Below are 72,089 nucleotides of genomic sequence, written 5' to 3'. Positions count from 1 at the left end.
GTAATCTGGGCCCAGGCAAGGTAGAAATGGAATAGCTAATTCACAAAGTAGGGAGCAAGAGCCAGGATTCTGCCTGGTGCATCGCCCCTGGGCATACCTTCAGAAGTTTTGCTTGGGGGCTGAAGACTGCCTTGCTCAACTCTGGCCCAGGTTGTCAGAGGGCTATGAAGGCTTTCGCCTATTACTCCTGCCCTGCTTCCTGTTGTAATCTTGTCTGGGCTGAGCAGGGTAGAAGCGTGTTGGCGGCTGAGGCTTGAAATGCTTCCTTTGTGGGGTTGATGTATGGAGCCTCAGAGATTTCAGTGTTGCTTGCGAGTCCTTGAGACTTTGGAGCTTAGAATCTGTTTGTTCCGAGAACAGACCTGATTCATCAAAGGGCAAGTCCTGAATTGTTTGTTGGATCTCGTGTGGGAGGCCTGAAACCTGCAGCCATGAGCTCCTTTGCATGGCTATTGCAGTGAACATTGTGTGGTTTGCCAAGTCCGCTGAGTCCGGTGCAGCTTGCAAGGAGGTCCTTGTGATAACTTGGCCTCTTTGAGGATCGCTCCAAAGCTGGACCGAGAATCATCTGAGAGCAACTCTTTGAACTTGGGCAGAATGTTTCAAAGTTAAAATTATAACGGCTGAGAACCGCTTGTTGGTTGGCAACCCAAAGTTGGAGCTCTCTGGTGGAGCAGACCTTATGGTCGAAGGGGTCCAGATTCTTTGCCTCCTTAGATTTGTGCGTCGGTCCCTGCTGACCTTGCCTCTCTTTCTCATTTGCAGCTGCCATGACCAGCGTGCCCTGCCGAGAGTGGGAAAATAGGTATTCATACTCCTTTGAGGGTACAAAGTACTTTCTTTCCACCCTTTTGAAGATGGAGGGGAAGAGAAGCAGGAGTTTGCCCTAGGGTCTTGGTGGTGTTTTGGATGGTCTTAATCAGGGTAAGGCCATCCTTGAAGGACCCTCAGAAGTCTGAATGTCCACCAACAGGATCAGTTTCTTTTGACATATTCTCTGCCTGGAGGCCCAAGTTTTGTGCCACCCTTCTAAGTTGCTGCTGGTGGGCTCTGTTGTCTATAGCTGGCAATGTGGCAGACAAGCCTGCTACTGCCTTGTCAAGGGGGGATGAGGATGATGCCCTTGGTAGTACTGGGTCCTCATGACACTCCGACTCGCAGGGATCCTCCTGCACTGACACTTTCAGTGTGGTGTTGGGGGTGGCACCAGCCCCGGTCTCGATGCTGGCTTCGGTGTTGGCTTGGGCACTTGTCTCTGAGCCTCGTAGAGGATCCCACAGCATAGAGGATGACATGGGAGCCCGCCTTTCTGAGGCAATTGACAGCCATCTGGAGCCTGGCCCCTGGGCTTGGTGATATGCCCTTGGGGTCCAGAAGGGCCACTGTCTTGGCACCTGCCATTGTGGTGGCCAGGACATAATGGGAAATTGCTGCTCCTGCCTCGAACGGTGATGAGAGTGATACTGGCTCTGCCTTGAGACATATGACTCCGGCTCCAACCCCAAAGACGAGTCCGACCTCAGTGACCATGACGGTGCCAAACGGGACGATGCTGGAGAGCATTGCCAAGGGGAGGGAGACCACTGCCACATCATGGCCGGTTTGTTCTTGAAAGGCACGGGGCCTGTGCTGGTGCCAGTGCTGCCAGTACCAGGGACTGCGGAGCTGTCATCACAATGAGGTCCCTGGCTGACTCAAATGTGTCTAAGGTGAACGGAAGATGCAGCTCCTCCATTTGGCTCTCCTGCACAGGGGAGTCCACTAGAACCAAACTCGATGGACCTCTCTGCGAGGCTGGAGTCAATAGTACCAATTTTGCTGGAGCAGGGGCTGAATGTTCCAGCATGGGATGCACTCCACGAACATTTTCGTGCTCCTCTGCTCCAACTGTGGGTGAATGCCCCCTCTTGGCTCTCTTCTGCTTCTTGTGTGGCACCAGCAAGTGCGAGCAGTGCTGGGTAGCCGCACAGCCATCTTTGGTGCCGGAGAGTGGCACTGCCGTGGGTCTTTAGACCCCAAGTCCTTTATCGGCACTGCATCCTCTCTCACTGAGGCTGGTGCGCTCCGCATCAAAGTGCTGGGTTTCGTGCCCAGCGTGGGCTGTGCTGGCTGGGGATAGAGAACTGACTCCTTGAGGAGAAGTTTTAACCTAACGTCCCTCTCCTTTTTGGTTCTTGGGCAGAAGCCTTTGCAGATCTTACACCTGTTGGTCTGGTGGGCCTCCCCCAAGCACTTTAAGCAGGTGTCATGAGGGTCTCTCTTGGGCATAGGCTTCTAGCAGGACCCGCACAGTTTGACCCCTTGAGACTGAGGCATGCCCTGGTCCCTGGGAGGGGAAGAACATGGTAGGAGGAAACCTCAACAGAAACTACAAAAATTACTTAAAACACTAACTGTCAGTGAAACTGTTTACAGGTACAATAGGAAAGTCCATTAGGGGATCGCTTGCCATAGCAAGAGAGAAGAAAGCAGCTCCGACGACCGTCATGGGCAGTAAGAAGGAACCAAAGAAGCAGCAGGTCGGCAGGGACCTATATACATCGCCATGAAGGTGTGACTCCAGGGGGCTTCACAGTCGACCCGATGGGTCCCGCTAGGGGAAAATCCTTCTGATGACTATGCACACAATGTGCACACCCACCTACTTGGAACTGACATGAGCAAGTACTCAAAGAAGAACACTCATTTAAAGATTACCTGCAAAGGGAAAAAATTAGCTTTAGTCTTTTTAGGATGTATAAAGGCGGCTTAAAATGTTTTCTAATATTTTCCCATGCTTGTATTTGACGTTAGAAATCTGAGTCCTTTCTAGCCTAGACTCACAGACTTTAAGGCCAGATAGGACCATCATGATCATTTAATCTGACCTCCTGCACACTGCACGCCAAAGAACCTCACCCACCCGTCCCTGTAGTAGGCCCATAACCTCTGGCTGAGTTACGCCAAAACCATGGACTCCAGATGCATTCCAAAAGTCTGTTGAAAGGCAATAGTCATGGCCATACTCAAACCGAGCAAGCCAACCAATGACCTGGGAAGTTATAGGCCAATATCACTCCTGTGCACTACCTACAAACTCCCAGAACATATCAATCTCCAAAGAATCAGTCCTGTCATCAACTCAGTGATCCCCAAAGAACAGGCAGGATTCTGGCCTAAACGCAGTTGTTGTGACCAAGTTTTGGCCCTTGTAACACATCTTGAGGCTGGATTCCAGAGGAAATTTAAGACCGGCGCAGCCTTTGTAGACCTGTCATTGGCCTGCAATGCAATCTGGATTAAAGGCCTGATGCTGAAGATTGCAAAGATCATCCCCTGCTGCAAAACACTATGCCTGCTGTGGAGAATGCTGAGCAATAGGTGGCTAGGTGTCCACTTCAAAATGAAGACAGTTCTCCCCGGTTCCTCAACAATGGATTGCCACAAGACTCAGTACTTGCACTGATGCTTTTCAATGTTTACATGAGTGACATGCCTTCAACAAAGTCACTGAAATTTGCATACGCGGATGACCTTGCCCAGGCAACACAAGCAGCCACCTTTAGTGACATCAAATCCACCTTGAACAGGGACTTAAACACCATGGAGCAATATTTCCAGAAATGGAGGCTCAAGCCAAATCCTCACAAAACAAGTCACTGCATTCCATCTTGATAACAGGAATGCTAAGTGCATCCTGAAAGTGACCTTCTGCAGCAACAGTGTGCAACAGGACCCCACTACGACCTATCTCGGAGCGAAGCTGGATCGCATGTTAACCTTCCGTGACCATCTGAACAAAGTAGCTGCCAAGATGAAGTCAAGGGTTAACCTGGTCCAAAATTGGCAAGCAGAAGCTGGGGAGCATCAGTGTTACAGACATCAATGATGGCCCTTCTATACTCTGTAACTGAGTACTGTGCATTGGTATGGACCAGAAGTACCCATATTGGACTGGTTGATGTTCAACTAAAAGCTGCAATGCAGTGCATCACTGGAACCCTCAAGTCTACCAAACCACCTTGCCTGCCAGTGCTGTCGCACATCGCTTCCCCATCCATTCACCATGATGCTGCAACCCTTTGGGAATTCCAGAAGATCGTGGAAAATGAACATCTTCCCATCCATCAGGACCTTAACAACATCCCTCACCACTGACTGTAGTTGCATAAGCCCTTTTGGATCCACACATTTAACTTTGAACAATGCAACTTCAACCCTGATGAAGCTTGGAAAGCTGAATGGAATTTATAAGTCACAAATAAACACCCCATGAAAGACACAGTGCAGAAGATCCATGCCTTTGATCTCTCACAAAGCTCTTGGGCAACCCTAAACTGCATTTGCAAAATCATGGCAGATGCGGATTCTTGCTGCACAAATGGAAAATTAAATGCCGTGTGCAACTGTGGTCACCCAGAACAGACCCTGGAATATATAACAACTCAATGCCTTAATCACAAATATGAAGGAGGCATCACAGCAATACACTCTGCTACTCCAGATGCAATTATCAGGCTTAACTATCCAAATGTAAAATTATAGTTGTTGCTCTACATTCTAATTAGAAGTAGAATTTGACAGATCATTGATTTGAGATGCAGAAATCATCTTGCCTCACAATATATACCTATTAAAATATATCCAGATCATTGGTTCTCAACCTGTGGGCTGTTTGCAGGATGTTCATCACACAGTTGTGGCCAATGTGACATCCTCAGGGCCATACAGGTAGTACACCTCTACCGCAATATAATGTGATCCTATATAGCATGAATTCGGATATAATGTGGTAAAGCAGTGCTCTCGGGGGGCAAGGCTGTGCACTCCAGTGGATCAAAGCAAGTTCAATATAACACAGTTTCACCTATAACATGATAAGCTATTTTGGCTCCTGAGGACAGCATTATATCGAGGTAGAGGTGTATATATATTGTGTGGATGCAGTCCACGTAACAGAGAGAGAAAGAGCTGTAAATGCGACCCACAATAGTATATAGGTTGAGAACCACTGACCTAAATGAAAGATTTTGGAGATTTTATATATTTTAATGGTAAACCATTTGGGATTATGCTGAACTGAGAAGTAAAACATGTATTCATACATGAATTTAGACCCAGATCTAGAATTCTTACTACACTCATTTTCATTTTATAAATCATCAAGCTTTGAGAAGCACCAGAAATTACATTTGCAACCTTGCCCCTGCCCTCTATAAAACAGTATTAAAAGCTTATGGATAGGACGCAGAAGATAAAGATTCGTCTACACAACAGGAACAGAAAAAAATAAAAAGACCCCCAGCAGCAGTGTCAGAGCCCGGATCAACAGACTCAAGCTTGTGGGGCTGAAAATAGCAGTGTAGATATCCTGGCTTGGACTGGAGCCTGGACTCTGAGACCCTCCCCCTTGCTGGGCTTCAGAGCCAAGGCTCCAGCCCAAGTGTGAACATCTACACTGCTATTTTTAGCTCACAATGCAAGCCCAAGTCAGTTAACTCAGGCTCTGAGACTCACTCCCACGTTATTTTTGTTTTTTTGCTGTGTAGATGTACCCTCAGTTTCTGTGACATATCTCACCTTTGCTGGTAAGTACATACATACTGGAGATCACCTTGCCAGAACTGGAAATCATTATGACTTGGGCTAAGTTTCATGCAGGACAGTGCCCTTCCTCTCTCATGCTGTTTTGCATTTTCTGTTGGGTACTCTACCACACAAGAGTTAAGCACCTACTTGTTACGCTCCCTCAGCAGTTTTGAGCTGTTAGTCTACCTGTCCAGATCCTGCAATCAGATCTGGACAGGTAGACCCATATGCCCACATGGAGTAGGTAATCTGACACTCTCACAACACAATTGAAGGATTGAGACCACAGGAGTACAATGAAAAAAATACTGTATTTTATACTTAACAACTAAGGGAGAAAGTCTTGCTTTAGTGAAATATGTTTTTACTAATGTTGGATCAATGCTCATACCTCTAATTTACACATGGGTAGATGTTCTTGATAGGGCACAGTCACAGCGATTCTGTTCAGAGGGAGAGCTTCTAAGTAGATGAGTTCTTTTATTGTGGATCAATACTGCTTACACTTTGCCTGAAAAAGTAATCCTTTTCAACTGGCCTGCCTGCTCAGATAAGATGGAACCAAGTATGCTGGGATCTGTAGTCTCTGCAGGACACAAATTTGTATTTAAGACAGTAATTGTCAACTCCAAATATCATGAGTGAAGCCCACCCAAAACTACAAATGGATTAAAAATGAATGAGTTTTTTTTTTAAAAGTTAATTTTTGTAAAATTTGTTTTCTGAGTTTTGAGCCTTTCAGTCACATTGGGTATGTCTACATAGCCTGCAGCAGCAAGCCTCCCACCCTACATACCTGCTTGTATCACGTTTTCAAGTTTTCTCCACAACCACAGGGACTAGAAATTTTTTTAAAAAAATGGAAGTGGAGATTCTCTCCTAATCACATATATTCAAGACCTGGGGCTTTAAGACAACAAAGAATACCACAATATTTGGGATAAAAAAATCACAAGGGTGGGCAACGCTATAAAGATGAGGTGGAAATAAGCCACACTGTAGAAATTAGTCAGCTATACTTTGGTTACCTCAGTGAATGGTAATGCCAAAACTCTTCAAAAGAATTAAGAGCAAGATTTTGCATGGACCTACTTGGTAATGTTCTATCTTTTCATCTGCCCCCCTGTCATAAACAGATAGCTAAGGGTTAATGTTTGCTTTTGCTGTTCACAACTGTGGCATTTGCGGTGGTGTACCCAAAGGAAACCGAATACACACTGATTCCGAGGACCATTCAGTGGAACCGTATTTCTTCTCAAAGCTCAGGTGAGGGAGAGTTTTTGGTGGGTGTGTGTTCTTTGTTCTGCTTCTACTGCTCTCTCGGCTCTGAGAGTGAATCTCTCTATCTCCAGGCTTTCTAATCTTCTTGTTTCCAAGTTGTGAGTACAAAGGTAGAAAAACAATAGGCTTATATTGTTTTTTTGTATTTACATGTGTTGTAGTTGCTGGAATGTTTTAAATGTATTTCTTTTTTGAATAAGGCTGTTATTCATGTTTTCTTTTAAGCCATAACCCTGTATATTGTCACTTATACAGAGACCATTTTTATGTCTTTTTCTTTCTTTTATATATAAAGCTTTCTTTTTAAGACCTGTTGGATTTCCTAGTTAGGGGCCTCAAGGGGATTGGCCTGCAGCTCACCAGGCGAATTGGTGGGAAGGAAAAGAAGGAGGGGAAGGTAAATTGTCCTCTCTGTTTTGTAATTCAAGGAGTTTAAGTACAGTAGCTTCCAGGGTAACCCAGGGAGGGAAGCCTGGGAGGAGGTAAGAGGGGGAGGGAAGTGGGTATTTCCCTTTGTTGTAGACTCAGGGGGACATCTGAGTCTTGGGGTCCCCCAGGGAAGGTTTTGGGGAGACCAGAGTGAGGCAGGCACTGAAATTCCTGTCTGGTGGCAGCGATATCAGATCTAAGCTGGTAATTAAGCTTGGAGGTTTCATGCTAGCATCTTATGTTCTGAACTCTAAGGTTCAGATCTGAGTAGGCAAGCTATGACCCCCGCCCCCGCCCCTCCCAGTTAGGCTTTATCATAGAAATCAGAGAAGGGGGAAAAATGTTATCATGTAGCCCAGTGGTTCTCAACCTGGGGTATGTGTACCCATGGGAGTACGCAGAGGTCTTCCAGGGGGTATTCAACTCATCTAGATTGGTGTTTCTCAACCTCGTGTTGTGATCCCTCACGGGGGTCACAGGACAGGTTTAGGGAGATTGTGCAGGGCCAGTTTTAGGGGATGGTAAGCAGGGCAATTCTCCATGCTCCCACGCCACAAGGGGCCCTGCAAAGCGAAGTTATGTACTTCAGCTCCAGGGAGCGGGGCTTGGGCTTCAGACAGGGCTCACAAGTGAAAAACAGGCTCAAGTATCACATTAAGTATCACATTTATATCCAATTGGTTTATAATTATATGGTAAAAATGAGAAAGCAAGCAATTTTTCAGTAACAGCGTGCTGTGACACTTTTGTATTTTATGTCTGATTTTGTAAGCAAGTATTTTTAAGTGAGGTGAAACTTGGGGAACGCAAGACAAATCAGACTCCTGAAACAAGCACAGCAGTCTGGGAAGGTTAAGAACCAGATTCTAGTCCACCTCTCTGCCAGTGCAGGACTATTGCATGTGACTTTGGTTAGACAATTTCAGTCAGTGACATTTTTAGTAAAACTTGGTGTATTTACCATTACTTTGTATGGTATAGTTCATGGAAAACTGTTAAGTACCTGCACATAGTCACCCATCCTTCCAGGATATTTAAAGGAAACTCCAGAGGTATGGACACCTATTAATAGTAGTAACAAATATAATTTTATTAGAAGTAGTTCCTTTCCCCTATTTGATGTTTACTTCTGAGAAAAAAAAATAATAGAATCGCTAACAATGGAAAGAGAACAGATGCTGTAGCTGGTATAGTTCTGTTTGTTATCCGAGTTACAATTTTTTTTTTCCTAAGAGAGACAAGGTGGGTGAAATAATATCTTTTATTGCATCAACTTATACTGGTGATAGAGACAAGCTTTTGAGCCACATACAGCTCTTCTTCAGGTCTGGGAAAGGTACTCCCAGCGTCACAGCAAAGCACAAGGTGGAATAGATTGTTTAGCATAAGTAGTTAGCACATATTGTAAGGGGCCATTCAAGGTAGAGTGGTCTGCTAACAGAAACAGAAGTTGGTCCAATAAAAGAGACAAGTTGGGTGAAGTAGTCTCTAATATCCTGGGATTGACATGGCTAGAATTACACTACAGGCTATTCTTCACCCTACACATACAAAATAAAAAAACGAAACAGAACACTTCATCTTCACTGTTAGTTTTGCTGTATTCGTGGATTTTTAAAATCAGAGTATTATCCAAAAGCAAAAAAAGTTACAGCAAGGTAGTCCCATCAGGGCTGGTGTAACCACTAGGCATCCACCTAAGGTGCTTAGATTTGGGGGCGCCAAAAAGCAGTGCCCCCAAATTTTTTTTTTACACTACAGTGGAGTCATATCTTATGCGGGCGTTAGGTTCTAAGGTCAGCGCGTAAGAGGAAAATTACGTACAGTGAAAATTACCATAAGGTACAGTACACACAGCATACACTAGAACAGAGGTACTCAACCTACAGCACGTGTGCCAAAGGTGGCACATGAGCCAATTTTTTTTTAATGGCAGGCTGTGGGTCCCGGCCGCTGCTCAGCCCGTTGCCGGTCTGGGGTTCTGTCCGCTGGCTCCTGTCAGCCAGGGTCCCGTCTGCTGGCTCCGTTCTGCTCACTGAGTAAATGGAACCCAGGCCGGCAGTGGGCTCAGCAGCGGCTGGGACCCACAGCCTGCCATTAAAAAAAAATTGGCTCATGTGCCACCTTTGGCACATGTGCCGTAGGTTGAGGACCTCTGTTCTAGTATATACAGTGTATACTGTGTACACTGTACTTTATGGTAATTTTCGCTATATGTAATTTTCCTCTTATGCACTGACCTTAGAAACTCTAATCCCCGCATAAGAGGTGACTCCACTGTATTCATTTTTGAAAGTTTATAATAAGCGATGCTTGTGGGGGAAGGGGGTAGCAAGCTGCAAGTTTCGCCTAGGGTGCAAAATATCCTTGCACCAGCCCTGGGTCCCATGTGTAGTATCTAAGATGCTGCTGTTTAAGTGCCATTATACAATTAAAGGTAACAATAAGCTGTTGCTCAGAGCTGCCACCTCCTGTCCATACTCTCTACTCTCATATCCTGACCAATTTGTAGTCAGCACCAACCAAAATGTTCCCTTTCCCAGTTCATCTCCAGAATTAACTGCACACAGGAAGCATCTTCCCATAAAAATAAGCAGACACAAATATTCAGGTGGCAAAAATAAGAATGAAATATGAAATAATTGTGAAATTAAACAGTTTACAATATATTTTTTCTCTTATCAACAGTTATATTTCCATGAATATCCCAGGAAATTAGACCCAATGAATATACAGAAACAGCAGATTTACTTCTCAAGAAATAGTATATTACGCAGATTAGTTAGTCCCAAGGTAATGATACACTTCAGATATCTGAAGCACAGTGCAGAATTTATAAAATATTAATTCAAAGGAAAACTTGAAAAAAACATTTCTCTGGAGATTTTGTACCAACTTTAGTTATAAGTAGCACCTAATAATGCTATAACTGAAAAGTTAGAGAAACGTCTTTTGCTATTTTTTCCACTTTGTGTATTTGACCACCCTCTGTGCTTTTCACAGTCAGTTTAATTGTTCCCCCATGCATACAGTCAGTTAGATCAAGATGCTGTACGCATTTGTTCATGTGTATAAGGTTACTCTCATGAGTAGTCCTATTCAACTCAGAGTGAAGTTATGCATGTGTGTGTTTGCAGGATAAAAGCCTTAGTTTCCTCCTTGCAAGGAAGCAGAAAAACACTTATAAAAATGTTTTGATTAAAAAAATAAAAGACATTATGTAAAGGATGATCTACTATAAATTGGATTTTGTAAAAAAATACTCAAATTTAAAAAAAATGCAAACTGTCCTTTTAGATATGATCATTTTATAGGAACTTCTCAAAAAACTTCACATATGTAAACAAAAATGTATTTTGCAGAAAAATACATTTTAGCCACATCTGGATTTGCACTGTAAATAAGTAGCTAAATGGCTAGAACTTCATCAAGAGACCCAAAGAAATTAATTTGGTGTTCCTTGATTACTCGGCAGATGGTAGCACAAATAATCAGTATATTGATTCATAAAGCCCAAACATTAAACTGCCATAGTGAATTACCATTTTAATTAAAGAAGATCAATCTATTTAGATTAAACCATGGAAGCCAAAATACAGCATAGGATGTATACATGATTTGTAGGCAGAAAACTTCTGTCACGAAGGGTTTGATCTTGCTCCAATAAAGTCAATGAAAATTTTGTCATTGACGTCAAAAGAAGTAGGATCAAATCCTAATGTAATTCGTATTTCATATGCGATGAACACTAAGCTCTCCTTTCTTGCTCCTTTCTCAGACACTAATATTAACTCTATTTTGTTAAAGCAGTTAATGAAAATTCTGTACTACCAGATTTAAGATTAAGGAATACTTGATTTTGAGAACAAAATATTTTACAGATGAACAAATAATCCCATAAAACTATGATCAAGTGTTATCTTTGGAAATCTTGCTGTCAAGAGTATAGCGGATTTACTTGCTGAATGAGAATTTATTAATCCATTTAGAAGAATGTGCAGCACATGTAGTTAAAATGCAAGAGAGGCTTGAAGATTAACAAACCAAACGAAAGAATTCAATAGATAAGGCAAGAAATAGCTATTGTTTCTGCAGGAATTCTTGCTAGGTGTGATCCTGCAGTCCTTATTCAGGCAAAACTCCTGGGTGCCCAATGAATCTAGGTTGGGGGCAGATTCAGAAACTAGAACACTATTTACTAGAGCTAGGCAAGATTCAAGACACAATTGTCTCAGTTAAAACCTTTGGACAAAATCCTACAGTCCTTACTTAGGGCTGGCCTACACACAAAGTTTGTATTTGTTTTTACACTACTGGTCAGAAATAAACTATGCTGGTATAACTGTGTTCACCCTAGGGGATTGCACCAATTTAACTATATTGGGTTTTAATATTAAATCAGTGTAAAAACTACATATAGACAAACGCTTAAATAAAACTCCCACTGGACTAGGTGAATGATAAGTCTGATTCAGTATGGTAATACCTAATGGTTCCCAGTTTCAACAGGAGATTTGCCTGAGAAAGGACTGCTAGAACAGACATTATTAATCAGCTGTTACCCTAATGGGCATAAAGTAATTGCTGGAATTTCTGCTTAACAGAATTGTGTATTTAAAACATTTATGAATAAGTGAATCATTAACCACCTAAAAAGTGAATATTCTAAATATTAGAGAAAAGCATGTTTAAAGGGATACATCTGCTAGCTGGCAAAGACATTACATATTAATTCAAATCAAACTCAAACATGCAAAGTGTCTGAATTTTCATACTAATGTAGACATTTATAATTTTTAAATAAAATAATTTTCTGTTACTTTATACCTGGCGTAACTGTTAGCAGATGGAAAAGGGGTGGGTGAAAAGAATGTTTTTCCATCAAGATATATGCATAACTTCCATGCTCATTTTGCCTTCCAGGTAACATCTATGTTTAACACATGAAAGCTCTGTTTGAAACTACTACGACCGGCACCAGTTCATTTTATTTTTGGTGTACGTTACTCCAAACTCAAACCAACAATCTCTTAAAATAAGTGGCTACTATATTCCATGTCAATAGCAAGCATAACGTGTTCAGGAATCTATGTTTTTACTCACCATGGTATCTAAGCACTTCAAGCATCATTAAGACACTGGTGTTTAATTTGTGGCATACAATATGCAGCCTATGAAAGGACTAATGTGTGTCTATAGGCAGTAATCTCCTTAAACAAAATTCCCTGTAAAATTATAATTGTCTTGTATTTCAAAGGAAATATACAACACATATCTATATCTCAGCTTGTAATGTGAGGTTCCAGGAATAGTTTAGCACTCTCTTTCCAAGATAGGAACATATGCCAAGAGGCTCTTATTACTTCAACTAAGTAACACATTCCTTTATTCTGGGCCACCATTTCCCTCTTCTAAGTCTCACCTATGGTATGCTTTCGGCTTTACTGAGTCATAGTATCATCCAAAGGTCACTTGAAGAATGAATGCATTATTTCTGTTGTGCCTCGGCAGTCTGAGCAAAAAAATAAATAAAAAAAATAAAATCTTACTGCAGTTTTCTGGAAAAGATAGTTTAATCTTCAACAAAAGATGTTCTATGATTAATAATATTTCATGTTTTGTTATATAACAGCTCTCATTTTAGTTACATGGGGCACAACCTGCCCAGATCACATGGAGCCTCCTAAAGACAATAGAACCAGAAAAGTTCTACTGTGCAAAGAAATTAGGGACCTGCAGGACTGCCTGCTGTGGACCCCCACAAAAAGGAGGTAGACCCCACATATAGATGGATCCACCAACTAAAACCCATGTGTAGAGGCTTATAACCCTTCTGCAACCTGCTCCCAAGCTGAGGGAGGAGATAGGATTCTTTCCTTCCCAAACTCTTCCATGCAGCCTATTTACTATGTATCTGCAAGTCAACCTATCACCATTTTGGTGACACTGCCTACGTGCTCTACTTTCTTGAATCAATGTGTTCTGAAATCCTTGTCTATATCTTCATCTTCTCTTGTTCTGATTATTGAGACTCCCACTTTCTAGACTCCAATATGCACAGAATGTCTTTCTTCTCCCATGTACACAAATACATAACAATATATCTCAGCCTTAAAGGCTTCCAACACTTCCATCGTCCCCAATCCTTCTCTGTGCATGACTCCATGTGGTGGATACAGCATGTCCTTGACCAGTAGAACCATACCAATTTTACTGTCAAGGGCCATCTGCACTTGCAATTGTAAGGGCAGAATTTTTTCTTGATTGTCTTCACTAAAATTTATACCAGCTCTTGTATCATGTCTCTCTGGGAAGCGTTTCGGGATGCTAGTCAGCACACAATTATCACTTCACCAAAGTATCCTTGCTGCTGCTGATAGAAACTTTTATCCTTATACGTTTATGTACATACGTAAGCCAGTTTGACTCTTAATGACCTCTAATTCCAGTACTTACCACATTTTTAATACAGAATAATCAAATAATTCATCAAAATTACTATTATTTAAGGTAATGTCCTCTGAAATTTTTTCTAAATATTCCAACAATTTTTTAAAAAAATAAAATAAGGGATAGTCTCAAAATCAGAGATCTTATAACAACGTTTTTTCTCCTGAATCAGAGTATTTCACAGTTACATTTTTAGCGAGGTAAAGTGTTTACAAAATTGAATTTTAAAGTCATTCTTACATGCTGAAAAGTGAAGAAGGGTAACAGAAGGAATGGAGCTGTTAAATGCAATGTCTGTTCCTCTCAGTGGATTTCACAGTAGCAGAGTAAACAGATTTCAAAAACCAAAACCCCTTTTTTTGATTTGAGGAGAGAAGATAGTTAGGTTACTAGGACTCAATTATCAGTGAATCATGTTAAAATGTTATTCTTTATATGGTGTGGATTAATTTGAAAATTCATATTTGAAAGATATCTGCTGTTATCTGGAGATGAAGGTTGGTCTTGTGGTTAAACCACAGGACTAGGGAGTCAGATTCCTGGCTCTGCTGCAGACTCCCTCTATGACTGTAGTCACTTGGGACTACATTTTCAAAAGAATTATCTTATTTTGGGTACCTCCGTTTTTGGTTGCCAAATTTTAGACATTTAGGATCTGATTTTCAGAGGTTATGAATACCCAGATGTTCCACTGACTTCATATCAGACCTGAGGCTGCCTCATTCTCCACTTCTGGGAGCTCATGTATTTTACCCCTGTAAAAAGTGAGTGTAAAATGCTACCACTGGCAAAAGCGAGTGGAGAAATCTAATTTGGTAGCACTTTGTACAGGTCTAAATAACTACAGAGTGTGCAAGGCAGTGGAGAGTCAACTCCTGAGGGCTAGAAAAGAAAGTTTTCCCCACCTGTAACAGGGCATAGCAGGGCCCCCTTTGCTCCTGCCTCTGCTCCAAAAACCACTCAGAGACCTTCTGGCTCAGCAATCACTGGAGCAGTTTATTTACAGCGTGAAATCCCACCCTCTTCTCACCATACACAGCATGGGGGTTTCAGTCTAAAGGACTTCCCAGGCTCTGCAACCACAAGAGACAAGCTTCCACTCTCTGACTTCCCCCTTTGCTAGCCTTCCTCTGAGGCTTTTATGCAGCCCCAGGCTAACCACCTGGCAGCTGTTTCCCCTTTGCCAATCAGGCACAACTTTCTCTAGCCAGCTCCAATTTCCCTCCCTAATGACAGAGGGCTGGCTCAGCAGTTCGTGTCAAGCCCCCTGTCATACCACCCCACAAAGAAATGTTAAAGATGTTTTCCCCCTCCACATGTAAATATATATTTTATTAGATGTCAAAGTCTCTATCTCTAGAATCATATGGTTGGATCTACAAAAGAACATTGCCATTTCCACAAAAAGGTTTTGGGCAGTTAAGCTCCTTCCAGCAGAATTAGTTAAGCTCATCCAACCAGAATTAGCGTAACTGAGAAAGAAAAATCAGTTACATTTAAAATTCTGATCAAAGTCCTTCTCTTTATTTTTCTCATAATAGTTATAAGTAATTTCAGTACAAAGAAAACACATTCATCTACAACAAAAATGGCATTCAGCAAGCAAACATGAAACTATATTGGCAAAATACAATAGAGATATACTCCAACATTACAATAGTCTCAGAAGATATTCAGAAACTTCAGCCAAAAACAGGATTTCATAACTTTTGGTTTCAACACAATTTTTGGGCCACAAACAAGTGGTTGTTAACATGGCAATTTGGATTTTTGACATTTGAGAAACTCAGAGATGTTTTATTGTAATGAGGTGGCCATAATCTGCTAGGGCAGGAGGAGCCACCCTTTCTGTCAAATGGCTTATAAAAATTGTAAGTAGTCGCACTTGCTGAACATTTCAGACTTGTTTTATATACTATTTTACAGTCCACCCAATCCTATGTAATGTATAGTCAATTTTAGGGGTAGTTTTATGTGGACTACAAAATGTATTGTTTAGTGAAGTTTAGATTAATGAGGTTCTTTTGTATTAATATGTTAATCTTGGCAGCAGAATAATACAGCACAGTGGAAAAAAAAAGATCAAAGCTATGAAGACTAGTTTGATACGGAAACATTTCCTGTTAACACTTCAAGTGCTGATTCTCTTCCCCAACTCTGCTCAAAGTGGGTAGAAAATGGCCTCAACTCCAGAGCAGGCAAAGAGCAAGTGTATGCAGCTTCCATGCACCCCTGCACCCTCAGCTGTAAAGGATATGGTGAGGAGTGGGGACAAGGGTTGGAACAGGGATGGTAGTGGTGCAGCTGCAGGGTACTGTGCTCCATTAACTCCAAGCTTACAGACAGTCTTTTAGTAACCATTACCAAATGGCAGCATTTATAACAACTTGCACACTGTTCTGAACTAGGTTGGGGCTGATAAAAATATTAAGGGAGCTCTCTGCACCCCCTTTTCATTTAGTACAGCGAAGAACTCTGGGACAGCAGAGAATCTGTCTTTTAGAGTTTATTCTCCTGTTTATGTGTGCAGGTAACTCCCATTCACATTAGAATAGTTTCTGTGTGTATGTATGCATATCAAGATAGCTCAGAGAGACCTCTTAATATGAAAGTCCATGAAAATCCATTCATATCAATACAGGTCAGCTGTAGTACATTATCTGATAAGCTTCAGCACTCTGCTTAGTCATTAGGTTTTTATTATCTTCTATTGTGAAGTCTTGTTCTCTTGCAAAAGCCACAGCACCCTTTCTAACCAGCATACAGTAGGTAGTTGTCTCCATGACTTTATCAGTTACAGCAAGTGGTGTTCCGATTCTTTTTCAGAATGAAAATTACATTTTTACACAATTTTTATGCAATGGTTATATTTTCTAAATCAGCGCAACAACAAAAACAAGGGCTAAAATACTTAAAATTAAAACAAAGACATATACAAATATTAGGTTCCAAGATTAGGAAGGGTATTATTTTTTTAAAAAATCTTTTGATTTTTTTTATATGACCTCCAAAACAACTAGATATTAGAGCTTCTATCTTGCCCTAAACATAACGAACACAGACTAGATACAGACCAAATTTACACTGCACGCTTAATATTTTGCCCTAACTTGATATATTCCTAGGTTTTCTCCTGCCAGATTTTTCTGCCCTAGACCCTTTGACCTCAAAAAAGGTATTCTACACTATAAAGTAATATTGAAAATACATGGCTCTGATAAGATAAATCTTGAGTTTGGTTTTGGTGTTGTATTTTAAATCACACTACCTTATGGGTAAATGAGTTGAGTGGTGTTAGCCTCAGTTGCTAGTTAATATTTCAGGATTGATAGGCGTTAGGTTTCCATTAAAAAAAAAAGCTCTAAATCAGTTCTGCAAGTAGAGCTGAGTGAAATTTTTCAGACAAAACTTTTTTCACCATAAAATGCACATTTGGGTCAAACAAAACATTTTTTAAATTCATGTCAAATTCCCCGAACTGTTTTGGTCAACCCTTCTCCACCAAACCCTCCAAAAAAAATTTCCCCCAAATTGCATGTTTTGACATATTCTAAAAGAAATGTTTCAAGTTTGTTTCAAAACTAAGTTTACCTGTTTCATTTTTAAAAAGTTAAAAAAAATCAAACATTTCATTTCAAGTCAAAAACAATTTTTTTTAAACTGTCAGTTCACCAAAAAGTACTAAAGCTTTCAAGTCAACCTGAAACTTTTTTTTTAAACAAATTTCAGTTCAGCTAACTAGCAAACCAAAAAATTAGTTATTTGCACAGTTCTAACTTTAAGGCCCTCACTTTTATCCCAAGACTTCATACATTTTTTTAAAAGTATACATTAATACACATATATATACATTTATAAATAAATGTACGGTCATGCCCAGTCAAAGCTGCTGCTGCTCCAAAATGACCAGGATGCGGCCCTTCCATTATAGCTGTATCACACTGAATTATTCCATCTTTGCTTGGGTAGCCTCCTCATCCTACTACATAACTCCCTGTCTCTTCATCATTCTCAAAATCTGCACATAATTAGTTTAAAAACCTGTTAAGTATTAGACCCAAATTCTGATTTTTTAAAAAATCTGAATGTTCCCCAAGATTGCACTTAAAAATTTAGCATTTTAAAGGCATCAAAGAACAACACAATGGCCACTATTTATTTAGGACCCTCCCAAACCCACCCCCAAATTGTGCTTATGTGCCCTTCACTATGTTTAACTAGAAAACACTACCTCCAATGTTGGCCTGACATTTCCAGACATTTCTTATCCATCCAAAAATTTCATTGAAGTCAAGGGGAATTTGGGGTGTGCAAGAAAAGCAGATGTTAAGAAGCAAAGTAAGAAAACATGTTTATTTCATTCGTTATTTGGAGCCCACTGAAAAATGCAAAATGTTTGCCAAGCAGAAAAGCACAAAACTGTTAAGGAAGGACATTCTATTTATAGATTTCTAAGAGGATATTGTAGATATGAGAGAGTAAAAATTGTACCAAAAGGGTAAACATACCAAAGTCCTTTTAACTATATAAAGGTAGTTATTTAAAACTTGCCATTGTGTCACTTTATATTTATAACCAACAGAAATGAATAGTCTAATAAGTTCATTATATGTAAAGCATCAGAAAATGAAACTGTCATGGAAACATGTTCAGTAAAAGGATCATTTATCCCTCCCTTTGCCTGTATTGAGCTCAACTAAAGACTGGATTTAATATACTGATAACACAAACTATTTCTGATTATACATAAGGTGCCTTGCCTCACCTAGTTCCTTGTTAGAACATGCCTGATGACTTCATTCCATATTTTTCAAATGAGTAGAAGGGGATCTTTTAGGTTTGCAGATACCTAAATAACTCAGAGGACCTAGTCATTTTTCCTAGGTATTTGATTTATGAGGGAGGAGTGTTGTAGAGGGACTGTTTGAATATGGGTGTGTTGTGGAACTCTGGGGCAGGGGGTGTCCATGGGGATGAGGCGCTCTCAGGCAGTGGGGGTGGGGGGAAGGTCCACAGGGGTGAGTCACTGTGGAGCTCTGGGGCAGTAGGGGATTTCCATGGGGATGGGTTGTGGCCCTCTAGGGCAGTGGGATGGAAGGAATTCTACGAGAGTGCGATGTAGAACTGTAGGGCAGTAGGAGGGTGTATCTATGGGAGCACTCGGGGGGGAAGGGAGGGGCTGTGGCACTCTGGGCCACTGTATGTGGGGGGATTATGGAGCTATGGGCCAAAGAGGGCATGTCCATGGGGATGGGGGTTGTCTCAGGCTGAGGTAGAGGGGTGACCATGGGGGACAGGGGTGCCCACAGACGTGGGGGTTGTCAGGTGGCGGGAGGGGGTATCTCTGGGGGTGCAGGGGTGACAATGGGGGCAGGATGCCCATGGGGATGGCGGTTGTGTCAGGCTGGGGCAGTGGGGGTAGCCAAGGGTGACACGGGGCAGTATTGGAGCTGTGTGTATGGGGGTGGGAGGTGTCTGCGAGGGGCGTGGTGGGGCTACGTGTATGGGAGGGCTGGGGCAGAGCAGTGCCTGGGGGGGTAGATGCAGGCTGTGTGTGTGTATGGGGTAGGGGAGGTGCCCATGGGGCGGGGGTGCCTTGGGGGCGGGGGTGCCATGGGCGGAGCAGCTATTTGTATGTCGCGGGGGCGTCATGGCGGGGGCGACGTGGTTGTCATGGCGGTAGCAGCTCCTCGTGCAGGGCGCGGGCTGCTGGCTGCGGCCCGGCCCCGTTCACCTCTCACACCCTCCGGGCCGCAGCCAGCAGCCCGCGCCCTGCACGAGGAGCCGCCACCGCCATGACAACCACGACGGCAACGGACCCGACGCCAGACGGCGCGCCCCAAGGGGTCGGACCGCAGCGGGAACTGCAGGCGGCAGCGCCGAGCCGGTCGCTGATTGGAGGCGGTGGCGCGTCAGTCAGCGCTGAGCGCAGACGGCGGGCGGCAGCGGGTGACGCACGCGGAGCGGAGCATGGACGCGCTGGGCAGGAAGGTGGTGGTGTGCGACAACGGCACCGGGGTGAGCGGCCGGGCGGGGCGCCGGGCAGGGACTGGGGCTCCGGCTCCCCCGCGAGCTCCAGGAGCAGCGACGGGCCCAGCTCCCCGGGGCGCCGGCCGGCCGGCAGCGGGGCCACCCCCAGCGCCTGTCACTCGGCACAGCTCGCTGCGGGCGGAGCGGGGAAGGGGCCGCTTGAGAGACTCCCCGCCGGGCGAGATCCCCTCCCTGTTCTGGCCCAGGCCGGCTGCCCGCCTCACGCAGCCGGGATCTCCTTCCCCTCCTCTCCTCCCCGAGTGGGATGCCCCTCTTCCCAGCGCCGCCTAGCCGCCGGGATCTTCCTCTCCTCCCGGCCTGCTGCCCGCCCGCTTCCCCTGGCATTGTCAATAGGACCTCGGGGCAGAATCCGCTTCCCCTCAGGGCCCCCCCCCCACGTGAGATTTCCTTCGTTCCTGGCCTGCCGCCCGCCCCTCCCACTCTGCTGGGATCTTTCTCTCCTCCCGACCTGCCTGGTCCTACGGAGTCTTCATCCCGGAGGGTAGGGGGGGCAGGATTTCCTTCCTTTGCCCCGCACCGGCCTGCCCCCGCCACCCCTGGCCAGGATCTCCTTCCCCTTACTGCCCCCCATCTCCCAACCTGCCCTCCCCATGTGATTTTCTTCCTTCCTGGCCTACCTGGTCCTACTGAATCTTCATCCTGGCCCCGGCCTGACCCCCCTCTCCCCCCGAATCTTCTCCCCTCCCCTTGGCACTGCCCTCCCCTGACAAGATCCTCTTCCCCCTCTCGGCACTGGCCTCCCCCACCTGCAGATCTCCTTTCCCCTCCCGGAACTGACCTGTTCCCTCCCCCTTCCCATGATCTCCTTCCCTCTCCCTGCACCGACCTGCCTTCCTCCCAACTCCACAACCCGCCCCATAGATAAACCCTCCTGTAGCCCTAGAGTTCTGCATCCTGCCCAAGTGAATTTCCTCCCATCTCACTCCCCTAAAGGACCACAACCCATCCACATGGAAATCCCCCAGAGCTCCACAGCCCCATGGACCTCTCCCTCCCCACTACCTGGGGGCTCCCCTAGACGGGATCTCTTTCACCTCCCAGTACCAACCCACCACCCGCCCTGGCATCCCATACCAAAGCAGAAAAAGTTCTGTAATGTGGAGCTGGAGCAGCTCCCTAGGCTACTGCCAGCGCAGCGGGAGTTGGGCAGTTCTGAGATGGTAAAAAGGCTTCTGCCCCCATCAGCTGTAGCTTTTATTGCTGCCACCATAAGCAGGGTTTTGCTGGGGGCAAACTACCTGTCTGATTATTTTTTACAGTATAGATGCAGCCAAAGAACAACAGAGTAACTCAGTGCTCTGGGCCTCTCCACCCTTGGGAGCACATCAGTGCTCACTGTGCTGTTTTGGGGTAATGTGGATGCTTGTCCACTAAGCCCAGTAGCTCACATCTCTCATAGGCTAAAATTGACTACTGATGGGATTTCTTGGTGTGTCTGTGTATAATATTAAATATAGTGTGTATAAAAAGAGGATAAAGAGAATGAGAATATTTAGAGCTGAAAGATTTTCTTACTGTGAGTTGTGCTTTTACAGGCAGAATGAGGTATTGGAAACTAATAAAAAAATTGATTGGCTTTAGACTAAAGTAGCCTCTAATATTGGTAATTATTGTTAATGCTCCTGCATTGTTTATTTTAGCATGCAGGCTAGCCTATCTTCTTGGAGTGTCTTCAAAAAAATCTGTTCAGTGATGAGGGCAGAAAACAGAGGTTGGTTTATGTTAAATAACTTTAGCTCACTAAACTATAAGTGTGGCTAGAACCAGTCAATCACTCTGCTCCTAATGAACTCTGACAAGAAAATGATAAAAGACAAAAACATCATATCATTATGACTAAACACTTTTCACAAAGTGATCACTCTGTCAGTTCTTATCCTCAGAGGAAACCTGCACAACACTTTCAAAAGATGAGCCTGTGAGCTTAAGTTCATAACTTTGCTAGATGCTAAAAATCATGGACTGAAACAGAGACACTGGTCATGTCTGTGCTACAAAATGAAGTTAACCTAATTTACATGGTCATACAACTCCTGCAGTAATTACATGGTGTGTATGTGTGTGTCACGGCACTGCTGCATGTCCCTTTTGTGCCCCATCTCATCTATACCATGAGCAATGTGTTCCTAGGTGTCAAGATACTATGGCTAGATCGGAGCTGCAACTGCGTAGCTTCCTCTCCCAACGCACCCAACAAATGCAGCAACTCTGGTGTACTCCAGGTGGGAGTGTGAAAGCCGGCATGGTCAGCTGGGAACATATATGATGTGGGTTGTCCACGCAGAGCAAACAGGAAACGGAATTTCAAAAATTCCTGGGGCTTCAAAGGGACGGGGGTGCATGCCTGCGTACCTGGCTTCAGGCAGCAGAGGAGGAACTACTTACCAGAGCCATCATGATGAGCATTGTGAGACACCACCTGGAGGCCACTTAGGGTGACAGGAGCAAGTGCGCTGTCTGTACTGACATGGCATTGCTCCAACTTTGTCGCAAAAAGCTCTGTGCCGCTTGTCAAGGTGGTTTTATTATGTCAGCAAAGCAGGAGAGCTAAATCGGTGGGAAGAGCATTGTTGCGTGTACACTTTCACCACTTTTTATCAATGCAATCTGACTTTTGATGACAGCTGTATAGTGTAGATAAGGCCTAAGCTATGCCTACAGTACCACTTATGTCAGCATAATTTATGTTGCACAGGGGTGTGAATAATCCCCCAACCCCGAGCGACATAAATTACACTGACATAATTGCTAGTGTGGAGAGCGCTATGTTGGCAGGAGATGTTCTCTCATAGAGGTGGTTTTATTATACTGACAGGAGAGCTCTCTCCTGTTGGCATAGAGTGTTTTCGCCAGAAGCATCGCAGTGGCTTTATGTGTAGACAAGCCCTATGTTGGTGTAGCTGGTGAGTTACATCAGCGGGAGCAACAACAAATTTTTGTGTAGATACGTATGTAGTTAGGTCAGTGTAAGCTGCCTTGTGTCAATCTGATTCTATAGTGTAGATCAGACCACTGGATTTATGGCTTATTACAACAATCTATAATCCATTAACAACCCCTCCCCTTCCTTAACACCCCTCTAGTCATAGAGAGGAAACGGGCCATTTCACTTCGAATGGTCCCTTGAAATATGTATTAACTACGTATGCTTAACAGTCTGTTCCATCTTGTGTTTAGCTGTGATACTCTGAGCTCTGGTCTACGCTACAAAGTTATGTTGATATAACTATGTTACTCAGGGGTATGGAGCAACATAGTTGTACTGACTTAACTCCTGGTGTAGACAGTGCAAGGTCAATCCTAAGGCTTCTCCTCTAAACATAGCTACCGCCTCTGCAGTAGGTGGAGTACCTACTACGCCAAAGGAGAACCTCTCCCCTTGGCGTAGATAGCATCTTCACTAAGCTAAGTCGCTGCAGCACTCTAAGTATAGGCAACCCCTTAGTAACTTTCCCAAACCAGAAGAGCTCTATGGAGCTTGAAAGCTTGTCTGTCAGCAGCAGAAGTTGGTCCAATCAAAGATATTACCTCATGCACCTTGTCTCTTTAGATCACTAAAACACAGAGTAACTCTTTAAAACTTTTAGTTACAGACTTAGAGCTGTAAACTGCAGAGTGCCAAAAATTGGGTTTCTCTCCTCTTTTCCCTTTTTTGGTAAAGAAGGCCTGAAAGGTTGTGGGGCTTTGGTTTTTCCGCTCTCATTAGAAATTCAGTTTTTGTCTACCTGGAAAGACTTTATGAACCTGTCAAGATGAGGCTCTGGTCTACGCTACAAACATATGGAAAACTCACACCCCTAAGCAACGCAGTTATATTGACCCAACTCCCAGTGTAGATGGCACTATGTTGACTGGAGGGCTTCTCCTGTCAATATAGCTACCGCCTCTCAGGGAAGTGGAGTACCTGTGTTGACAGGAGAAGCTGTCCTATCAATGTAGGTAGTGTCTTCACTAAGCTCTAGAACAGTGCAGTGCTGTAAGTGTAGACAAGCCGTAGGAAAAGAGGTGCGCTTTAAAAACACATAAGGTAACTCAAGTGAGCTAACATCACTTGAAACCGTCTTTAACGCATAATGTAAGTACTGTTTAGCACCTTTACCGCTATGTTGGTTGATGATATATAGGGCCCTACCAAATTCCTGGCCATGAAAAACGCATCACAGATCGTGAAATCTGGTCTCTTGTGTGCTTTTACTCTATACTATACAGATTTCACAGGGGAGACATTTCTCAAATTGAGGGTCCTGACTGAAAAGAGAGTTGCAGGAGGGTCACAAAAGTTATTTTAGGGGGGTATTGCCACCCTTGCTTCTGAGCTGCCTTCAGATCTGGGTGACTGGAGAGCAGCGGTTGTTAGCCAGGCACCCAGCTCTGAAGGCAGTGTCCTGCTAGCAGCAGAGCAGAAGTAAGGGTAGCACTATCATGCCATACTATCCTTCGTTTTGTGGTGCTGCTGGTGATGGCTCTGCCTTCAGAGGTGAGCTCCTGGCTAGCAGCTGCTGCTCTCCAGCTGCCCAGCTCTGAAGGGAGTGCCGCTGCCATCTGGAGCACAGAAGTAAGGGTAGCAGTACCACAAATTCCCCTGCAATGACCTTGTGACTCTCCCCCCTCCCCCGCCCCCCCAAAAAGAGAGAGAACCAAAAAAACAAAACCACAACAACAAAAAACTCCTTTATGGGTCAGGACCCCTAAAATTACAATACCATGAAATTTCAAATTTAAATAGCTGAAATAATGAAATTTATATTTTTTAAAATCCTATGATTGTGAAATTGACCAAAATGGACTTTAAACTAGTGAAACTGACATCAGCAAGAGACAGAGCCTTTGAGTCAAGCAACTGGGAAGGAAATGACTTACAAAAAGGAAGTCTTAACACCCACTTAACGCCAAAGACTAATGAGCATTTGAGACAAAGGATATCTTTGTTAAAGTTTCAACATCCCTGCCATGTAAATTAAAACATGGTCTCTCACAATAAACATCTGAAACCTCCAAGAAAGTGCTCCAGGAAAATTAGGGAAAGAGGCCAGATTTGACAATTCCAATACTTCAAAGGTTAGGGGTTTTGTTTGTTTGTTTGTTTTTGGAATGGCAGAGCCTAAAACCATTAGATCATCTCTATATATCATACAGAAATGTCAGAAGAATGCTTTGCAGGTTATCTTTATAAACCCTTAAAGCTCTTGAGGGCCTGATCCTGAGAGGTTGATTTCGATGGGAGTTTTAGATGCTCTCAGGATCTGTCTCTTTATCGTGTTTATTTGTAAATTTGTTGGAATATGTTAATTATGGAGACAATGACCATGACTTACTTATACTGCATACTTGAAATGAACTATAGTAAAATAACTGCTTTTGTTTTTGGTCCAAACTTCAGTCACTTAGGCCTGGTCTATGCACAGTTTTTGTACAAGTGTAACTATTTTGGTTAGGGATGTGATTGATTTTTGATAAACTGAAGTAACTATCCATAGAATTCCTAGTGTGGACACCATTATACAAGTGCTGCTTATTCCCCTTTCTGTATGGGAACAGATGTACCAGTGTGAAACAGCTTTGTACTGACTATACTGGTATCATTTTTGTGTGTAGACAGTCCCTTGGGCAAATGCTTAATTTTAACATATAAGTAGTCCTAGAAACATGCTTAATTTTAGCAGGTTAGGGGAATAATTACTTGATATCATTTAGGTCTGTAACCTAAATTATGTCAGAAAAATAATTTTTCAACATAAGAAAAACCCAGTTTTTGAGAAGAATAAATTGAGCCATAAATTGAGTTAAAGCCATAAATTTTCACTATCAATGTTATACTATGATAGACAAAGCTGCCTTATTTTAAATAAAATATTTTCATGATAAGATGAATGAATACACTATGATTTAGCATTCATAGAATATCAAGTTTGGAAGGGACCACTCAGGAGTCATCTAGTCTAGCCCCCTGCTCGAAGCAGGACCACTTCCCAGCTAAATCATCCCAGCCAGGGCTTTGTCAGGCCTGACCTTTAAAACCTCTAAAGAAGAAGATTCCACTACCTCCCAAGGTAACCCATTCCAGTGCTTCACCACCCTCCTAGTGAAAGAGTTTTTCCTAATATCCAACCTAAACCTCTCCCATTGCAACTTGAGACCATTACTCCTTGTTCTAACATCAGGTACCACTGAGAACAGTCTAGATCCATCCTCTTTGGAACCCCCTTTCAGATAGTTCAAAGCAGCTATCAAATCCCCCCCTCATTCTTCTCTTCTGCACACTAAACAATCCCAGTTCCCTCAGCCTTTCCTCATAAGTCAATTGCTCCAGCCCCCTAATAATTTTTGCTGCCTTCCGCTGGACTCTTTCCAATTTTTCCACATCCTTATTGTAGTGTGGGGCCCAAAACTGGACACAGTGCTCCAGATGAGGCCTCACCAATGTTGAATAGAAGGGAATGATCATGTCCTTCCATCTGCAGGCAATGCTCCTACTTATACAGCCCAAAATGCCATTAGCCTTCTTGGCAACAAGGGCATACTGTCGACTCTTATCCAGCTTCTTGTCCATTGTAACCTCTAGGTCCTTTTCTGCAGAACTGCTGCCTAGCCACTCCGTCCCTAGTCTGTAGCAGTGCATGGGATTCCTCCGTCCTAAGTGCAGGACTCTGCACTTTTTCCTTGTTGAACCCTCATCAGATTTCTTTTGGCCCAATCCTCTAATTTGTCTAGATCCTCTGTATCCTATCCCTACCTCAATGATTACCGCTCCTCCCATTCTGTCTCTGCAACTGCTGAGCTCATGTGCAGTCCACGCATCCTCAGGTCATTAATGAGATATTAAACAAAAACCGGCCTCAGACACCCTTGGACCTCTCTGATACTGCTGCCACTAACCTTTGATCACTACCCTTAGCTCGATGATTGCCAGCTTCTCCCACCTTGATCCATTCAACAGCAATACTTTAACTTGCTGGCAAGAATACTGTGGGAGACCGTATCAAAAGCTTTGCTAAAGTCAAGGAATAACACGTCCACTGCTTTCCCCTCATCCACAGAGCCAGTTATCTCATCATAGAAGGCAGTTAGGTTAGTCAGGCATGACTTGCCCTTGGTGAATCCATGCTGACCGTCCCTGATCACTTTCCTCTCTAAGTGCTTCAGAATTGATTCCTTGAGGACCTGCTCTATGATTTTTCCAGGGACTGAGGTGAGGCTGACTGGCCTGTAGTTAAACTCCAGAAATATAACATAAAATGTTGTGTATGAACTACCTTACCAATCGTAGCCAAAATGCATTAATTTTCTTCTTTAAAAATCTTGTATAAATTGATTGGAAACCTGCAGTTCTTGTAATGCTTACTGTACTATGTGATTATTGTGGATCTTATTGCAATCTGTCTTTAAGAAAAGGTAATTTAAAAATATGTTTTCACAACACATGTAATGTAGGAGGACCTTTCATAAGGTCAGCAGTAGGGTCTTATCATCCACCTCAGACATTCTAGATTTTATGCTTTTTCTTTAGAACAAATAGTAAGTAAGTTACTTTAGGTCTGGAGTGTTGTCCTAATTATATTTAAAATTCTTTTGTCCAAGAGATTTACACTACTTTAAACTATGTTAACATTGAGACTTGATGAGGTACAAGATTGTTCAGTATAAAATTGGTCTCAAGACGGGTTTGTGAGCAGATGTAGCCTGTGTGTATTTATTTTTATTTGAAAGAATATTTATACACTGTATGTTCTTACCGCTTGATGACTCAGTGGGAAGTGAGAGCACCAATTTGAACCACAATGCTAAGAAGAGGAAACTATATATGGTAAAATTATTTCTTATACACCGGATTCTTGCACACACTAGGCAAACTAAGTAACTATTCTTAAAACACGCTTGTAAGTATATGTACAATAGACGTTTGTTCTGTGTATTATAATATATGACGTACATCTTGCAAAGATGTTTTTCTATGAATAGTTCTTCACTATTTTGTAAGATGCGATGTTGCATTTAAATGTTACTGCTGTTAAACGTTTACAATATACTTAGTTGTGCTGAACTTGGAATTTGATAACTGCCCCAAGGAACATAAGGAACATACACCTCAATTTTGGTTGCATTAGAGAGTTTGTTTGCCAGTGGAAAGAATTGCAAATATCTGGGGTCTTTGAGTTTTTTAGTAAAATGAAAAATGGATTATCCTTGACTAATTACAGTTTTTTGAGTGTATTGGTTTTATAGTTTGAAGTTCTGGAAGGGTTGTAATAAGCTGCTGAAAAATAGATGTTTGTGATTTTATTTTATTTTTTGCTGGCGAGTGTCTCACTTTTCGTTTTTACTCGTTTAGCAAGAAATCAAAAACACTCTGGTCCTTTTTCTTTGGCGACATTGTTACTCCTTGTGCTGAATCCTAGAATATCAGCTATATGTCAGTACATAAAGTGTTATAACTTTGTAGCCATAGTGTCAAATAAGTTCAGTAGTCTGAAGCTGCTGAATTTAAATTTGATGATGAAAACTGTGCTGCAATATGAATCTCATAATTAACTTCTAGGAATCCTTTTTTAAAAAAAAGTCTGACCACCTTCATTCACCAGATCTTCCTGTGGCCTAGGGAAAGGTTGCCTGAGCTGGGAAAGAGGAGACCAAGAGTTCAGGTCTCATCTAAATGCTATTTAAATTCCTGTGAGACTTGCCAAACTTATTATTGACCAAGGGGCCATGAACCCCAATCCAGAAGATGAGGGACAAGCCGCTGAAAATTCCCTTTCCCCTGTTTTTAAATAGGTTAGCAGAAGGCTTATGCAAATACACTGTGAACCCAGGTTTCTAATGTGACAAACCTTGCTCTTATCCACTGTACTTCACTGCCTTTCAGAGTAACTAAATAAGTTTAGCTGTACTGTAAACCCCACTCTTCTTCCGGAGCCAGGGATAGAACCCAGGATTCCTGATCATCAGTATTCTGCTGCTGACTAGTAAATAGTTGTGTAACCCTCTGGGATACTGCATGTTAAGTCCTTCTCTCGGCTGATCTAGAAAGGAACTGGCAGTTACTCCTGTAGTTCAAATAATAAGGACCTAAGCTGGAGCTGTCAAGGTGCAGCAGTTCAAGCCTTGCTGCTGATCAATGTGGAGGTATGGTTGTGTGTGACTTGCTCTGGGAAAAGACCTCTTTAGAACAGGATTGTAGAACTTAAACTATGATGATTTGTAGATTGTAAGTGTATGAATCACCAGAACAAACATTTCACCTTTCACTCATTTATTGCACATTTAACTTTTGTCACGCTCCTGGTAGGTGTATCTGTGTTGTATATCATCCTCTGCCCAGTCTGCAGAGAATGAGTGTTTGTGACAGCCCTCAGCTTTAGAACTTGGCCCTGTACCCAGCACAAGCTATAAAGACTCATGCTTTCGATTTTGGAGATCATTTCAACACGTAGTCTTGGCCAGCATGGCATCCTTCACACTTGCAGGTCTCTCGTGTTGGTGTGTTTTGAAGGTTGAGAGGTTTACTTAATACTGGCATGGGGGGGTGGAGGGAAAGCAATAGGCAGATTTACTGGTATAGTGCTGCTGCAGCTGCTTGTGGCTGAGGGGAGTTTCTGGAGTCCATGAGAGGCTCTGATGGAGTGTTTTGGGAAGTGAGTATTTACATAGACTCCTTCATAGAAGTTCCCTACAGCTGACCACTGCTAAATCTGGAGGATTGTGAATAAGGTGTGGCAGGCACACAGTTTACTAAGGCATATCAGCCTTGAAGCTGCTTCTGAAGTCTGTGCACCTGTATAAAAAAACTAAGACATTAGTGAACAAAAATTACATTTAGTGGCATTTAACATTTCAGCAGGGCACACTCCAGCCATCCAAAACCTTAGAAGCATGGAAATAAGTTATGGGGAAAGCACTTCTTTCTACCTGCATATTGCAGACAGCACTTTCGATAATGCACTTCATTGTTCCATAAGGTTTCCATCTCCAGCAGATTCCCAAAGTAATACATACCCCTACTTGATCAAACTTGAGTGACCTCAGCTGTGTTAAGGCAAATTGACTTTCCCGATGCTTTAAATGGGACCATTGTACTCATCTGTTCATGTAATTTAATATAAAAGCATATGAGGTCACATGCATTTTTGTATTAAAGTGCATGTTTGATCAGATTGGGATAATAGGCTTGTGATGCTCTATTCCCCCATTAATTAGACTGGCTTCATAGCTTTTCAGACTCTCTGATACTCATGGAAATAAGTGCATTGGCAAAAAGATTTTGGGCTCCAACCTATTCAGCCCGATCAGAATACGGTTGGCCATTAATTGCATTCATAAATAGGAGCAGCACCTGATGCATGTAGAGACAACATCTGTATAAGTCCTAGCTATTGATAGCCTCAGAATAAGCAGAAGGGCTGACGAGCCCTTGCCTTGCCATTTCATACCATATTGCAGAAGGAGACCTTTCATCTTTGGAAAGGAGTTGGGACTTGTGGAGAGGAGTTGATAAGCTCAAGAACACTTTTCCTAACCCTCAGACATGTCAAGTTGACTCAACTGGCAGAGAACACATTAAAAATGGAGGTGATGTACAAGAAGAAAAGCGAGGGTGACAAAAGTTTTTTGCCCTGCATCATGTTTTTCTATTGCTGAATGCAAATTGGTTTTGCTAAGTAAAAGTGTAGCAGCTACTAGGTAAGGAGCCATATTAAATGAATTGTAATTATTGCCATTGTATTTAAGGTTCTTAACTTATATCCACATTTCCCAAACTTATGAAAGTTGAGCCTCCCTTTGGGGGGGCAGAAAACCCCCAAACATGCCTCCTGCCCTAACCCCCCGCCCCGCCCCTGGAATGTTAAAGGCCTGCTGTTTCTTTTAATGTATAGATCTTCATGCACCACCACTTCTCCTCTTCCCTCATGGAAGTAATGGTGTATATCTTGACAATATATTTTTCCTCCTTTCTTACATGCTTTGAGCAATGCTGATATTTAAAGTATTCTAAGTGGCATTTGAGTTAATATCAGTTGACATGAATAGGATAGTTCACACTTTAGAATTCAGGCAGAAATTACTGCATCAGTTAGCTTTCAAAAAATAATCCAAGTATTTCTCCACAACCATAACAACTGGAGACTTTTTTTGTTTTTATAGACACAGCAGAAATGCTAGAGAAAACTTGAAATCTGTCTGCTCCCACGGCTAACCACTCCCACCCCCCAAAATAAAACAAAAAACACCCTTTCCCAGGGTAGCATGTCCTACATCTTAGAAAATGTAGACTTACATTAAGTTCTTTCAAGTATAATTTTAATAATGCCTTATTACTCTTGGGGCCTGTCTACACTGCCCTGCAGTTTGGACTGAAGAGCTGTGAATAGCAACGGACACTAAAGTGCTGTGCTATTACTCCCTTATGTGGACGCAAACTGAAGAGTCCTGAGTTTGCAGCAGAACTTTTCAGTTTGCACCTGCAGTATCCACACCTGGGAGTTACAGGACAGCACTTGTGCACTGCTATTCATACTCCATTAGCCCAAACTATGGGGCAGTACAGACAGGCCCTAAGGGCTTGACAAGTAACCTGCTTGCTGCCAGAGGACCCCCTGAAAGATGATCAATGTAGATTTGTAGAATGGTGGGGGAGTTGAGCCAAATACAGTATAGTTAAGGTCAGAGGTCTCAGCGTATCTCTAGCAAATGAAACAGGAGGTTTCGCTTCAAAATTTCAGATATGTGCTTAAAAAAACTTTCTAAAACTACTTTAAAATGAGTATTGAAGTTCTAGGCAGAGACTTGTAAATGTACATTTGGGCCTACAAATTTACCCTAATTGTGACCTCAACTATAAAAAGTGAGTGTACGTTCATTAGATGTCACAATAACCTATGACAACAAATATTGATGGGAAAAGGTGCAAAAGTGGGACAGACTGAATTAGTTCAAGCAAAAAGGTCTACGGATATTACTTAAGGACTACGTTAAGATCATTCTTGGTAAACAAGAAAAGTGTGGAAGTGGAAATCAGTAAACCAAAATTGGTGTATTGGGAACTAGGCCTAATTGTTGGACAAAATAATGAGAGGATGGTCTTTTCCAGCCATCACTGCCTTGTGGGGTCCTTAAAGAGAGAGACTTTGGGGAGAATAATTGCTCACTAGAATGAGCTTCACCATGATGGCCACTGTCTCCTCGGAGCTCAGATCTTCTTTATCCTATTCCTGAAAGATGTCCTGACCAAACCGGGCCAGATGACATCACTACCCCCACAAGTCTCGCATCCCACACATCACTTGGGATGTGAGACTCTCTTCTCCCATCTCCCCCCAATATATCTTTTTCCTTCCTTACCTTATTTCTTTTCTTTCATGTCTCTCGCTCCTTTTTCCTTCTGTCTGAGAGTCTGGCCAAGACTGCATGTTTTGCAGCATTGCTGTGAGCCTGTGACCAGAAAGAGGTAGCTTAAAGCAATGACCTAAATAGGCCTCTGCTGGTATAAGTTTGCCAGGTCTCAGAGTGGGTAATAAGTCTCTGTGCTATCTGTTTTTTTCAGCGGTGAGGATGCATGTGAGAGTCAACACCAGAGATAGAAGCTGCATTTTCTCTCTTTGCTTTTCTTTTCTATCACCCCTTGTGTGTGTGTGTTTTTGTTTTGTCGCCTTCAGAAATGGGATGGGCTTTAACAACAAAAGCAATAATAGCTCCAGCCCATCTCAGTTAATTTCTTTGTTTTTCCCCAAAACGACAGTAGTTACCTTCTTTACCACTGAAGAGGCTTCCCTCCACCCTTTCTAAAAACTCTCAAGCTATAGGGAAAGGGAACAAGTGACGTTGTTAAAATGAGAGCCCTATTTAATATTTTACATTTCAAATGCTTTTACTGTTTTTCCTTCTTCTGAGTATCTTTAATAAAAGGATTTTTAATGATCTGTTTGCCATGGAACGCAGCAGGCCGAGGTCACTGTATTCCAAACTTCGAACCTTGTTCAAACTGTTTAATGTTGGAAGTCAGGATCACGTTAACACCTTGAACTCTTTTGGCCCCTTTATTACATCGAAATTAATACAACATGACTTACTTTCTTAAATTCCTTACCTGCATTTGAAATTTCCCCCCAAAGATTAAAATGTTTTTAATAGTAATAAACAAATGTGATGCATATATTAACTAACCAAATTATTCAACTTCTTTCTTTCCAGTTTGTGAAATGTGGGTATGCAGGCTCAAATTTTCCGGAGCACATCTTTCCAGCTTTGGTTGGAAGACCAATTATAAGATCAACTGCCAAAGTGGGAAACATTGAAATCAAGGTAATGTTTTTTCCTATAACAGATTAAAGCATTCAGAGTAGTCTTTCAGTTGTATACAGTAGAACCTCAGAGTTAAAAACAACAGAGTTACAAACTGATCAGTCAACCACACCCCTCATTTGGAACTGGAAGTATGGAATCAGGCTGCAAAGACCAAAAAGAAAAAGCAAAAGCAAACACCAGCGGTTCTCAAACTGTGCGTTGGGACTCCAAAGTAAGTTGCAACCCCATTTCAATGGGGTCACTGGGTCTGGCTTAGATTTGCTGGGGCCCAAGGCAGAAGCCCGAGCCCCACCTCCTAGGGCCAAAGCCAAAGTCTGAGGACTTCAGCCCTGGGCAGAGGTGCTCAGGTTACTGGTTTCCTGCCTGGGGCTGAAGCCCTTGGGCTTCAGCTTGGTCCCCCCCACCCGGGGCTGTGGGGTTCAGGCTTTGGCCCACCCAGGATAGGAGGGTTCTGGTGGGCTCAGACTTTGTTCCCCTCTCCTGGGGTCATGTAGTAATTTTTATTGTCAGAAGGGGATCACAGTGCAATGAAGCTTGAGAACCCCTGCAAATGTAAACTATTAAAAAAAATAAAAGGTAAGGAAACAGTTTCTGTGCTTGTTTCATTTAAATTAAGATGGTTAAAAGCATCTTTCTTCTGCATGTTAAAGTTTCAAAGCTGTATTAAGTCAATGCTTAGTTGTAAATTTCTGAAAGAACAACTATAATGTTTTGTTCAGAACTAAACGTTTCAGAGTTATGAACAACCTCCATTAACAAGGTGTTCATAACTCTGAGGTTCTACTGTAATACATGAAAGTACTTTCTCCTTCTTTTATCACGCCCCCTCTAGCAGTCTTTCCTGTGATTCACTGCTCAAGTAATGAGCTTTAACAGCTGCACCCTTTTGGGGCATGTGGTGAGCAGAAAGGTAGATTAATGTTACTGGAAACTGACTGTCAGGGGGCCAGTGTGCATAGGGGGCTGGGACTCTTAAATCTTGATAAGGGATTTGGGGAAATGAGACATCTGTTGATCAGATGGCTAATCCTTGCTGTCCAGTCTTAGTGCAAGATTCTGAGACAATGATGAGTTAATGGCTATAGCCTATAATTTTTATTGTTCAGTATACAATTTACTTGTAAGCAAAACCATCTGTGAACTTGTATGAGATGCCTAACTTTGCTTGTATTTATTTTTCATTATGTTTTAAGTATTGATGGTAGACATAGAGCTTTCCACAGAATAGAGAAACAATCCCTGCTCTAAGGAGCTTACAGTCTAAAAATATTGTAATATTCCAGGTTTAAAAAAAATCTAATCACCTAGCATTGAGTTGAAAACCTTCCTTGAGGCATGTGGGAGCCTATGTTTCTAATCTTTCTGACTGCAAAGATACTATTTAAGATTTAAGTAGATGCAGGGCTGACTTCCTGAGTGTGCAGATAAAGTTTGTGTCTTTGTTGCTGCTGCCTCACAAAGATATGGGCAGCAGAATGAAATCAACAGAACTCTGGTCAGTTTCACTCTTAATATTTGGAATCCTATATACAGCACTGAAACCATTTCCTGCTGGTGCTTAGGGGAAAGTATGAGCATTAGTAGAAGGTGGCATTAGAATCATTCAAGAGGAACAATGACAAAAAATGCAAAGTAAAGGTCTAGACCGGAAAGGTGTAAAGTAGCAGAGATCTTTCATTTTCTCTCCTGCATCCCTCAGCAGCCAGGAGGCTGGGTAGTAGAGGACTTTTCACCTTCACAGTAGCTGGGAGGACATAGAGGGAGAAAGAGAGAGCGCTTCTCATTTCTAGAAGCTTGAGGGGGGCAATTGAAGGTTCACATTTTTCTGATATCTAATTTCCAGAAGCTGAAGTGAAAGCTAGATTCCCCAAGCAGAGTCCAAGTACAATCCTGGCAGAAATCCCCTCACCCTACACAGTGGTTAGAAATGTCTCACCAAGGAATTTCCCCTGAAGATTGCTGATATGGACCCATCTTCTTTCTCCTTTGTTTCTACCTTAGGCTAGAAGCTTTAGTGTTATGGCTAATGGGTCTGACACATTTTTTCAAGCCCTGCCTTGGTCAGTGCTGCTAGCCCAGTTTAGGATGGCCTTTGATCATCTGAGTATTTGACTTTATATGAGTTGAGGCTCTGGAATGGGGTTGAGGGGAATGTCATATTTGATGTATTGATGCTTTTTGCATCTAACCTCTTGTATCATGTCTCCCATTCTAAAGATGGAATCTCTCAAGGATATTTTAATGAAGAATGGGACTTGGACTCCTGGTTTATTTTGTAACTACTTTACAGCACCTGTCTACTTTATTGTAATTGCTTTAAGACAAGCCCCCGACCGCAAAAAAAACAACAACAAAAAAACAGGTTGGGAGAAGCAAACAACCACCCTACAGATCTGTCTCAGAACTTCTTTCCTGGTGCATATGTAGAATAAATTCAGTAAGACAGCACAGTGAAACTGTCTGAGGACCATTTTTTCCCCTGTGGATGTCATTACATTTCTGCTGCTTTCCTGAAAAGATATTTTTGGCAGATAATCCATTCAAATGTTAGTATAATTTAATTCCAGCTACACATTAAAGAGCATTGTGGCTCATTCAGTAGACTCTTGAGCAAAGGAAATTGATAAGAACATCATCAGTTTAGCTCTTTAAAAATATTCAGAAAAGCTAGTCAAATTCAGGAACTGAGTGAAATGAGTCCTAAAACAGGATTTTATAAAAGCAGCCTAACCCTCTCTTGCCCATTATTCCTGTCAGGAGAACAAATGAGGACATAAGGAGAAACAGCTACATCACAAGTATATGCATGCAAAGGTATGGTTTTTCCTGGAACAGTTTCCCCCAAAATTCCAACCACTTTTAAAATCTGTTGAGCTTAACTGATTTTAAAACTGCTTGAAGCTCTAGTGCAAACCAGGCTCCTGGCAGCTTGAACCAGTTTTAGTGAACCAACTTCTAAACTACCTTCAGCAGTTTTTGAAACTGGTTTGGTAAAAATGGTTGGTTTAAGGAGCCTAAACTACGCTGCACTTTCATCCAAAGAGATTTTGATGGATCCATTTTAAAACTAATTAGAATCTTTAGGGATACTTCCTTGGAGTAGAACAGGCCCAACTATGCACATTACCCCATTTTTATTCCTAGTCCATGCCCCACAATTTTCTTCCTCAGTTCCTATCTCGGAAATCCATAGAGTGGGGTGGCTGTAGGCTTTGAGTGGGTGGAGAATATAGTCAGCATTCACTCTGTGCTGCTCCTGCTACTGGATGTGGATTTTCTGGCAGCTGCCTATGCAGAGTACTTGCCATGATGTTATTGTCATGTGTAAATAGAGCAAGTAAACACGCCTTACTGGAGCTGATATTTTTCTTAATAATATGCTATTGGAAGAGTTGGTGACAGGAGACCTGGGTTTTGATCGTGAGAATGGCATTCTAGTCCCTGCTTGTCCACAAAAGTACATATCTTGCAGTGTAACACAATGGCTGTTAATTCTTCTAGCTCCTCTCCAGCATGAGGTTCTGCATGGCAAAACTGAGATGCTGAGCTGTTTAGGGAAGTGTGCACAAATCTGCCTGCACTGTACCTGTTTCAGATCACTGCTATTGCTGTGTCACTTCATGAGCACTTAATTCAGTTAGAATGAATAAATAAATAAGTAAACAACATTTCAGTTTATGCACTTTATCAATTTGATTCCATTTGGTTATGTAGCTATTCCATAATACAAAACTACAAAGGAACTCACAAGTTTCTATTTTAGCTTAATATTTTTATAACTGTTATAATAAAAATTCAACTCCAAGGGTTGCAAGGATGAATATTTTATGGAAAAAAAAGAGGTGGAGGAAAGCAGGGATCCTGGTAGCAGTGTGCTGGCATTAGTTACTTCCAAATCCACCACACAGTTAGTCTACTCCAGATCTACCACTCACATTGGATACAATTCCATTTTAATGGGATATCCACATGTAAAAGATTTTGCTGCTCAGAAAAGATGCAAAGACCCTAGTATATCAATAGCATATTGTGAATAAAAATGAGATGTCTGTCACTAACCTAATGGAAACAAGTTAATCACAGACAGAAATGACTTCTGAGAAGAACAGCAATGTCATTGACAGTGTTAGCTTGGCCCTAACTACACTAACTCAGAACGCTTGCAGCAATACATGCATCTCTTTTCTGCTTTATATCTACTGTGTACTTAAAATAATTTGAATGAGGATTTCCTTTAGGCCATTTCTGACTCTTTTGCTTCTACCTTCTTTCTTCACCTTTCTTGACCTGTTGAAGTAGAATAACAAAAAGATGGTAAGTGAGGTGCCCCTGTACTGTTTGTTTCCCATTTTTTGCTCTGTGGGACGTAGTAGCTGTTGCATTATTTTGATGCTTTTTAATGTTTTGTCTTGTCCCACATTTTACATTCGATTACTTATTTTAAATTTTGTTCATTGCTTTGCTTCAGTAGCAACTAATTCCATAAGAATCTTGTATATTGCTTCTGATTGTGACATGACCTGTAGTTATGTGTAGATGCAAGAATAATTCATTTTTCTATATGATCAACATGAATGTAATGTTAACATTAGAAAATGCTTTATCTAACATAACAAAATAATGAAGACAGGAAAAAGATCATGGCTTTTCCTTGACTATGTCCTGTTCTGAGGTATACACCATGCACAGAACAGATTTCAGATGGTTCTTCTTTAACTAGCGATTGTTAAATACAATCAGAATGTTATGAATTTGTTGTAATAGAACTGATGTTGTCACATGGTTACTTAGTGGTATGTTTGTTGGGGTGAGTTTAACAAATTATGGTCTTCCTAAAGTTTAGGGGTTAGGTTTCTAATTTTTACATAAATAGTACATTCTATGAAAACTGTTTTATAAAACTAAGAAAACTGATTAGGGGACTCAAATTAAAAATCATGTTATAAAATTATTTCTTTATCAGTAACTTCTTAGATTATTAAAACTAAAAATAATTTAAAAGTTCCAGTTTGCTTCTCATTATGTCTTTTTCTTGTTTCTTAGCTTAAACAGAGAATCTGAGCCACCTTCACTTCTCAGTGGCACAGTGATTGGGTTGTGAACTCTGCAGTAGACTATTTGGTGAAAAGCAACCATTTCATTGTCCTTAAATATTATAATAATGGAAACACTTGTTATTTTGATAGATTGTAGAAATACGATATTTAAAAAGAGGATATATTGTAATTCATTTCTTTAAATATGGCGGTAAATCAGGCATTAAGGCTCCTTTGGAAGAAGATGGGCTGTAGTGGGAGGCAAAGGTAACATTTTATTGTACCCACTTGCCTCAGGAAATATCTGGGGAAAAGGAAAGTGTTTTCTTATATAATCAATTTAGAAATTGACTATATGAATCACAACTGAGTAATATGTGTATTTTGTATAAAATATACTGGGGTAGGTTTTTTTGTTTTGTTTTTTTTGATGTGGAACAAATGGGATTTATATCCATTATCTGTCTGTCCTCTTAAAACTTGACTGGCATAGGCTTAGTTAAACCACTTTTTATTTTAATGTTTAGTGTGGTACTTCCAGTCTCTTATTTGCTTTTGCTACTTGTTCTGTATGCTTATGCAGCTCTCATTATTCCTGTTTTGGGAATGTGCACAGAAACTTGCAGCATGCATGGAAAATTTTTCTGCCAACCCCACCGACTATCTTTTATGTGCTTTTTCACATCTCAACCTATTCAAGTGAGTATTTGCTGAAGTAATTTTGGAGATCTCAATGAATAAAAGTCTGTACATACTAAGGTTTCTTTACTGTTCCACCGTGACAAAATGCAGAGTAGCTTCTTACTAAGGTAAGTTTGATTTAAGGTTATAAAGTCTTCCAAATATGGATTGTCTTAAAAGATCTAGTATTGATCTCAGCCAGATTAAATATTTTGAGCAGTAAAGCTTACTTTTTATATATATAAAAACTAATTTCAGGGCATGGGTCATTAAGTACATATAATCAGATGCAAGTTGGAATATCTTTTATTCTTAACATTAAAAACTGCTGAAGAATAATGAAAATTCTTGCAATCTGACATACAAACTTCAATACTGTAACTTTGTAGGATCTTATGGTTGGTGATGAAGCAAGTGAATTACGCTCAATGCTGGAAGTTAACTACCCAATGGAAAATGGCATAGTCCGGAACTGGGATGATATGAAGCACCTCTGGGACTACACATTTGGACCAGAAAAACTTAACATCGACACAAAGAACTGTAAAATACTACTCACAGAACCTCCCATGAACCCAACGAAAAACAGGGAGAAGATTGTAGAGGTATGTTTCTTGACTTGATAAGGAAAACATATTTGTGGAGAGCAGGAATTGATGATGGCAGGCACTAAATTTTGTCGAAGAGGTCACTGCTTTTTTAAAACGTAAGATAACCGCTCAAGGCAACATTCTTCCTCGCAGAAAATGAGAGAATTGATCACAGCCTAGAATAGTCACCTTCCTAGTTTATCCAAGGGCAAACAAGCCTACTTAGTCCTAAAGTCTAAACAGACTAACAGTCCCATGCAAGCTTCTGTACCAGGAAATCACTGATTCAGGCACTGAAGTTCAAGTATTCCTACATGTCCCATCCTCATTGACACAATAAAGTGGGCTGATGCCTAATACATAGGAAAAGTCTTCCAAAACCCAGTTCTATCTTCCTTCACCTCCTTTTCTCAAGGACTTAATCCTGCAGTATTGTGAGCAGTGCTTTGCTTCCTTGGTCTAAAGTTCATACTTATCTTTAAGCATATGAGCAGTCCCATTGACTACTGGATATTAGATTAATGCCGAGTTCTCAGCGCTTCTCAGGATCAAGCCCTAAATAAATTTGACTCCAACTGAGAGATTAGCAGAGTTTACAAGGGAAATTAAGTTGGTGGCTTGGAAGCAAGGAGTGGTTTACCAGGCAGAGTGCGCAGTGTTGCTGTAGGCATCTGAGACATGCTAAGAGAGAGTTGATTTTTGCCAGCAAATCCCCCCTGCCCTCCAAATCTGTAATAGGTTCTGGGGACTATCTAATGACAGCTTTTCTCGGAAGGAGGTCCTGCAACTAGCTGTTGGGTGCCACCGTGCTGTCTGGCATGGGTGAGATCTTGGAGGGTATGTCTACACTGCAATTAAACACCATAGTTGGTCTGTGCCAGCTGACTCGGGCTCGATGTGTGCAGCCATTTAATTGTGGTGTAGACGTTCCAGCTTTGGCTGCAGCCTGAGGTCTGGGACCCTCCCACCTCTCAGGGTCCTAGAGCCTGGCCTCCAGCCTGATGCCAGATGTCTATACTACAGTTAAACAGCCCCTCAGCCCAAGTCAGCTGGCACAGGCCAGCTCTGGGTTTTTAATTACAATGTAGATATACCCTTAGGCTGCATCCCCAATCCAGCATTGACTTAGATGGGCAAGTGCCTCATATAAAAGAAATGTCTCCTTATACAATTTGTATTTTTAACAATTATCTGTCACAAAGGCTCACAGTTTTGAAAAGGTAATAATGTGAGCATAGCATAAAATTTGTTGACTTTCTGTCACATTAACAGAGGTCTATAATTCTGGAGAAAAGAGTAATTATTCAGTAGTTTCAAATGTGGCAGAGAATACCTTGGTAATAACCTCTTCTTTCAAAGATTTTGCTGCAGGAATAAATTGATTATTAAAAAGGTGATATTTTAACTGAAAACTTTCCAAGACTCTGTAGAACTTTAGTGTTAACGGATATGAAACTAGAAACTGACTAATACAGTACAATAGACAGACTGAACAGTTCTAACAAATATATGGCTGCCTTCGTGGCATGAATGATTGAATTTCCTCATCAGGTTTCTTGACCATTCAGAAATCTATCAAGGTGTAGTGGTTTTTTGTTTTTCTAACTTATCCAAAGACTCTTGTGATTATTCTAGTACAAAATGATCTTGTTCAAAATCACCATAACTTCTGAAGTGTGTTTTCTACTTTGTTGTTTCATATAATTCATTGGGGGGGAAATTACAGTACTTCATTACACCATTTCAGAGAATGTAAACCTGAGCAAGGAAATTAAGAATTTTCTTGTGTATGTAGAGCATTCCAGCCTTTATATATAAACATCTTTATAGTTTTTTGAGTGAAGTGAAAACTTTAGTTCTTCTAATGCCTCAGCTTTTGTACTGGATCACAGCATGATAAATCAAATCTTTCTAGTTTTAAAAGGTAATATATAGAAAAGAATCAAAACTTTATCCAGTTTTTTTCTATTTTTGAAGCTAGAATGAGAGGCCAATCCAAGATCAGATGAAAGACTTGAGTTAAGAGTTTCATGATATGTAATGAATCTGTAATAATTCTGGTATATTTATCATGAAATCCTCAGTGCAATGCAACACAATTGCTTCTTAAATAAATGATTAATTGAAATGAGTTTTTATGAAAAGTCATTTTAACCGTGTGCACTTAACATATCCTCATAAATCTTAACAGTTATTTTAGTCTGCCTGGCTTTTGTTAGGATTAGTCTACATTTAGCGCAGTGCTAAAGCGCTGCCATGGTTTGTTTCAGAACATAGCTAAAAAGAGGCAATTTCTGCTTTGGTCTGCAGTGTAATTAGCTTTGTAAGTGTCTTGGTGTAACTTTTATCTCAACCTCTGTGTATCCATTAAATTCTCACACTTGTAACATCCCCTCTCAGGAACAGCCCAATTGTCTGCCTTTCTGTTGTGTATTCTGTAGCGGTGGTAGAAGCATTCTCTGGCATTGTCACCCTTACAGTTCCATTGTTTAGTATTCTGGATCATTCTCTTTTTCTAGCTTCCAATGCTTTATTGTTGGGCTCCTGCCATTCTTGGAGAAAGGCATTGGACTGGCAACAAAACAATAACTTTAATAGAAGCAAAGATTTATTTTGAGGAGTATATTCTTGTTGCTATTTGGCTATCAGATTTGTCAAATGTGGTGTGTGCCATGCATGTGGCGAGACTGCAATAACAGACATCAAACAAAATAAGTTTAAAATGTCTGAAATAAGCGTAGCTAAAAACAGAAACCTTATGCGTTCACTGCAAAAAGTATGTCTTTCCAGTAATATCAGGAATATAGTGGAACGTGCGAACGCAGTAACTAATCCTGTAAGCATATTCTGGTTATGGGCAGATAGAAGTTGTTACATACCTTTCTCGCATTACAATTTTGGTTCATTTTATGAGCAATATAATTCATACAGATTGGGAACAGCAGTAATTCTGTGTCAGCTCAGGTCTAGAAGCGCAGATAGTTTCTTGTTTTGCTTGCTATTCTTTCCCATGCTCCCTTTTGAGGTAGAACACTGTTTCTGCCGTGTAACTTACTAAACTGCTGTGTTTGTGCTCATTAGATCATGGCAACTACAGAACCCTATCCCTAATTTGTGGTATTTGCACATACCTTAATGTGCAAGGTAAGTAGATATTCTACCAAACTGTCTTCCACGCCACTTAGTCAGTTTTTTTAAGAACCCTACAGCAAGGTGCTCCACAGCCTGATCTTTGTACATTTTCATACTCCTTGACTTCTGTCTTCCTATATATCATGCTCACGCAAATGTTTTGGGAAAATGTATGCAGGTCTTTCCAGTATTGTTTGCAGTGTACTTGAGTTAGCAGGCTTTGGATAGTGAAAATCTCTGCAGCCATTCCTAAATATGTTGGTATTAATTTATTTTTAAAATCCAACTAAGTGTCACAGCATTATTACATTGCAGAATTAGCCTAGTTACTGTTAAAAAATGAGGTCAGTAAAAGTAAATTTTGCTCAGTCTCTTCCTTTGGAGTGTTGACCCTGTGAGGGACGTGTGTTGAGTTCTGAGTTTTTTTGAGTTAAATGGGGTCTGTAACTCATGGAGTGTTTTACTCTCATACCACAGAACAGCAGAAGTATGGTCTGGGGGGAAATTTTCAAAAGCACAAATGGCAGTTAAGCATTTATGCCTTTTTTGAAAATTCAGAAACTAAAATCTAGGAGGAGAGGTCAAATGGGAGTTCAGTAGAGTGTATAGAGGGGTTAAGTATCAGAGGGGTAGCCATGTTAGTCTGGATCTGTAAAAGCAGCAGAGAATCCTGTGGCACCTTATAGACTAACAGATGTTTTGGAGCATGAGCTTTCGTGGGTGAATACCTACTTCATCAGATGCATGTAAGCTCGTGCTCCAAAATGTCTGTTAGTCTATAAGGTACCACAGGATTCTCAGCTGGTTTTATAGAGGGGTTGTTAATGTTAGAGACTTAATAGAAGGAGGAGAAAACATGGGACAGTACTTTATACAGGAAAAATTTAAAGGCTTATTCAGTAGAACCTCAGAGTTACGAAAACCTCGGGAATGGACATTGTTCGTAACTCTGAACAAAACGTTACGGTTGTTCTTTCAAAAGTTTACAACTGAACATTGACTTAATACAGCTTTGAAACATTCTACTATGCAGAAGAAAAATGCTGCTTTTTATTTTTTTAGTAGTTTGTGTTTAATACAGTTCTGGATCGTATCTGCTCCACCCCCCATCTCTTCTGCTGCCTGATTGTGTGCTTCCGGTTCTAGATGAGGTGTGCAGTTCGTTGGTCAGTTTGTAACTCTGGTAGTCATAACTCTGAGGTTCTGCTGTATGCTGGAGAGTGGTGGGGGCAGGAGAAAGAAAATACTTTCAAAAGAATTCCCTCTTAATTTCAAACTTGTTTTAAAACATTTAGACATACTTTGCAGATCACTAAAACTACGTCCAATTCTTCAGCAAAAAAGCTGAGAAATATGATTGTAGGTCTTAACCTGCCAAGGAACAAATTTGTGAAACTGGCCAGTCTTTTAAATTGAGCCATGTTAACAGCAGACTTTTTGAAATGATGCCAAGGAGAAGTTGGAAAAAGTCAGTGCTTGATTCATTTAGATATTTTAAGAGAAGTGAAATGTCATCTTTTCCTGGAGCTGTTTGTTTTAAATAGTCAGCTGTCAGAGCATTTCTGGTTTAACCAGTCTGTAATGCTAAAACCTACTGAATTCTTATCAGTTTCTTCTGCTCTGGTAAAAGCATATTGAGACAAGGGGAAGCGGTCAATCGCTTGTGAGTCATGGCTGTAATAAACTGCGTGTTTTGTTCGCTCAGTCTTTCTTGCCTTTGCTGTAAACTTGTCAAAGAACTACTCTGTGAAGCACTGTCCTACAGTCTGTGGAGTTTTCTTTAAATAGTCAAATTGTATTTAAAATTATAAGCTAAAGGCAAATTAGCAATAAACTATGTAATAGTATTTTAATGGTTAAGGAGAGCTAGAGCACAGGATAAGAACTTTTTGATATTTAACTTGTGTAAGTTTTGATGAGTGCTGTTTCTTAGAACGATACATGTTTGCAGGGTATAATTAAATATTGTGGTTATTTAGCCTTACGATTTCAACTGTGGCTGACTTTAACGAATTGCTTTTTTAAATCCAGGAAGTCTGTGTCATTTATAGTTGCTTATAGCAGCAGGACGTTAATGTGTTTGAAAGAAAAGTTACCTTTACTTTGTATTATATGCAGTATACGTTTTTCTTAAAATGTTCTGTAATTTAATAATTTAAGAATCCTTAGCAAGGCCTCAAATTTACATTATTATTTTCTTTTTATTTGCTATCTGGTTTCTTAGGCTTTAAGATACATTTGCTTACATTTTCAAAATTTTCTTCACAACCATGCACCTTTTTTATAATGAAACTTGAGAGTCTTATGCAATCTCTTCGTTCCAGCAGCTGGCGCTTTAAGAAGAACACCAAATATTGAGAGACTGATGATAAAATCATGAGTTGGCTACACTGTAGTCCGTTATATCTTCACCAAGAACAGGGAACAGGAAGGCAGAGCTGTATAAAATAGCTTGTGATACTGGCTCCGATGTCCGCAATTGGTGCTGTTTATAGATTTATTTTTTTTTGTAAGGGGCTGACCCTATTTCTTACATTTCAGCCCTATGTTTTATTTCTGTGTATCATACAAAAAACAGTTGAAGGAATGAGTCAAATAGACCTTGGCAGCAGAAAAAAAGTTAGTCAAGCTTCAGAAAGTGACAGGAATGTCCACTTTTAACACAGTACGTTCCATGCCCTGAAGAAGAGTTCTGTGTAAGCTCAAAAGCTTGTCTTTCACCAACAGAAGTTGGTCTAATTAAAGATATTACTTCACCCACATTGTCTCTCTTAACTTCATTCCAAAGTCAAATTGCAGTAATGAAGTACGTGGCTGCCTCCCACTCCTCAATTAGGTGTGGCTTTTTTGTTTGTTTGTTTGAAAAACAATTCAGTTCACTAAAGCTATGGAAAAAGTGGTGTGTGGGGTTTATTTACAAGCATTAAACCCTTCTCTTTCTTCCTCCCCTCCCCCTCCATTAAATTAATGTGGCATGTCTTTTTTAACTTAGGGCATGGCTACACTTGCGAGCTAGAGCGCATTAAAGCACTCTAGTGCGCTCTAACGCATGACCCGTCCACACTGGCAAGGCATGTAGAGCGCTCTGACTCTGCGGCTAGAGCGCTTCTGGTACTCCACCTTGGCGAGTGGAATAACATTTGATGCGTCCCCGCTGGAGCTCTGCGGTGCCAGTGTGGACGCCCTGTGCTCTGATCGGCCTGCAGAAGTGTCTCACAATGCCAGTTTTAGCCAGTCTGTCATCAGTTTGAACTCTACTGCCCTGCCATCAGCTGACCAACTGTCAGATCTGCCTTTAAACTCTGGGAATTTTGAAAATCCCCTTCCTGTTTGCTCAGCCAGGCGTGGAGTGCTCTCAGCGAATCTTTCCAGGTGACCATGCCTCCAAGCGCCAGGCGATCCCCAGTATGGAGCAATGGCAAGGTGCTGGACCTCATTGGTGTTTGGGGGGAGGAAGCTGTCCAGTTCCAGTTGCGCTCCAGCCATAGGAATTACGATACCTTTGGGCAGATATCAAGGGATATGATGGAAAGGGGCCATGACCAGGACGTTCTGCAGTGCAGGGTTAAAGTGATGGAGCTGCGGAATGCCTACCGCAAAGCCTGCGAGGCAAACAGCTGCTCCGGTGCTGCCCCTGCAACCTGCCGTTTTTACTAAAAGCTGAATGCGATACTTGGGGTGACCCCACCTCCACTCCGAGTACCACCATGGACACTCAAGAGCCAAGTCCAATAAGGCAGGAGGAGGAAGAGGAGCAAAGAGGGAGTGAGAGTGCTAAGGAGGAGGAAGACACCCGGCATCCCTAGATGCATTCAGCCAGGAGCTGCTCTCAAGCCAGGAGGAAGAAAGCCAGTCACGGCAGCCAATGCTTGGGGAAGGAGAAACACCAGAGGAGGTTCCAGTAAGCGGCTTTTATTTTGGGAAGGAAGTTATTCGGTACAGGCTCTTGGGGCATGGAGGGTTAGGGCTGCTAAGATACGGAATAGGGCATTGATGTGCTCTCTCACATCGTGGTAATCGGCCTCAGCTAGAACTTGAGCAATGCGTTTGTGCAGGTTTCATGGGAGAGCCACTGTGGTTCTTGTCCCAGTCAGGCTAACATGTCCACGCCACTGTGCCGTGTGAGGCAGGGGGACCATTGCTGCACACAGGCAAGCTGCATATGGGCCAGGGCGGAAGCCGCATTGTAGTAGAAGACCCTCCCTTGCTTCCGTGGTCACCCTCAGCAGTGAGATATCTTCCAGGATGAATGCCTGTGGAAAATGTGAGGCAGTGTTCAGTATAGGGCCCCTCTGCAGCTGTTGGCTCTCCCCAAGGCACAGAAACCCAGAGGACAGTACAGCCATGAAATAATCAGTCTCCCTTGACCCTGTGCTTGCTCACCATTTTGAGGCTCCCGTGGATTATGTGCGCTCGCTTTGGGATGGGCAAATTATGCTATTGTGTAGACTGTGCTTGCCCTCCTTAAGTGCGGGGGAATTATTGCTCTGTCTGGTGTGAACAATGTTGCTTCTGTTAAGTGTTGCATTTTGCCTTTACAGATGCAACCTTGAGATCTCCACCGTCTGTGTTATCACCGGTCGAGAGGCTGCAAAGAATCGGGAAGAGGCCACGTAGAAGCAAAGAGGACATGCTGCATGAAGTCATGCAGTGCTCCCTTAATCATGAAGTCATGCAGCGCTCCCTTAATGAAAATCAAAAAGTACAGGAGTGGCAGGAGAGTGAAAGGAGGGTCCACCAGCAGAATGCAGATTGCTGGCACCAAAGCACAGAAAGTCTGATGAGCATCATGGAGTGCCAAGCGGACTTGATCCAGGCGCTCATAGCAATGCAGGCAGAGCACTACCGCGCCACCCCCCCACAGCCCTTGTCCCAAAACTCTTTCCCTTGTGCCCCCATGTCACCCCCAACCCACTTTCACCAACATCTGGGTTTTTATCGCCACCAGCTGCCTCCAACACCTGTAGCTTCACCACCCAGCCCTGAAAACTACGACCCTTACCCACTGCACTCAACCCCCATCACTATGCAGTATAGCCATCCTGAAGTGCAGCACTCATTGCACAGCACTCCAGACAGGAAGGCTGAGTATGATAACGGACATATGCAAATCTGTGATTGTACCGTTCCCCACCCCCACCCCACCCCCTTGCCCTTTCTGTTTCCCAAGCAGTTGTGTTTCTTTTCAGTAAATAGATTTTTTGGCTTTGAAAACATTCTTTATTATTGCATAAAGTAAAAGATGCTTTAGCCCAGGAAAGCAGCAGGCACTGCAAGTCAGTGTATCATACGTAGCAATCACAGATTTCTACTAACATTGGAACCACTGCATTTCACTCCCATGCAGGGCACCATACATTACTGTTGACTTTCAGCCTCAGATTGCTCCCTCAAGGCATCCCTAATCCTTGCAGCCCCGCGCTGGGCCCCTCTAATAGTCCTACTCTCTGGCTGTTCAAATTCAGCCTCCAGGTGTTGAACCTCCGAGTTCCATGCTTGAGTGAATCTTTCACCCCTCTCTTCACAAATGTTATGGAAGGTACAGCATATGGATATAACCACGGGGATGCTGTTAAATGGCCAAAAGCACACTCCACAGTTATTCTGCACCAGCTCAGCCTGTTGTTAAACTGCTTCTTGCTTCTGTCAAGGTTCCCTGTGTAGGGTTTCATGAGCTACTGCTTTAAAGGGTAAGTGGCGTCTCCAAGGATCACTATGGGTGTTTTGACTTCCCCTATGGCGATTGTCTGATTGGGGAAAGAAGTCCCGGCTTGCAGCTTCCTGAACAGGCCAGTGTTCTGAAAGATGTGTGCATCATGCACCTTTCCAGGCCAACCTGCGTTAATGTCAATGAAATGCCCATGGTGATCCCCAAGTGCCTGGAGAACCATAGAGAAATAGCCCTTCCAATTAACGTACGTGGAGGCTAGGGGGGCTGGTGCCAGAATTGGAATATGCGTCCCATCTGTCACCCCTCTGCTGTTAGGGAAATCCATTTGTGCAAAGCCAGCCACAATGTCACGCATGTTACCCAGAGTCACGGTTCTTCAGAGCAGGATGCGATTAACGGCCCTGCAAACTTGCATCAACATAATTCCAAAGGTCAACTTCCCCACTCCAAACTGGTTAGCGACTGAACGGTAGCTGTCTGGGGTTGCCAGCTTCCAAATTGCAATAGCCACCCACTTCTCCACCATCAAGACAGCTCTCAATCTCGTGTCCTTGCGCTGCAGGGTGGGAGCGAGCTCATCACACAGTCCCATGAAAGTCGCTTTTCTCATCTGAAAGTTCTGCATCCACTGCTCATCATCCCAGACTTGCATGACGATGTGATCCCACCACTCAGTGCTTTTTTCCCAAGCCCAAAAGCATTGTTCCATGGTGGTGAGCATGTTCGTGAATGCCACAAGCAATCTTGTGTCATATGCATTACTCGAGTCGATATCATCGTTGGAGGCCTCATTGTCACTTTGGATCTTAAGGAATAACTCGACTGCCAAACTTGATGTGCTGGCAAGACTTCAGCAAATTCCTCAGCAGTTCAGGCTCCGTTCCCGCAGACCGAAAGGAAATAGAGTGCGCAGTACAAAAAATGTTGAAAGATGGCACCAATTGTGGACGGAAGCAGAGGGACTGCTGGGATGCGAGCCGATGTATCATGGGACAGGACCCAGAATGCCCTGCCCCCTTCCCACAAGCCACAGCACCAGAATGGGAAAAGGTGCTCTGTGGGATAGCTGCCCACAATGCACCGCTCCCAATGCCACTGCAAGTGCTGCAAATGTGGACACGCCAGTGCGCTTGCAGCTGTCAGTGTGGACAGACTGCAGCACTTTCCCTACTGCGCTCTCCGAAGGCTGGTTTAATTCAAAGCGCTCTATATTTGCAAGTGTAGCCATGCCCTTACACTGATAGGTCCTAGAGAGACAAGGTGGCTGAGGTAATACCTTTTATTGGACCAACTTCTGTTGGTAAGAAAGACAAGCTTTTGAGTTTGCACACAGCTCTTCTTCAGGTTTGGGAAACTACTCAAAGTGTAATAAGTACAAGGTGGAACAGATTGGTTAGTAAACACAAGAGACCATTCAAGGTGAAGTGGCCCATTAACAGCCTTCAAGTAGGGCAGGGGAGGGCAGTTGAAGGGGGTTGTTAGTTGGCTATAGATTGTTGTAATAAGCTATAAATCCAGTGTCTCTATTCAGTCCATGATTTTTTTAGTGTCTAGCAAAGTTATGAATTTAAGCTCCCAGATTTCTTTCAGGATGGGGTCCCCATTGAGTATGGGTTGTAGTTGTTTGATGATACCCTGTATGGATTCCAGTGTGCGCTGATAGTTAACAAGTAGAGGGGTACGATCAGAGAGGGTTTTATTTCCATACTGAAGCAGGTTCTCTTGGGGGTTTTGGGTGGCCTGTTCCATGGTGTGATCTACTTCTATGGTGGAGTGTCAGAAATCTTTCCTGAACCCCCTCTTGTGGCCTTCAAACAGCTTCCCAACCTCTCTATGTTCCTCATCAGCTGCAAGCTCTCCACAGACCAGGACACACCAACTCAAAGTGTTGCTAGACCCAGCTAGAACAATAGATGCAAAACCTGCAGATGTATCTCCACTGTTATAATGATCAATAGCCCCCTACAACACACCTTTCTTCTTTGAGTGCTTGCTCATGTCCATTCCACATTAAGTGCTCCCAGTCCCTCTGACCCCATTAGGTAAGCCACCAGCTTCGTCGTCCTCTAGCAAGAGAGAGCATGGTGCTCCAAACTCCTTCCTTGCACCAGGCCCTCTGACTCCTTCTAGAGGCAAGCCCACTCTTCTGTCCTCTATGAGGTCATCCCCAGCCCACCACTAGTCACTGGATCCTCAGTACTGATTGGAGGCAGCGAGAGGTACTGTTTCCCAATGGATGCCTAGGGAGGATTCTTAATCCAAGTCCGATCCAGAGTCCTGTGTTCAACCTAAGGGCCCCCCTTCATACATGCCGCCAGACCTCGGTACATGTCCCCTCGCTGGTATCTAGCAAGAAGAACAGTGGCCATTCTGGAGTCCTTGGTGTTTTCCCCCAGTACCAGGTCTACCTTCTCACCGTTTCTACTCAGATACTTTTGAGAGGTGGACTCCCACTTCTCCACATCCAGCACCAGAACCCAATTCCAGTACCAACCTCCATACCGATTTATAGCACGTGGCTCTTATGGAGGTTATTCAGGCTGAAGAAGAGGAAGAAGTCTCTTCTCCAGTACAGGCCTCTTCCTTTTCCTCCCCAGATGAGGCTATCTCCAGGCTGAGCAGCTTGCTTCCCCAAGATGACTTTAGTGTTCATCAGGAGCTTCTAAAGTGGATAGTAGCTAACTTGGGGCTTGTGATTAAGGAGCTCAAAGAATCACCTCACAGCGTTGTTGACATTCTGGCTGCCGCAGCTTCATCTAAAGTGGCGGTACTCATTAATGAGGCAGTAATTGGTCCAGTCAGAGCCCTGTGACGGACTTCATCTTCTCTGCTCCCCCACCCCTCCACTTTGAAGAGGGCAGAGAACAAATATTTTGTGCCAGCCAGTGAGTATGAGTATCTGTACTCTGACCCCACTCTGGGCCGCTTGTTATATCGACGGCTAACTAAAGGGACAGAACGCTGTTGAGTGCTACCCTGAAACAGAAGGACACACAGAAACTTGATCTGTTTGGGAGAAAAGTTTATTCAACAGGTGATCTACAACTGCATATCTTAAACCAGCAAGCCTTACTACAATTTGTGGGACTCCCTGTCCAAATTTAAGGACTTCAGGCCCCAAAGCTGAAGGCAAGAATTCTCAGCCCTCTTAGAAGAGAGAGAGAGAGAGAGAATGTTGCCAGAGCACTTCTCCAAGCAGCACTGGACACAGCAAATGAGGTGGCCAGGACAAAGGCCTCCTCTGTCACCATGAGATGATCCTCTTGGCTTCAGTCTTCGAGACTCGCTCAGGAGGTCCAGTCTATCCAATGGACCTCCATTTTGAAGGCTCCTCACTATTTTCAGAGCAGATGGACACAAGACTATGTAGCCTGAAGGATTCAAAGTCTACCCTTAGGATCTTAGACCTCTATGCTTCATCTACTTCAAGAAAGCACTTAAGGCCTCAACAGCTGCCATGCTTCTTGGCTCCGTCTCTGAGACAGGACCCTTATTAGAGAAAAAGGAGAGGTTATAAGCACCGTCAACTGCTTCCGTTTGCCTCAACCTTTCTGGGGGGGTCTCATAGGTACTTTGGTGGACCCAAGCAGACCTTCTCACTAGCAACTCCTTGCCCAGGAGGTGCAGACCCTCCCACAGATGGGGGCCGTGGAGGAGGTATCTTGAAATTTGAGAGGGAGGGGTTTTACTCCCATTATTTCCTAATCCCAAAGGGGGCCTTTGTCTGATCCTGGACCTGCATCATCTCAACAGATCGTCTCAACAATGCTTCCATCTTTCCCTCTCTGGCTCCAGGGGACTGTGCACTGCCTTTGACTTGAACACTTACTTTCACATTTCTGTCTTCCGTGGCCACAGAAGAATTCTCAGGTTTATTGTAAACCAGACTCATTCTCAATTCACCGCTCTTCTTTTCTGCCTGTTCACTGTCCCTTGGGTTTTCATGAAGTGCATGGCAGTGGTAGCTGCCTTCCTCAAGCAGCAAGACATTCAGGTCTACCCGTACCTTGATGACTGAGTAATCCAGGGTCAAACAGCATCAGCCCTGGTCCAAGCCACCTTCTGAGTGCTGGGCCTATTTGTAAATGAGCAAAAATTAACTCTTATTCCAGTTCAGATAACAGAATTTGTTGGGGCAGTGCTCGACTCGACCAAGCCAGAGCCTTTCTTTCGGAGGCCCGATTACAGACTACGTTGGACCTGATATGCAAGGTCATCGTCCACCCAATCAGGACAGCCTGGGTTTGCCACAAGCTACTGGGACTCATGACCGCATGCAAATACATGGTCCCGCATGCAACACTACACTGCAGGCCCCTGCAAACATGGCTAGCTTTAGTTCATTCCCCAAACAGATACTACTTGGGCTGCTCGGTGCTTACTGTTCAAACCCTGGTCCTCACCTCCCTCAACTGGTAGAAGGATCCACAGTTTGTGATGGTGGGAGTCCCCTTTGTTGCACCCTAACCATCAGTGTCCCTAGCCATGGACACGCCAGAGCTAGGTAGGGGAGTCCACCGTGACAGCCTCAGGACTCAAGGCCTGTGGTCCCAGGAAGAAATCTGCCTACACATAAACATCAGGGAGCTCAGAGCGATCCACTTAGCTTGCCAAGTGTTCTTTCCCCGGATCACAGGCAAGGTCATGCAAGTTCTGATGGACAACACTGTGGCCATGTTCTACATCAATAAGTAGGGAGGAGCTCATTCCTCCTCCCTGTGTCAGGAGGCCATCCATCTATAGGACTTCTGCATGAAGTACTTCATCCACCTTGAGGCTTCCCATCTTCTGGGACCTTGGAATGCACTGGCGGATCACCTCAGTAGATCCTTCTCCTGTCACCACGAGTGGTCCCTTCCCCAGAGGTCACCAGGTTTATCTTCCAAAGGTGGGTGTCTCCCCAACCTAGGTCTGGCGTGGAGGTGGACCTCCTTTGCAACAAAGCAGAACAGGAAATGTCAGCAGTTTTGCTCACTGAGAGGGCACAGCCCACGCTTCCTCTCAGATGTCATCCTGCTTCCTTGAACAGAACTTCTATTCTATGCATTCACCCGGTTCATCTGGTTCACAAGATCCTTTTGAAAATCAAACTGGACAAGGCAAGAGTTACTCTTATAGGCTCTGTGTGGCTACACCAACACTGATTCGGCGTGCTGCTAGATCTATCAGTAGAAAGCTCACTTCTGCTCTCATTCTGCCCGGACCTGATCTCTCAAGACCACAGTTGGTTACTCCACGCAAACCTCAGCTCCCTTCACCTAACTGCATGAATGTTACATGGCTGAACCCAGAGGAACAGACCTGTTTGGAACAAGTTCGACCGGTCTTGCTGGGTAGTAAGAAGCCATCCATTAGGGCTACCTGCTTCACCAAGTGGAAGTGTTTCTCAATATGGGTGTCTCAATGAGAGCTATTTCTGACTCAGTCCTTCCTTCAGTCTATTCTGGATTATTTGTTCCATCTTAAGCAATAGAGTCTAGCCCTCCTGTCTATCAGGGTGCATTTAGCAACAATTTTGGCCTTCCCACCCAGAGGTAAACTGCAGATTAGTGTTCTCTCATGAAATGACAGTCCACTTTCTTAAAAGGCGTCATTTATCCTCAGGACCGCAAGCTGATCCCCCACATGGGATTTAATTTTGGTTCCATTGAGGCTCACAGGTCCTCCCTTTGAACCGCTGGCATCGTGCCCTCTAAAATCAAAGCCCTTACGTCAGAGCTACTATACACTGTGTTCCTCAAGGACAAGGTCCAACTGCGCCCCCACCTGGTCTTCCTGCCAAAGGTGGTTTTGCAGTTCCATAGCAACCAGGCCATTTTCCTGGCATTCTTCTGTCTAAAGCCTCTCAAGAATTCAGAAGAGCAGCAGCATCACTCATTAGATATTAGGCATGCCCTCGTCTTCTGCACTGAGAGGACTAAACCCTTTCACAGATCCATGCAACTCTTTTTGTGGCAGTAGCAGAAAGTACAAAAGGCCTACCAGCGTCAGCCCAGAGACTCAGCCTGGATAACCTCCTCTATTTGGGCATGCTGTGAGCAGGCAGATGTCCCACCTCCAGCCATCGTGATCGCTCACTCCATGAGAGCTCAGGCCTCTTCAGCAGCATTCCTCGTGAAGGTTCCAATCCAAGACATCTGCTGCAACCTGGTCATGTGTGCATAGCTTCTCATCCCAGTATGCCATCACTCAACAGGCTCAAGACAATGCCAGGTTCAGGAGAGCTGTGTTGTAGTTCGCATGTCCATGAATTCTGAGCCCACCTCCTTGTGTACTGCTTGTGAGTCATCTAATGTGGAATGGACACAAGCAAGCACTTGAAGAAGAAAAAAAGTTTACTAACCTTCCATAACTGTTCTTCAAGATGTGTTGCTTATGTCCATTCCACAACACACTTTCCTGCCCCACTGTTGGAGTTGGTTGGCAAGAAAGAGCTGAGATGGCGTGGGACCGGCAGCACCCTTATGCCAGCACATAAGCACATGACACCAGAAGGCACTAGAGCCAGCCTGACGGATACCACTGAGGGGAGAAATCTCTGGCAACAGTGCATATGGTGCACGCGCACCTTTTGTAGAATGGACATGAGCAACACATCTCGAACAATAGTTATGGAAAGATTAGTAACTGTTCTTTCAAGATCTGTGAGACCTACACATGCTTATCACTATGTGTGGTATACCTCATCCAGTGCACTAGATGCCACAATAGCAACTATTTGGGTGAAACCAGACAATCATTATGCTCTTGGATGATCTTACACAGAAAAATAATACAAGACAAAAATATCCTATCACCTGTGAATGAAGCACTTTTCACAAAGTGATCACTCTGTCTGACCCATCAGTCCTCCTCCTCAAAGGAAACCTGCACAACACTGTCAGAAGACAAGCCTGGAAGCTTAAATTCATAACTTTGCTAGACACTAAAAATCATGGACTGAATAGAGAGACTGGATTTCTGGCTTATTACAGTCTGTAACCCACTAGCAATGCCCTGCCCAGCAGCCTCTCTCTCCTTCTTTTTCCCCCTCTTCCTGGAGGTGTGTTAACTGGCCACCTCACCTTGACTGGTCCCTTGAAATATGTTAACTACTTATGCTAAATAATCTCTTTCACCTTGTATTTAGCTGTGACAATTGAGTACATTTCCCAGACCTGAAGAAGAGCTCTGTTTTAGCTTGAAAAACTCTGTTTTCCCAACAGAAGTTGGTCCAATAAAAGATATTACCTCACCCACCTTTTCTCTCTAATGTCCTGGGACTGATATGGCTACAACAGCTCTGCGTACTGATAGGTCCTCTCATTTGCATGAATGGGCAACTGCTTTGTAAGAATTTAGTTGTTGCTTATTGGAGTGAAATAAATCACTTCCTGAAGTTTATAAAAAAACAGAATGGTTGTGTAAAATCCAGTTATTACAAGAAGCTACTGATGGGTACAAAGAATCAAAGCATGTAGTTGTTGCCCCAACATGCAACGTAATTCTGCTAAATATTTGTCCAATAAAGGTAGCAAAGATGTATTATTTCGATCATCTAATAATCACAGTAGATGTAAACTTTTCTTTAAGCTGCTATAACTCTTTAAAGAACTTCTTTTTTATTTTGTCACTAATTTTTGTTTGTTTTTCCCCCCAGGTAATGTTTGAGACATACCAGTTTTCTGGGGTATACGTAGCCATTCAAGCTGTTCTTACTTTGTATGCCCAAGGTAGGTAAAGGTTATAACTTAGCATGCTGAATATCTAAATGCATTACTTTGCTGAAGTCTTAATATGGTATTAATAAGACTGACGATTAATTGCAATTAACTCAAAAAATTAATTGACAACCCCAGCTATTAATAAAGAAAAGATCTTGGTCCCACTTCACCACTAGCATAACTTAGCCCAGCTGACTGGATCTTCATCAAGAGTTTTGGGGTGGTGAGCATCAGCATGAGTAGAACTTATCATGGTCCGTAGCTTATTCCGCCTTTCCCCATAAAAATAACACCATGGATTCCTTTTTGTAAATGCTAAAACCTGGTAATATAGAACATGACTGTCCTAGTATCTCAGATGTTTAAAATGTCATTTTCAGAAAGTCTTTAGCATGTTTTCAGTTTTCAAGAAAAGGTTCCATCAGGTCCTTTAAACTTTGATTTTATTTTATGGAAGCAAAATTACATTGCCTTAAGTCGATGCCTAAAAGTTGTGAAACCATTAAGATGACTCTGCTTTATTTCTGGGGCAAGAGGAGGAAGTAGACTTCTCTGCTATGGACAAGTTGGAATAAATCACAATCTGAGTTTGAGCGTTAAGAGACTGGAGATGAAAAACTGGCCCTGTTGAAACCAATGAGTGTTTGCTATTGACTGCAGTGGGGCTTGGATTTCACCCTAGGGCTTCAAAGAGAGTTAATTCCAAGCATATGTGTATGATAACATGACTCCTTACACCTTTTATTAGTAGCATGGTGAAATTACCTTTAAATGGTAGAATGTGCACAGCCTTTTTGCAATAACATCTGTTATCACAGCTTTTATGTCAAGAATAGTATAAATTTGCTCTGCCACGCTACATGTTAAGCGCAAGATATTAACAATTGAACATGGTTATATTTACAAATTGAAGTGCTAGCTGAAGAACTGTTGAAGCAATTTTTTTCAGTACCAGCTGTGAGTTTTTTTCTTAGAATAAGAGAGAAACAAACCATCTGCAACAATTCAGAACTTATAGAAGATGACACTAAAATTCAGCTGACACATTTATGACACTTGAGTTAAGATATTGCCCAAACGTCTCTTAAATCCCCTCTTTTATTGGGTTCATAGCTGAACAATAAAAATTCTTTCCAGGCTGAAATTTGGCGTGCACATATTTTCACTGGGAGGGATTTTTCTTTTGGTAATTTATATTCCTTCTAGGCACGAGGGAAGTGTCTTCATTCCCACTGCAGGGTAGGTGATAAACCTCTCTATTCCAAATCAAGGGCCTGCATCCCAAGCTGCTGTCATAACTTCAGGCTCTTGGACAGGACTCCAGAGGGCAGAGTGAGCTGCAGACCTCCTTCCCACTCTCAACTTCAGGGGCTGTCTGAGAGTCTCTATTGACACCGCCTAAAGTCATGCTCATATGTCATGGTCTGATTTCTTTCTCAGTGCTGCTGAGCACTTGCAATGCTCACTGATGTCAAAGAGTTTGGAAATTTAGCCTATAATTCTACACGTGCCTGCATTTCATAGCATGTGATTTTTGAGACAATTGCTATGTAAATAGTAAGTTACAAAATGTAATCTGTAGAACACTTTGATGTATAGACTGTCAGCAAAATTAATGCTTAGGACAGGATGTGTGAGACTTCTAAGTATTTAATGTATCCAGTTTGCAAAGGGTTCATTCTGGGTGACACATACATACCCATGAACGCTATTAGCAGAAGTGAAAATACTTGTATATCTTTAATATGTCATGTGTTCCTAGGAATTGCAGTGCACATGATATGCAACTTCAGTCATTGTTTTAGAGATCTTTGTAATGCCCAATCAAACTAGATGTTTGCCTTCAAATTCAAAATTTAATAAGTGTTATTGACCACATTATGTATGTAGCTACTGTTAAAACTATGTCTCCAGAAACTAGCTACTGCTTTTACCTGGTATTTTGCATATCTATTTACTCCTGAGGGAATTCGTTGCCAAAAAATTAAACATTCTGCACATGATCTTTTAAAATTCTGCACATTTTATTTGTCACTAAATAAATATGGAGGCGCCAGCATGCCAGGGGGAGCACAGGCCTCTGGCTGCACAGAGGTGGGTGATAACCCTGCTACCTCTTCTCCCCGTTCTCCCCCAGGACATGGACTCAGCGGTGAGGCTGCACCCAGCCCTGACACAGTGCAAGGGCTGGGCCTGCCCCAGAAACATCCCTGGGCCCTGCCCCTCTGTGCCAGGTGCACCAAGTGTGGAAGGGGCTTAGCGTGGGGCAATCCAGGTGTGGGGTGAGAGGGTTCTCTGGGGGGCATTCTGGGCGTGGGCAGCTCAGTAAAGGTTCCTGGGGGATCTGGATGCATAGGGACTCATTGGGGGGTGCAAGGCTGCAGGGGAATCCAGGTGGTTGAGACTCAAGACATGCATTTATGGGGGTCTGGGTGTGGGGGAATGGGTCTCAGCAGGGGGGGGTTGGGTGTGGGAGGGATTCAGCCAGGGGTGGGTCTAGGTGCTGGGGGAGTGGGGCTTGGTGGGGTGGGGGTCCAGATGCAGCCATTTCTCACTGTCTCATCCCCTACTGTCTCCTCCTCCATCCCCCTACTGTCTCCTCCTCCTGTCTCGTTCAGCTCACTCCCACATACTCCTACCCCATTCCCCATCACCTTCTCTTCCCCCTGCCCTACCGTGGGCATTTATCTTTGTACAGAAGACAGGATAGTGACCATGCATAGCACCCAGAACACGTAGAAAGGGAAGATGACCGCAGCGTCCAACTTCAGAGTCAGCAAGCTGAAGCAGCCACCCTCCCCCACTTGGCAGGAGAGAAGCTGCTCCGCCCCACCTGCTTCACTCCCCACCCAGGCCTGGCTTGTGGGGAGAGGGGCTGAGCGAGCCGGAAACGTGCCGGGCAAGGGGAGGCGCAGCATGGGAATGACTGAGACTCCCTCTCCCTGGCAATCCAAGCAGAACAAGCCCTGGGCAGCTCGGCAGTCACAGAAATGGGGGTGGGAATGGCACATGACCCTGCATGCTCCCCCACACCTTGCCTCTGAGGAGGTAATGTCTGCTCCTGCCCTCCCTAAACTATGTGCATGGGCATTTCCCCCCACCCCCCAGTGATATATGTTTCTGCCAGCTGCTCTGGGCACCGAAAATGATGAGTCTGCACTGCTGGGAGTTTGTTTCCCCTTCAGAAAGTCATTTTTTCTGAGGGGAAGCAAAGAAGTAATCAGGGGACATGAATTTTGCATGCACACAGTGGCACAGAATTCCTCCAGGAGTAATTTATTGTATTTTTAAAAGGACGATCCTTATCCATCAAAATTAAACATTCCACAACAGTCTTTTTACAGTTAGTCTCCTGTGATTGACTAGTTCTTTCCTTGCTGTGGTGATAACATTGTTCTACCTTATATTACTCTGCAAGAATGTTCCATTTATAAACTGGTTGGCAGATACCTCCTAATATACATGAGGTTCTGTTATGACAAATGTACGTGTCCATAAGTAACCAAATCAGTCTAATATCTTCATTCCTGATGAAGAATTAAGAGTTTTAAAACTCGCTATTTAAAGTGAATTATGAAATTCAACCTCTAGTCATAAATTCCAAAACCCAGAATCCTGTTTAAAACCTCATTAAAGTGGTATTGTCAGATTAAAAATCTGATATTTAAATGTATTTATTTGCTTGTGGTAACACATCAGAAACTAAAGCTAAAGATTCTACTTAAGCTCTGTAGCGCAGACATAGCTTATGTTAGCATAGCCCCCAGTGTAGTTGCAATATGTAGAGTTTTTCTGCCAGGTAGGAACACCATCTCCCCAAATGACATTAGCTATGTTGACAGGAGCACTCCTCTGAGTTAGCAGTGTCTACACTGGAGAGTTTGTTGGCATAATATGTCAGTCAGGGTGTAGGTTTTTTCACAGCCCTGACTACTTAGCTATGTTGATATAGGTTTCAAGTATAGACCGAGCCTTACTTTTCATCATTACCTCTAACTAGTTGCTTTCCGTATTTTGCTTACGTGACTAATTCAAGGCTGTTTCACTTTCTGGATGTTATGAATTACCACAATAAAGTGTTTCTCGTAACTTGACTAAACCAAAAAACCCCCAACTTCTCACTAGAATTAGACTTCCTAAGGGTCTGGCAAACCCCTTTCAAAACCCAAATTAATCTGAGACTGTCCTTGGAAAAAACAAATTTAGTATGGCCAATTTATTGGCTCTGCTGTAATTTTAAGTGACTTTTGTTTACATCCTACAAAATATGAAATTACAGAAGCCTCAAGTCATGCACTCCAGTGCCAACCAACCCAAAAACCACACAATTCTGCTCAGTTATTCAAATAAAGTAAATTACGTGTGGCATGAATGAGATCTCCAGGTGTTCAGCATCTTTGAAAATTAGGCTAATCTGTTTGCACACTAATACAGAAAACAGGAATTTTATGTCCCAACCAGCATTTACCCAGTTTAAATATTCTCCATTTAATTGGAACATGGTTTATTGGGATGTCAGGATATGAGAAAAAATTCCATGTGTTGGGGCTGCAGTCAGTTAAGAAGGGTTAGTAGCATTTTTTAAAAGATTGGGGTGGAGGAGTTCATCTCTGTTCATACAGAATTTTCCAAGTAAAGCTTAAAACAAATAGTTGAAATGAAGTGGAGAACTTAATTTTACTACAATATTTTATTTAAAAATGTGATCAGACTTTCCTTAGAAGGAGAAAGGGCTCTCTTAATTAGGACAGTTACTTCATCAGGGCAGTAGGCTGGCCACCCGGTTGGTCCCGTTAGGAGGGCCCTAATGTACTGTGATGTATCACTGTCCGGATCTGCTTTTAGATGTAATGTTATTGTTCTTACTTAGGCTTATTGACTGGTGTTGTTGTGGATTCTGGAGATGGTGTAACTCACATTTGCCCAGTCTATGAAGGTTTCTCTCTTCCTCATCTTACCAGACGACTAGACATTGCTGGGAGGGATATTACCAGATACCTCATCAAGGTAAGCTGAAAAAACGTTTCTTGGAGCTACAGTCCCTGTCCTAGTGATAGGCTGTTATGTGGCCTCTATCCGAGTTCAAATCATTTGAAGCTTAGAAAGTGGAAAGCTTGCTAGTAGTGGAGAAATTTGTCCTCTTTCCTCTCAGTTGGGGGTGGGGGTGGGGGATTTTTCTTGTATGCTTTTCCCCAGGATGCCTTAAAGCAGGATCCTGTAAGTGGTATGGAATTTGCTGTGGGAGCTATTCCTTACTGCAGAATGGTGCTTCAGAATCCATTTTTAGAAATACATTTCTAGTCCTTATGGGTTGCAGGAAGAACCTTCCAGCTACAAACAGTGTACGTCAGTCTCTCCAAACAACCTTAAACTGCTGCTCTGCGGTGTGTGAACTGCCCATTTATCTCAGGGCCGTGATACCTGTGAAACCTAAGAGCAGTAATATTTAAATTGGCTGTCTATTTCACTGCTCATTATTTCGGCTGAAACTTCCCAGCTGAAGTGATTATTTCACAGTTACAAACTGCCTCCCATATTCCAAAAGCCACAGCCACCAGCCCACCCCTAAACACAAGCTCCTCTGATAATCTGGTGAATATTAAAAATGGCAAATGTGGGGATGAGTTGAATTTAATATCAAAACACACCACCAGGGCTACTGTATTCCTACATAAATGTTAATATTTCATTTGTTAAATCCCCCTTTTTAAAATTTAAATTCAGCTGCTTGCAGCATGCATGCAATTTCCCTTTTAAAATCCAGAATTTCTGTGCTGCAGAGCCCAGAGCCTTGCCCAATGGTGTTCTGGAAAGAATAGATGCGGGGGGCGGGGGGGGGCTCAGCAGTTCTAATATTTTGCATTCTTGGGGCTTGCTTTTGCAGTGTGGATAGTGGGTGGTGCTTACTGTCCTCTGGTCCTTCCCTGCCTGACCAATGCCATCAGAAACCAAAGATTTGGAGGACCCCCTTCGACAAGGCCCTCCTGGTCATTGCTTCCATCTCCAGTGCTTGAGATGTGCTGCACCAAATTCTGCCTCATCTCGCTCTAAAAAGATTCATATTAGACTGAGTTATACTCTAAGGGTATGTCTTCACTCCGGCTGGATCAGTGGGCAGCGATCGATCTATTGTGTCTAGTGTAGACGCGATAAATCGATCCCCGAGTGCTCTCCAGTCGACTCTTGTACTCCATGTCAGCGAGAGGTGCAGGCAGAGTCGAAGGGGAAGCGTTGTCAGTTGATTCACTGTAGTGAAGACACCGCGGTAAGTAGATCTAAGTATGTCGACTTCAGCTATGTTATTTACATAGCTGAAGTTGCATAACTTAGATTGATCCCCTCCCCAAGTGTAGACCAAGTCTAAGAGACTTCAAAAGGGAGCTGTGAGTAAGTCTGACTTGCGTACCGATGAACCAGAAGGTGTAAGTATATACCTGCACAGCAGTCTAAGTAGGTAAGTAACTTACACTCCGTAATACATTATTTCTGAATTTGGTCCCACCTGATGTGGGGGAAATCCATTTGGAGAGGTTCCCATAGTGAGTTTCAGTTAATGGTTACATTGACTGCATACCTGAAAAGATTTCACATACTATTTTTGGTAAAACTGTTAATCAATTTCACAGCATCTTTGACTGGCATATCAAAAACTAACGTAGCCTGAGATTTAGCCACTCAAATTGATGAAGAATACATTCTGTGCATGTGAATCTTCAGAGCTAGATTTCAGAGTGATAGCCATGTTAGTCTGTATCAGCAAAAAAAAAACAACATATGCCCAAATAAATGTGTTAGTGTTGCCCCAAGGACTCCTCGGTTTTTTTTTTTTTTTTGGAGCTATAGTAATTTTAAAGATTTTCAAGTATGTGGGAAAACCTTTCCCAATATTCATATGGCAATGAGGAATGTACGTGTTTTCTGCAGTAAAAGTGACTCTGTTCAGTCAATAAAGTGGTCAAATTAAAATCAATTGTATTGTTGCGACAACCTGTAAAGACCTAAAAGAAATCAGACAGATTGGAGATTCATTGTGATTTTTCAAATTTTGAAATGAAATCCCAAGAAAAAGAACAATTCGTGAGATCTTTCTTTCACTTTTTCCTTTGTAAAGATCATAGTGAAAACTGTAGTGCAGAACGTATCTTCCACTTTTCAGAATTATACTGTCATATTCACGCTGATAGAAATAAATGCAATTTGACCCCTCCCCTTATTTTCTTAAACTTTTTTCATTTAATTTGTTTTTACAGAAGTCTCAGTTTCTTCTGAGAAATACAAAAGAAGGGGAGAAATCAGTTAAATGTGTATGCATATACACTTAATCACGGATAGTGAGAACTGAACCACTCTTCAAATTTATTGCTAACCCAACATTCTTTTCCCATCAGCTGCTCTTGCTGCGAGGATATGCCTTCAACCATTCTGCTGACTTTGAAACTGTTCGTATGATCAAGGAAAAGTTATGTTATGTGGGATACAACATTGAACAGGAGCAGAAACTGGCCTTAGAGACCACAGTACTAGTTGAGTCCTATACGGTGAGTGTATATGAGAGATTGTACATCAATTCTGAAATTGAAAGCCCATATGATGATGATTCTCTTCCAGCATAAGTTAACACCATTTCACATAACAGATTCCTTGTCTTTGTAAATAGCTGCAAATTCAGTTATAAAATGACTGCAAGACTTGGAACTTTCTTTCAACAATACTAAACAATGTTTTTTGTAATGGCTTGAAACTATAGTAAAGTTTTTGGAAAAAGATTTTTTTTTCCTATTATGTACTATTTCATAGTGAAAGATCCTGCTTTTTTGGTCTACTAAGTATTAGTATCCAAGTAATATCAGAATAAGCTTTAATTTATGCCTTCTATTCTGTAGCTCCCTGATGGCAGGATTATCAAAGTTGGTGGAGAGCGGTTTGAGGCACCAGAAGCTCTGTTTCAGCCTCACTTAATCAATGTGGAGGGGGTTGGTGTTGCTGAACTGCTGTTTAATACAATCCAAGCTGCTGACATTGACACCAGGTAAGAGCAAGGCATCTAGAATGCTATGGATCTTCTTCTCTAAAACTTCTATCGGGGCACAAGTGTGGACAAGGAAAAATCAATTCATCCACAAAAATGAACGTTTCATGGCAATAGGTGAAAGACATTTTCTAAATACAGGTGTAATGATAAGTGCGAGTGAGGTGTTTCCTTGGAAGGTTAGTATTCACGAGTTAACAGTCTCTCTTTGAAATGGAGCTGGTAGTGCTTAGAACTAAACAATAAAAAACATACATTTAGGATATGCAGCATTATTCCACTCCTAAAAATCTCTGCTCTCTAAGACATATTGCCTGGAGAGTTAATATTGAGCAAGAGAATATGTAGCTATTTCAGAATTCATTGTAAAGGCATTGTGTCTGTTCAGTCACAGCTGTCTGCATTTCTCGGACTTTCACCTGCTTACCTGTATATTCGGGTTTCTCTATTCGTTGTATGGAGGAGAAACTGTTGCCGCTAGAAAAAATGTTTTTTTGGTGTTTTCCCCTCCTGTATTAGGTCTGAATTCTATAAGCACATTGTATTGTCTGGAGGTTCCACTATGTACCCTGGGCTGCCTTCACGACTGGAACGTGAACTTAAACAGCTGTACCTGGAACGGGTTCTGAAAGGAGATGTGGAAAAACTCTCTGTAAGTAGTGATTGATTAATTGCTTCATTTGTAGATAGATCAGATATCTTGAACTACCACTAGAGGGAGCGAGATGGTCAGCAATAGGATGGAAAAAGCAGTATGTGAAGTATTAACATCCCATCTTCTCTAACAGAAACATCAGTGTTTCTGAATGGCCAATACAGACTTTGTATAGCCATCTTGGTGAAATGTTTAAATACACTTGAAACGAGGCCACCATACTAGGTTACTTCAGAAGGTTAAGCAGAGCTTCAGTGTAAATATGTGTGTTAAACTTTGGTGAGCAATCCTGCACTCAGACTTAACTTGGCACCTCAGGAAATCAGCTAGTATTGGCAAGAAAATGAGTTGCCTTTTCTAAACAGTGGCAGTGCCTGCTCCCTGTCAGTTTTGAATTTCAACTCTTAGAGTTTGAATGGCTTACCTGCCCTTTTATCCTTGAATTTTTTATTTTTAATACCGCATTCACCAAGTACTCTGTGTGGCTCAGTCTTTCCTTCCCTTTAATTCATTAGTAATTGTAGTGGGCAGACGTACCACTCACGAGAATTGCAGAACTAAGATTGCATTGTATTACTTGTCTGCCTTGTAGAAGGAAGGTCGCTCTTTAGAGAGGAAATGCTTTTGGAATGAAGGGTTGTTTTTTTTATTTTGTTTTGTTTTTTTTCCCTTTCAGTCTTGAATTGCATCCAGATTTTTTTTAAAATACCTTTTAACAAAATGCATTTTAATAAAACATTTGCTCTCTAAATCCTGAAAGAGGACTTATTTAAAGAACGTTTTCTGGATCATAATTGGACTGAGCTCATCATATCGGTAGCCAGAATATTTAAACTGTACTAATTAGTCACAAAAATACTTAACATTCTTTTATTGTTTTTAAATATTCCTAGTTTGGTGGCTTATATATTTAATAATCACACATTTAAAATGCAAAATAGTACAGTCTGTGGGATTCAATCATCTACTCTGTAAGGGAACATGGAATAGTTAAAGTAGAAACCCAGGTGTGGAATCCTTTCCATTCCCCCACCCACCTGAGACTTAGTATAACTCTGGCCATATAAATTGTACAATATTTTGTGAATTGATGAACTGGTAACTTCCCTGATAATCTTAGCTATCAAAGCTGAATAAATAATTTAGAATATGATTCGAACCCCTGGACTTCTCTATAGGTACACTCAAGATGCAGTTTTGGAGAGCAAGTTAATTGTTTCTGATTTCCAATGCAAAGTAGCTATTTTATTTATTAATTGATTGTATTTTGGGATTGCACAAGCAGAAAGCTCACGTGCAGCGTGCCCTCTCCTAGCATTTCATTCACTTTCTTCCCACTAAACACAATTTCAATTTCACTGTTACGGTAGAAATGGGTGATATTTTTGGTCCCAGGAATCCAAACAATACTGTGTCCCTTTTCCTTCTTAGAAATTTAAGATCCGTATTGAAGATCCACCTCGTCGAAAGCACATGGTGTTTCTGGGTGGTGCAGTTCTAGCAGACATCATGAAAGACAAAGACAACTTCTGGATGACCCGACAAGAATACCAAGAAAAGGGAGTGCGTGTGCTGGAGAAGCTTGGTGTGACTGTTCGATAAACTCCCAACCTTGTTCCCATCACATGTCTAACGCTTTTATTCCTTCATTGCCAGTCTTTGAACTCATTCAGCTACATGACATGGAAAGGCCTGTCTGTGCCCTTTGACCCAAAGGTCAGGTTTTGTTCTGGCTTCTTGGGGTAGCTTTTGTTAAATGTTTGTTAATATGGCTAAATTTGACCACTTCCCTGCAAACAAAACAGAGCAAGAGCAGCCTGTCTACTGCATTGTTCCTTTTCAAGAAGACAATTCTGGTGGGCTTTTTTCTTCTGGGTTTATTGCTGTTGTGCTGCTGACTTTTGTCTGTAGCTCACTGGGGGTGGTGTGCCTTTCTTAGCATAAGAAAATCTGTCAGCAGCAGCTTTTACCCTCACATTATTGTGGTGTTTACCTTTGCATCTTTGGCCTTCATCCCCATTGGCATTTTTTATTACAATTAGGAATTCTGATTAAAACCACAGTCAGAAACTGGTTTAACCAACCCAAATGGCTTTCCACACGGTTCCAACATAGTTTGACTCCAAATGCACTGTCCACTTAAACTGTGTTAAAAGGCAGTTTACCTGCAGCTGTCTGACAGAATTCCTAACCAAAATGACAGTCAGTGAGGCTTTTCGTGGTGCGTTTCTTCAGAATGGCTGTCTAAGCAGTTATTGCCACAAACCAACAAATATCAGAAACCTCCAGTATTCTGACAAATTTAAATTTATGCCGTATAGTTTCTTGGTGTTGTACAGCTTCACTGTTGGGGTCAACTAGGTTGACTGGGGGTCAACTTTATTTAGAAATACTCTTCTTTTTATAGTTACATTTTGGTACCGTGTTGTGTCTATGTAGTGGAGAGCAAGAGCTGTTATATTATCGATTCCATTTCATTGGGTTTGAGAATTTGGCTAAGAAATTTTCGAGCAGTTGGGTCTGGAGTCTAAATCTTAACCTATTGAAAAATAACATTTTCAAAAATGCTTGTAATAATTCTAATTAGATACAATAAAATACGCCAACAAACCGAGTTGTAAAAGCTTGTTGTTAGCGCTTTTGTGTACATCAGAAGCGCTTCTATTAAAATTTGTAAGTACGTGAATCCAGTGCCAAGTAGTTATTGCAAATGAATCTTTCATCTTAACTGTCCAATGTTTGTTTAAGTAAAGCAAGTGGATATTTATAACAGCCACTGGCAGTAGGTTATGAAGAATGACCTATATTTGTTGCAGTTAAAAATAACATTGACATGTGAGACTTGTTGCTAGTTGGTAAATATCCACAATTCACTCTGTCTAGTCTTGATTTTTGATACTTATGGGGAGGTGGGGGGAAGGAAGTAAAACCAGCGTTGAGAATGTTGTTTCCAAAAAACACATTAAAAGCTGAGATTCATTGAAAAATAGATGTTACTGGTAATTATCAGACAGCTTATTTTTTTCAGTCTAGTGCCAGCATGATTTTCTTGCTGACAGGAAATACAGGTACGATCCTCGGAATAAAATCTGCCTTGCTGCAGCGTGTAGTAAAAATTGCTCACATGTGCATTTCCATCGAACTATTCATTGTCACTCCCCCATTCATTGAAAATATGAAATTATATCATTTCTGACCTAGTTTTTCTAAAACCTTACCACTGCATTTAACAACAGCAGAGCCAGGATCTGTTGTGGGAGGAGGGACAGACTTTCCAAGTTTGGTGTCCATGATGTTACATTCATTCGTGTATATGCTAAGACTCGACAATTACACACCTCTCTCTTTGAACATTTAGCCCTCACAGAACACTGCAATATGTAAACCTTGCTTTGATTCCAGAAACCCTTTTTTTTTTTTTTTCTTCTTTCATTCCTAAATTGTTGGAGAGAGACCTTCCTTTTGGCTGAAAGCATAACAATGTGTACATGTCCTTAATACTAAAACGGTCACTGAAGTACTGTTAATAGTGACCATTTAATTACAGGAGAGTGTTTTTCTGCAGCTGTGATTACCCTTAACTTGAACAATATGAATTTATAGGCATGCCGGTCATGCCTCAGTGCATGCACGTACAATGATTTTGGGGATATGGTTGTATGGGGTACTCTGAACTCCTGTAGTTTTCTGTAAGTTTAATACCTGATATGCTTTAGAAATGCTGTACAGCCATCAGCAGTAGAAGACTTGCTTTTAGAACAAGTAGTAGTTGTAGCTTCTCACATGGTGCATGTCTCTTCATTCTCAGTGTGTCCAAAAGCCATGGAAGTAAACCAAAGAATGACATTTTTAAAATAACAAGCTGCCATTTGAACATTCGAATTTAGGGACTGACCCTGCACAACCCTTTGCTCAAGTTTATTCTCATACTGACCTCAGGTAGGTGTGTCTGTGTGAGTAAGGATCGCGAGATCAGACCCTTAGGCTTGAGTACTTCGCAGCACCATGAGCAACAGATGTCGCTCAGTTTTGCAGTAACTGGAGTTTCTATGGAGACTTTGTATTTATATTAAACCCAAGCATTTAAAATTATTGCTATCCTGGGTTTGAGAGAGCGCATTTAGACATAATCCAAATGGCATGTTTGTGTGTTGAATGGATGTTCCTGTGCTCAATGCGGTTCCTTCTCATGTATGTGATTTCCCACTTCAGAACTTCTGCGTTGCTGGGAAAGCGATCTGGTTTTAACTTTTTAAAAACCAAATACCAAGTTAAATTTATAATTTAACGGGAGTCTAAGCATAAATACAGGATGCCTCAGCAATTGTAAGAGTTCTTGTGAACAACCTATTTTTAAACGTACTTGCTTTGAAAACACAATGTGTTTTAGGATGTTAATGTATGTAGCTATTAACGTGAATGGCTTTTTTATACTGTTCTGAGCAATGTTAAAACAGTGACGTTTGAGACTACAACTGGAAAGAGAAACATCCACTTGAACAAATTGACAGGTCTTTTTCATTTAAAAAATAAAATCGGATTTTTCGAAGTGGCTCCTGTTTGCTGTGTCTCCTTTGGGAAGTCACAATTCTGTCGTTTATTATATTTTCTTCTATAATCAGCCACTTAAATTGGAAATGTTATGGATGGTTAACTAGAGAATCTGAAACATCAACATAATAAGCTCCCTATTGATCACTCGTATGTTTAGAAATGCACCAGCACCCCTTGCTGGATCTAGTATTAAGTACCTATGTAGAGGAGAAACATATCAGTGAAAAAGAACTTGTCAAGACTCTTCATTTCAGTTCAGAATTCAGGCTGGCAAGTGCTATGATTTTCTGTGCCCCGTACTGTGACTGGGGCTCTCAGCTCCCATTGGCTTTAGAATACACAGGTCAGTACTGGCCCAGTGACATGGAGTAAAGCCTTCAAAAGTAATGTTTTCATATTGAAAAAAAGTAACACTTGGCATTAAGTGGCAGGGTGCTAAATACTCTTTCTGACTTAATCGATAAAGTGAATTGTGCTAGTTGTAAGGGGCTAGGTAGGTATGTTTTAAAAGCTGCACTTAATTTGAAGCAGCTTCATATAGCACAGTGTTCGTGTCTTTTTAGCACTGGGTCCTGTCTACCCCAGAGATTTCAATAGGTTTGGTAACTGGTTAGCGATGTGGTTGACTTTAACCATGGCTTGTGTCCATGCACGCTAAAGCTAATACTAGATAAACTGTGCCAGCTAATTGTTTTACACTGGCCATCAGCATTGGGTGGCTCACACAATTCTTTTCTTTTACTCCTTTTGCCTTGTAGAATACTGCCCCTAATTGAACCAAGTTTGGCCAGTTTTGCTGGGCACTACCATGTCTGTATGTCCTCCGGGCACTCTGTCCCATCTGAGCAACTTGAGGTAATTGCCCAGGTTTACCTAGGATGAACTAAAACACCATTAGGCACCATGGTGGATGCAGATATATGTGGTTGTGTTGTGAAAAATGCTGCACTGGATACAATTGTCTTTGTAGCTGGGTCAGATGAGATCTGCACACAGCACGAAAGATTGTAGCTAGGACCTTAATGGAGGAAAGGGGGAAAAAATCTAATATCCTATCACCATACGGAATGCTCTACCTCTGCTCAGTAACCATTTTCAAGGCTTCTTTTCTTTAATGTGGCCGTGTTTCTGGCCATGATGCTGAATTGTGACAAAAGCATGTCTTCCTTGTGCTTACAGGCCTTTCCATACTGCTCTGTTGTGGCAACATGTGCCAAGCAGCTTGAACGCTACAAAGAATCAACCTTAAATTACGCTCATTTGCCTGGGTTCTGGCAAACAAGAAAACTGCATGAAAATTTTTCAAATTGTCTTTGATGTTACTCTGCAGCCACCGTTAAAAATGTACACTGAGTAATTGTTTTGTCCAAGGCCAACTATTAGGAGTGAAATGGATGACTAAGAATGTTTTCACTGGCAGCTCACCTTGTGTTGGTTTTTGGAGCAGAGTCGCCCTGTACTGGAGAAATTTCAGCATTCTAGGCCCAACAGGCCTGAGGAAAACAGATGCGACTCCCAACTTGTGTTCTCCCTTATGAGGGGAAGGATATGGAAGGGGGAGTGAATTTTGCTTGTCTTCAGAAGACCATGCACAAGCAAAGAAGGTAGGACAAAGCTGTGATGCAGACAGTAGTACATAGCTCTGCATATTACGAGTTACATTTTCAACAAATTTCTAGCAAAATACCATCCACAGGAATAACCCACCTTCCAGATACCTGTATTTACATCTATTCCCTGAAACAGGACTACCAAGACTACTAATCATAGGCAAAGGATACATTTTTAAAACATGTCTTTGACAGTTGTAGAAATGCTCCCTGACCTTAGCTATCTCTATCTTGAGCCTTTGAATAGGTTGGGCAGGAAGGGAATTTTAGGGACAGAGGAAACTTTTGGCTCAGCCTATCTATTTTTTCCTCCCTTCAGAGAAATTAGACACAAACATGAGAAGGTTAAGCCAGAATAGCAACTAAGCTTCCTTATGTTCCTCACTCTGTCTCCTCCTTTTTAATGGAAATTGGCTCTGGCTCATCTTGCCAACTCAACTGGTGCATCCTAGCTGCAAAACTGGGAAGGGAAATGGAGCCCTGGCCTTTCCCCCAGGCTACTTATAACCCCAAATCCAGGAGTGTTTATTGAAAATTCATCAATTGCCAGCAGCAAGAACAGTAGGAGAGGTGGAACCAACCCCTGTGAGAGGTGCGTCCACCCCCCTGTAAAGCTGTCCCCAATTCACCTTTTCCCCAGCTGATCTCTTTATTTGCCCTGAAGCTTAGATGGTTCAGGGATCTTTCTCCTGCACAAATTTTCTCCTATAATCTGCCCAACCTAGAAAGAAACAAACCATTTTAAATCTCTTCAGGCATTTTTTAATTGGTACTTGCTGACATCAAAGCAGAGCTTACAGCACATGCTTCACATGCATCAGGCACGTGCTGACTTTCTAAAAGCAGTGACACATGTGCGGGGGTGTCCAGTCCAAATCTGCACCTTTGCTGCACTTCTCTTTCCCATACCAACCCATCCCCCACACCCCTGCTGCCACCTTTCTTGGCCTCAGTAGAAAAGTTGAGGTGGGAAGGTTCTAAAGACTTGAAAGGCAGGATTTGGGGGAAACTGTCCAGCCTCCTCTTGGTGTCTGTCACACCTACCTCCAACCACAAAATGCTAAAGGAAAGAGATGTCCCCTGTTAGGGAGCCCTGCGCCACCTCGGCACTAGTCAGTGTCCTTTTTTGCGCTAGCTTAGGGTTTTCTCCTGGTTTGGATAATTGATCCTTTTAACATGCATCTTCCATAAACAGCATGGCAACTTACTTAAGGAAAAGCTGGATGGCTTTGATAATTCTCTTAGTGTTGTAGGTTTCTCTCATTGGGAAAGAGTGGTTGTAATAGGATGTTAGAACTTTAAATGTTACATTGCTGTAACTAGAACCTCTAAAATAGGGGTGAGCAAACTTTT

General features: G+C 42.3%; 1 protein-coding gene across 2 annotated transcripts; it reads left to right on the top strand.

Moving 5' to 3' along the window:
• The first annotated feature begins 19,643 nt into the window (after positions 1 to 19,643).
• Positions 19,644 to 69,123, top strand: ACTR2 (actin related protein 2). Of its 2 annotated transcripts, XM_032806540.1 has the most exons (10): positions 19,649 to 19,746; positions 32,962 to 33,072; positions 37,375 to 37,389; positions 39,182 to 39,397; positions 55,825 to 55,897; positions 60,759 to 60,895; positions 63,277 to 63,426; positions 63,772 to 63,917; positions 64,437 to 64,569; positions 66,004 to 69,123. In XM_032806540.1, exons 1-10 carry the CDS (start codon positions 19,699 to 19,701, stop codon positions 66,172 to 66,174), a joined length of 1,200 nt encoding a protein of 399 aa, XP_032662431.1. In that variant the 5' UTR covers positions 19,649 to 19,698; the 3' UTR covers positions 66,175 to 69,123. The 2 variants fall into 2 exon arrangements, with proteins under 2 accessions (XP_032662432.1, XP_032662431.1); XM_032806541.2 differs by lacking the exon at positions 37,375 to 37,389 and having other exon boundaries at positions 19,644 to 19,746.
• The last annotated feature ends 2,966 nt before the right edge of the window (positions 69,124 to 72,089 follow it).

This window comes from Chelonoidis abingdonii, chromosome 3 (assembly GCF_003597395.2).
Source record: "Chelonoidis abingdonii isolate Lonesome George chromosome 3, CheloAbing_2.0, whole genome shotgun sequence".
NCBI lineage: Eukaryota > Metazoa > Chordata > Testudines > Testudinidae > Chelonoidis > Chelonoidis abingdonii.
Note: the sequence above shows the minus strand (reverse complement) of the source record. Positions and strands in the feature narration are given on the sequence as shown.

What these genes read in the sequence shown, in the direction of transcription:
- ACTR2 (XM_032806540.1), top strand. Translation starts at nt 19,699, where the DNA reads ATGGACGCGCTGGGCAGGAAGGTGGTGGTGTGCGACAACGGCACCGGG. An exon ending in TCTTACTTTGTATGCCCAAG is followed by an intron (nt 55,898 to 60,758) that starts GTAGGTAAAGGT and finishes GTTCTTACTTAG; the next exon opens with GCTTATTGACTGGTGTTGTT. An exon ending in GAGATGTGGAAAAACTCTCT is followed by an intron (nt 64,570 to 66,003) that starts GTAAGTAGTGAT and finishes TTTCCTTCTTAG; the next exon opens with AAATTTAAGATCCGTATTGA.